Source organism: Rosa chinensis, chromosome 4 (genome assembly GCF_002994745.2).
Source record: "Rosa chinensis cultivar Old Blush chromosome 4, RchiOBHm-V2, whole genome shotgun sequence".
NCBI lineage: Eukaryota > Viridiplantae > Streptophyta > Magnoliopsida > Rosales > Rosaceae > Rosa > Rosa chinensis.
This window is the reverse complement of record NC_037091.1, coordinates 21,615,930-21,687,722: the sequence shown is the minus strand read 5'-3', so window position 1 is coordinate 21,687,722 and position 71,793 is coordinate 21,615,930. Positions and strand designations below refer to the sequence as shown.

Below are 71,793 nucleotides of genomic sequence, written 5' to 3'. Positions count from 1 at the left end.
GCGGATTATGCACATGCTCATTCTTCTCCATCGGCCGAAGGCCAAAAATACCAGGAATGCAATATTGCTTCCTTATCTCGACAATTTCTTCTTCTGTCATTAACCTTTTTGGAGGACTCGGGTTCTTACTCGCCATTTGCTTCTGGCGGATTGGTCCCCTCTGGCTCATCTCCGGATATACATGTCTATTGTAGACTCTGGTTACTCAAAGGAATCAATAGGTATATACTCTAACTCCAATAACGGATCCTTCCACTGAAGAGGAACCGGGTTAAACGGATGACTGAGGTATGGGGGACTTCCAACTGAGCTGGGTTCTCTTTGTGTCTGGTTGGGCCTAGGGTATGCAGAACTCGCCTCATCAGGGTTCCATGGATGCTCTGACTACCTACACCAACAGTGAAACTCACTTCACTTCAGCATAAGTCTTATGGAATTCAGCTAGGTTTGCCAAAAGCTCAGCAATGTCTATTGACTCATCACTCGAACTATCACTTGTTAAGTTAATGACTTTGTGGGACATTCTTCTAACAATTTAGACGAAGTTAACATACATTAAGTTAGATCTATAACCTACTATTTACCCCCCCCCCCCCCCCCACTACTAGACTTTTTACATCCCAACCAAGAACACCAAAAACTGAAACCCAGAAATTTCAGCAAACCAGATCTAAACCTAAGACACTGAATTCTAGCATAATACCACACATACCCGTTAGTCATCGTTGATGCCCAAAAATCCAGCTAGCAGGCCCAATTCATATTACAGGCTAATAAAAAAGAAAAGCTAATTACACATAAATCATCATGCTATGCACGTGGACCCAAGCCACATTTACGCACTTGGGGCTTATAAGAATATGGGTATGGCGTGGAAGGTAACATAATTGCATGAGGCCTGTTATTAGTTTTAGGCTCATTGGTAATTTTGGACTTGGGACCAAAATTCAAGCCCAACGGCCTAACTCTTAATATGGGTAAATGAAGAAGAGATATCCCAAATTGACAAGCCTTATTTATCATCAAGGTTCTAAAAAACACTAGGGGCTAGTTGGGCTGTGACCTGGGACTAGCGCCTTGGGGCCTAGCCGGGGACTAGGCGGTTTTTTTTAAAAAAATTTTAAATTATTTTTATGACCTATAATAATATCAATAAAAATATTTAAAGTCTAAAAATTAATTACAAATATAAAAATAGTCAAAATATAGCATAAATTAGGGTTTAGGGCAGCCTAGTCCCGGCCTAGAACAGCCTAGTCCTCGCCTAGCATCTCCTAGTACCGCCCAAGCGGCACCGCCTAGCACCGCCTAGCCCGCTTAGTAGCCCAGCACCTAAGGGCAACGCCTTGGCCAAAATCCAATAAGTTCCTTACCCCCTAGAGCCTAGGCCATTTTTTAGAACATTGTTTATCATAATAACAACTTTCTTTCAAACCGAACAACGAGCATCTTTTTACACAAACAGTGATTTCCTCTCAAATGTAGCATTCTTTTACACAGTATTGATTTTACTCTTACATGTGTAACAACGGGGACTCAATCATAGCAGCAAATCCTGCTTAAATCTCGGCAGAAAATTTGCCAAACCTATTCCACAATCTTCTTTGGTCAAAACTTGACAAACCAAGAGGCATTACAAAGTCCAATACATGCATTTAACCCAAGCGACCTCTTTACCCAGCAGTAGAAACCTTCCACTGAGATTCCTTTAGCTGCTGGAATTGCATATAAATAGCTACTACTATTAACCAAAGAGGGGTAGAATGGAGTATGCTAGCAAGCTCTCTAGCATTCTTCTTCTCCCATGCTTCCTTTCTCCCAAATCCATCCATAGTTTTCCATCCTTCCCAATTCATCTTCTGTCCAAATCTCTTATTCCATATACCTAAATCAATATGCCATCATTGCTGAGATACCTTCTTCTGAAATCATGCTTTTCTAGCTCCCACGCTATACGCATCTTGCTAAGCCCTTCATTGAAAATAAAGCAAAACCAGTTCACTACCGTGAATGAGGAAGAAGCTGCCGGGAGTAACACAACAACAAGTCTTCTAGGACTTTCAGGTCCTTCAAAGTTTGTTGGGCCTAGTCTTCTCTGACTCAGACAAAGGGGACACGATTTTGGGCTCAGCCATGGTGATTTCACTGCCGTACAACTCCGATCGAAAGAGCCCCAACAGTCATCAACACCAATTCAAGAACATTTACACCTGAAATTCAAACCCAAAAACCATGCAAACCCACAGCAGAATACCCATAGAATGATAATAAGAGTTCAATCAAGCTACAGCAATTCAAAGACCAAAAAGGATACAAGAAGAAAATGCTATGTGCAGCAAGATTACCTATTCCGATTCTGAAGCAAAGGCCCTTCAGTGAACGACAAAATCTTCAACAAAACTTAGAGAAGCTCAAGCTCTGATAATGGCGTTTTCTGAGTTGAGAAGTCAAAAAGTGATTTCAGAAACCCAAAACCCACCTATATACACATTCAACGGATAGATCATAGCCGTTCACTTTTGACCACAATAGAGATCTAGCCACGGGTCCAAAACTAGAATGGTTAGTGTACATACATGTACATTTGCAAACATAATTAGCTATAATGGGCCACGCTCATTGTACCGCCGAAGGTACTAATTCCAACTAAAGGAATGACACGCAGACACACCGCCAGGCAGGCTACAACCTCAGCGTCGGACCATCTCCAGATCACCATCGACGCGCCATCACGTGCCACGCCAAGACTGCATCAGAAGCTTCTGAAACCGGGAACTGAAGCATATCAGTCCCACATCGAAAACAAAGAGAAGATTAACCTCGTCCTCACCTATAAAAGGTTCTCTCCTCTCTCCTCATTAATTACGTATTCAATACTCATCTACTGTTACTCTGTCAACGCAAGTACATTGACTAACTTAGGCATCGGAGAGCAGAAGACCGCCCGGCGCGGTCTCCCTCTGACGTCTGTTGTATTTCACTTGACAGGTAACGGGAGCTTTGAGAACAATACAAGTACCGATCCGCCCACCGGATCAACGTTACCTAGGGTCCAGCTACCGCTGGACTTTCAGATATCAACATTGGCGCCGTCTGTGGGAACCCTTGAACAGAAGGTCATCCCGCTACAATCACCATGACTAACGGTAGTGGGGGAAACGCAGAGGAGCAAGCAGAACAGCCCGCCATCCCCCAACCCTCCGACCCCGCGGTCGGCGTTAACCGCACACTATTCACAACCCCGGCCAACTCCGGCGGTGAGGCAAATCCAGGCAGCAGCCGCCCATCAGGCCAAGATCTCGTCACCATGTACGAGCTAGCACTGGCGGATCTTCACAAGGCAAACAGAGAACGTGAGGAGGAGCGCAGGGAAAAGGCTGAAGCCCAAAGGCAGGTGGCTACACTAATGACACGTTTTGAGGAACTAAAGAAGACGCTGGCGGCCACCGACTGCCCAGCACAGAGCGAGCAGTCACGTAGCACCAGGCGTAGTCGACCCAGCACCGGAACATTGGTACCAGGGCCGGTCGTACAGATGCAGGTACCGCTGAACCCACCTGAGTTGTTGGGAATGGGACCACCGCCCATACCTCAGCTAATGTTAGAGCAAGAGGCGGAATCACTCCCGCACACCAATCGCTCAGAAACCAGGGCGAGGACAGAGGGTAATCCGCCTGTGCCGAGGTGCAGGCCAGCCCAGCGGATCATTCAGACCGATTCCGCCGACGAGGCGACCGCCCAGCTATTGGAAAGGATGCACCAACTGGAGCAGAGATTGATTCGGGCCGAGTCGGGCGTCCCAGCACCAACTCGGAATCCGCTCTTCACTTCCAGACCCGGGCCCTTTTCTGCTGCAATTCTGCAGGCTGTCAGACCAGCATATGCAAAAACCCCAAAGATGCCGCACTACGGCGGATTGTCCGATCCCTTCGTCCACATGGACACCTTCAAGAAGGTCACCAACAACAAGGGTTTCGACGACGCCACCTTGTGCCATTTGTTCAGCGAAACACTAGATGGCGAGGCAATGAACTGGTTCTTTGAATGTCCGCCAGGTTCTGTCGGCTCATTCCATGCACTATCACACGCTTTCCTCTCTCGTTTCATCTTATTGTCCGCCGGGCATCACAACACAAGTCAGCTGTTCAGCGTTAAGCAGGGGGAGGACGAATCACTGAAGGCCTTCGTCACAAGGTGGCGGGCGGCAGCGTCTCAGTGCCGCGACCTAGACAAAACTATGGCATCAGCGGCCTGCAGGAAGGGACTTCTCAAGGGACCGTTCCTCTATCACCTCAATTACAGTCATCCCAATGCGACGTATGACCACGTCATGAGTGAGGCGGTCATTCACGCCCAGGCGGAATTCATCACATATGGAGAAACCCCACCACCACCAGCAATGCCAACAAAGTCAACACAACCATCCTCCAGTCACCAGGAAACCGCTAACAAAACCCCCCCCAGCACCACCAACTGACAAGAAAAGGGAGTGGCAGCAGGGCCACCACCAGAACAAGCGGCAGAAGGACCAGCCTTACAACAGGGGAAACCGCCCAACCCATGGAGATAACCGCAACAAGCAGGCGGAGTCCTCGCAGCGGTATGCAGTTTTCACGGTCTTAACGGCCTCATATGAAGATATCTATAATCAGTGCAAGGATCAGATTCCACCGCCACCCCCTCCAAAGTACCCAAAAACGGGTAAACCCAGGAACACCGACAAGTGGTGCAAATACCACGAGGACAGCGGCCACAATACCAATAGCTGCAATGCTCTCAAAACAGCCGTTGAGACCTTGTACCGCGATGGCAAGATGGAACAGTTCAGGGTGCGCCAACCACCACCAGTAATTGCCAACGTCGAGACCTTGGGCCGCATCAACACCATCGATGGCGGTGCTCCAATCACCAACATGTCCCACAGGGCAAGAAAGCGCTATGCACGCGCTAATCATCAGAAGGAAGTCTGCAACATCCGCTACGAAAGATCCGCCAAACTCCCAAGATCAGGTTGGGAACCTATTACCTTCACGGAGGAGGAGGAACGCGGAGTGCATTTACCCCATGATGACCCATTCTTGGTCGATGCCATTCTTGGCAAATTCTCAGTGGGGAGAATCTTAGTGAACAGCGGATCCGCTGTCAACGTTATCTTCAGCGGTTGCTACGACCATCTCAAGCGAAACAAAAAACTACTCCAGGATCACGAGCCACTGCTCAGCTTTTCTGGTGACATCACACAACCGCTAGGGTCCGATTACATGCGCTTGGTTATTGGCACTAGTCCGTGCATGGCGGAGGTGCATACGGAGTTCATTATCGTCGATTGTTTCAGTTCATACAACGCCATCATTGGTCGACCAGCGCTTAACAAGCTCAAGTGCATCATTGCCGGGTACATGCTTCTCATGAAGTTCCCCACACCCAACGGCACGGGTTGTGTGAGGGGAAGCCAGCAGCTGGCACGAGAATGTTATTCAACGACTATAGCACGGTCAACGCGCCGCCATGAAATTCTGACAGTGGGTAACGAGGCACCGCCACCAAACATCTTTGAGGATCCTAGGGATGAGGAGGAGAAATATGTAAGGAAGGAGCCGGTCAACCCGGGCACGTCGTTAAAGGTTGTCTGCATCTCAGATGAACACCCTGAGCGGACAGTCCGCATAGGCGCCCAACTAGATCCAGAGGTGGAGGCAGAACTCACCCAATTCCTGCGTGACAACGCTGCCGTCTTTGCATGGTCCTACGCGGACATGCCAGGTATCTCCCCTGAAATTATCACTCATAAGCTGACCATCAAACCCTCCTTTTACCCTATCAAGCAGAAGCGGAGGGCCTTTGATGAGGAAAAGTACCGGGCAATCGGAGAGGAGGTCGCCAAACTACGGGACATTGGGTTCATCCGCCAAGTCATCTATCCCCAGTGGATCTCAAATTTGGTAATGGTAAAAAAGCCCAGCGGCAAGTGGCGGATGTGCGTCGACTTCAAAAATCTCAACAAGGCATGCCCAAAGGATAGTTTCCCGCTACCTCGTATCGATCAGTTAGTCGATTCAACTGCCGGACACGAGCTCCTCAGCATGATGGACGCTTTCTCCGGATACAATCAGATCAGGATGCACCCCAGCGACCAGGAATGCACCACCTTCACCACCGATAAAGGACTCTACTGCTACAATGTCATGCCTTTCGGTCTGAAGAACGCCGGTGCAACTTACCAGCGGTTGATGAACGCCATGTTCGCTGAGCATCTGGGCAAAATCATCGAGGTCTACGTGGACGACATGCTAGTTAAGAGCATAAAGGCCAGTGGACATGTGGCAAACCTCAGGATCATAGTAACCATCCTCCTGGCCTATGATATGCGCCTCAACCCAGAAAAATGTTTCTTTCCAGTCACCGCTAGCAAATTTCTCGGTTACATCGTCAGCGAGCGAGGTATCGAGGCTAACCCGGATAAGGTACAGGCCATCCTTAACCTGGCGAACCCCGAGTATAAGGTGGACGTCCAGTGCCTCCAGGGCAAGCTAACCGCCCTTTCTCGATTCATCTCTCGACTAACTGATAGGTGTGCCCCATTCTTCAAACTCCTCAAAACAACTCACAAGAAGGTCATTGACTGGAACCCAGAGTGTCAGGCGGCGTTCCAGGGCCTAAAGGAATACCTGGCGGCAGTCCCTCTCCTTTCTGTCCCTGTGCAAGGAGAAATACTGTTCATCTATCTAGCGGTCTCGGCAACGGCGATAAGTTGCGCCATTGTCCGGCGGGAGGGCCAGGATGAGCTCCCAGTGTTCTACGCCAGCAGAGGCATGAACGGAGCTGAAACAAGATATTCACCGTTGGAGCAACTGGCCCTCGCACTTATCGTTGCCGCCAGACGCCTCCGGCAGTACTTCCAGGCTCACACGATCCATGTGTTAACCAATCAACCGCTGAGGCAAGTGATGCAGAACCCTGAACACTCGGGGCGCCTCAATAAGTGGGCCATTGAGCTCAGCGAATTCGACATAGAGTACAAGCCAAGAACCGCCATGAAGGACCAGGCAGTGGCGGACTTCATCGCTGAACTTACCGAGCGTCAGCCGGAACCCGGTACCCAAACAGAGCCTGGAACAGAAATAGTAAACGGTGAGGAGGCAACTCCCCTACAGTCAGATTGGAACCTGCATGTGGACGGCTCCGCTTGTGCCAAGGCCAGCGGCGCCGGAGTCATCTTAACAGGACCCGGGGGACTGAACGCGGAGTACGCATTGAAATTCAACTTCAAAGCTTCAAACAATATGGCGGAATACGAGGCAATTGTCGCCGGTCTACTCCTCGCCATTGACTCAGGAGCTGACAGCGTCAACATATTCAGCGACTCGCAACTAGTCGTTAACCAGGTCAACGACAGCTTCCAGGCCAAGGACCAGCAGTTAGCGGCATATTTGGGGTACGTCAAAACCTTGCTAAAAAAGTTCAAATTTCACTCCATCACACAAATCCCCAGGGAAAAGAACGCTAAGGCTGATTCACTGGCGAGATTGGCAACCGCCCAACCACATCAGAGTCCAGCGGACACAAGGGTGGAATACCTTGACAAGCCAAGTATCACAAAGACCCTGGCGGAGATTTTCAACATTCAGGTCAATCCCAGCTGGATGGACGAAATCATTGCATACAAGCGCAGCGGCACATTGCCAGAAGATAAAGTCCACGCAAGACAGCTCAAGCGCAGGGCAACCCGCTACAACATCCAGGACGGCAAGCTTTACCGCCAGGGATTCACCCATCCCAACCTCCGCTGTCTAACCCCAGAGGAGGGAAAGGTCGTCCTAGCAGAAATCCATGGCTGGGAATGCGGAAACCACTCGGGCGCCAGATCCTTGGCTAACCGCACAATGCGACAAGGTTACTTCTGGCCCACGCTTGGTGATGACGCCCGGCAGATTTCGAGGTCTTGCCACAAATGCCAACAGTTTGCAGATCTCCCACACGCGCCGGCGGAACCACTGTCAGTCATCATCGGCCCATGGATTCATTCCACGTGGGGCCTTGATTTGATGGGAAAGTTCCAAACCGCCAAGGGCCAGTTCAAGTACATCATTGTCGCCATCGACTACAACAGTAAGTGGGTAGAAGCGGAGCCACTGACGGCAATAACTACCGCAAAGGTAATTCGCTTCCTTTGGAAGAATATCTACTGCCGCTATGGCGTCCCACATATAATCATTACAGACAACGGCACACAGTTCAATAATAAGGAACTCATCTCATTTGCCGCCAACCTGGGCACCAAGTTAAGTTTTGCATCTGTCGCCCATCCCCAAACCAACGGCCAGGTCGAAGCAGCAAACAAGATAATCAAGAAGCTGCTAAAAAAGAAGCTCGACGACGCCAAGGGTTTGTGGGCGGAAAAACTTCCAGAGGTCCTATGGGCCATCCGGACAACTCCAACTACCGCCACCGGCGAAACTCCTTTTTGTATGATGTTCGGCACAGAAGCTGTCCTTCCTATTGAGGTAACTCAGCCCATCGCTAGGGTCAACGGCTACTGCCCAGAGACCAACAGCAACGGCGTCAACTTGGACAGGGACCTCCTAGAGGAAAAAAGACACAAGGCCCATTTACACAATTTACAAAACAAACAACGGGTATCGCGTTTCTACAACGCCAGGGTCAAGGCCCGGAACCTCCAATTGGGGGACTCGGTCATGAAGGAAGTCATCCCGCCACCAACAAAACTCCGCCCAACATGGGAAGGCCCGTACAAAATTGTGGAAGTCGTTAGCCCAGGCACCTTCTACTTAATGGACAAAGACGGCGTCACATCGACCCACCCTTGGAATACTGAACACCTTCGGTATTACTACAAATAGTCAAACCGCTACCCAAGAGCATCTTGACTTAGCTAAATTTTTGTTCAAACATTTAGCTAAGGGAAGCTACCCAACGGGTACTACCCCACTTTTGTACACTGATCCGTCAGCTATCAATGAAACGAGGAATTATTCAAACCATTGTTACCAAGTCTAGCACTGAGGGCAACTGGCAACGCCAGCAATCGTCGGCGGACTTCGTCCGCTACGTGGTGCACTTGGACCAATCTTAATTCCTTTAATGTTTCATTGATCGACAGAAGAAATATATATAACTCAAAACACTAGCACTTGCAAACACATCATGGCAAACCAATTCAGAAATTTATTTCACTTTCAATATTCTTTACAAGCTGTCGTGACTCAGCGGCCACACAAAAAAAAAAACAAGTAGGAAAGTCTCCAGCGGCCTCAGCCGGCTTCAGGGGTTGCCTTCGACATTTTCTGCTTCGGCGGGCGGCGGCACGATCGATCGACTCGCTTGGTCGGACCCTCGCGCCGTCGGACTGGGAGTCTCCATGGTACCATCCGCCCGGGTGTGTGCCTCCAGGAATCCGGCACGTGACACCTCCGACGGGGTGGGGTGGGGAGTCTGCTGGGACCCTTCCGCCGGATGAGCGCCACTTTCTCCGCTGCCCGAGCAGGCACCTCCGGCTGGGGCAGGCACGTCTGTCTCCGGCGGGGTACTCTCAGCCGGCGGCGCGTCAGGCTGTGACGCTTTGGCGAAGTCAATGGCGCCCTTCCGCTTCAGCATGTCTATATTTGCTCGGGCCCCAGCCTTTGCCGACTCGGTCATTGCCTTCTTAAACTCCGCCGACTGCTTGAACGCCTCAACGGCGGCGGCCGCAGCGGTACTCCCTTCAGCCCTCAGCTGGGTAACCTCACCCCCAGCCGCTTCACTTCAGCCATTCTATCGGCGGACTCCCGCTGCACAATAATGAGTTTTTTATCCTTGGCGGCTATCCGCTCCTGCAACAGGACGATGTCTTGCTCCAACTTGGAGACATATTCATTCCTCTCCAAGTCCCGCTCAATGGCTACGTTGAGCTTACCGCGGACGTCGGCATAGTCACATTCCGCCTTGGTAAACCCCCGCTCAGCCTCCGCCAGCTTCTCCTTCGCCTCCGCCAACTCCCTCTGGAGACCTTGGATTTCATCCCTGAGCTCCCCCTCAATCAGGGGCCGCTTCGACGCCGCCACGAACATGTCGTGCAGTCCCGCCGATATTTGACCAAACGCCGAGCTGAAGGGCGATTGGTCAATTGCCGTGGGGCGCGAGATACCCGCTAGGCCGCCGAACCCTAGCCGTTCGCATAGATGGAAGAGGAACTCCCGCTCACCATCTTTCATGAACGCAGCGTACTCGGCAAACGAATCCAGATTGCTAACGGCGGGCGCCTCTCCTTCCACCGCAACAGTTTTCGAAGGAGCTTGGCGAGCCTTCTTCTGTCGACGGGCCCCGATTACCTCAACCTCCTCTTCCTCTTCCTCGTCAGGAGAATCAACCTGCCGGCGTTTTCTCTCTAGCGCCCTTTGGTTCCCGGCGGCGGTCCTCGTCACCCTCACTGGCGGCTCCGCCGGTTGCACCACTTTCCCCTTTTGAGGGCCACGCCTCTGAGCAGGCATCCGCTCCTTCTGTTGCCCAGCCGCAACGCTTCCCCTCTCCCCGCCAGCCGCTTGGGTCCCCGTCTGCACTACCGGCAGACCATCCTCACCAAGATGGGAGTGGTGCGGCATAGGCAGCACCACAGGAACCTCGGACTGACTCAGTGCCAATGTCTCGGGGTTCACCAGCGTCTGCTGAGTCGCCAGCCCCTCGGCGTACATGGCCTCCAGAAAGTCGTCTATCTCCGCGCGGTCCATGGCCTTTTCGAAAGCGTCGCGACTTGATTTATTACCCGATGGAGTTTCTAAAAAAAAAAAAAAAAAAAAAAATTTAGTCAGTCCAGATCACACTTACAAAAAAAAGGGAGAAAACGGTCTGGCGGAGATTTCTCACCAATGGAACGCATTAGCCGCTGGTCGACCAGCAACTCCCAACCGGTCAGAAGTCGGAAATCTAGCAAGTTGCGGTTCCGCCAGCAACCTCTGATCCTCGCTACGCGGCACTCTTCTTCGCGCGTTAGCGTGTACCGCAGTTCCGCTGCACAAAAAAGGTAATCGTTAGTGACAATACAAGTGCAAATACGTAAACCCGCCAGCTACGTTCAGCGGAAACCGGTTACCAACCTCGAATGGGTTGGAATTCCGACTTAATCCTAAATGTCGGCCCTTCCTCGTTTGACCTGGCGTGATACTCCCAACCCTCTGTGGCGATGCAGAAGGTCCCCCGCCAGTAGGACATCGAGTCCCTTAGATTCTCGATCAGCTTGGGCGCTCCCTGCCGGCGGCTCAAGTTCACTTGCCCTTTGCAACCTCGGCGCTTCATGTACACCAGCTCGTAGAAGTGAAGCACTTCCGCCACAGTAGGCCCCTCGCACCCGGACAACCGCCAGAGTGAGTTCATGGCCAACATCAACCGCCACATGTTGGGGCAAATCTGACCAAAGGCAAGGCCAAATTCGCACACCAGGATTTGGAGATTTGGCACCAGCGGGAATGTCACTTCTTGGCGGAATATCGCCTCGTGAACGGCAGCAAGTCCCGTTGGGAGAATCGAGGCCTTCTCATCCGCTGTCGGCGGGCGCAGCTTCACGGAGCCCGGCAACCGAAACGTCTGCTTCATTCGGTTTACACCGGCGGCGTCCATCCGCCCTCCTGCCTCGTCGACGGCGGTGCCATCCGAGAGGAACCACGCCGACTCAGCATTTTGCCCCGCTACTTCTCCTTCTCCAGCGGAGCCGCTAGCAGCACTGTTGCTCGCCAAACGCTCTTCGCGCCTAGCTTTGGCAGCAGCGGCCTCACCCGCCATTGAGCTTTCTGGACGCGAACCACGACCCATAGCTACTTCCCAGGGGATAGTCTGGAGTGGCTCAACTTCTAGCGGTTCTGGCAGTGAGGTTCCTGCATGGGCAGACGGACGCAACGAATCAATAAAAATCCTATCCGCCGCGCTGAACGACACTTCAGACCCAGAATCCTCACTGCTCGAAATCTCTATGACTTTAGCCATCCCAAACCCTAAAACCCACATCAGTTAACACAAACACAGATCTAGCCTATTCTCACATCAGTTATAGCCAAGGACATCAAGAACAAAAACCCAGAAAATGCCAAAATACGAACAAACGCACTCAACCCAGATTCGGCCATCTAAATCCCTAAGCACTAACGCTTTGCCAACCGCAATTCAACCCCCCCCCAAAATCTCATTTTACACCTCAGAACACGCCTAACAAAACCAGCAATCATTCCAAAAAAGACAAAAACAAGACCCAGAAAATAGCAAACCGACTGAAACAAAAATAAAAGAGGAGTCGTCCAGGTACCAACCTCGGTGATGAAGTCTACCACACGGTGGTGCACGGTAATCTTAGGGGGCTGCGATCGTCGTCTCTCCGGGAACGGTATCCCCAAGCTTCGGCAAACTCTTTCTTCGGTCTCGGACAAACGGAGCTTGAAGACGATGACTAGGTTTTCAAATTTTCAGAGTGATGAAATCTCTCAAGGCTCCTCCCCCTTGTATGTCAACATCAACGCGTCCTAAGCCGTCCGCTCCATAGCGACATCACATACCAGCCGTACACGTGTCGTAACCCTCTACTCACTCTCCGAAGTACCCGAGGCGTCACCTCGGTTACGAAACCCACATTTACTGTCATTAAATGCAAGAAGACAGACATGCTTAGGAGACAAGCCTACTCACGCTAACCCTCTATGGGTTCGACGCGTGTTAACCACCACGGGGACGACTTCACTGTACCGTCTGGAGTCTCCGCTGAGCGAAACCCCGCCAGCGGAACTTCTCACTGGTCATCTTCCGAGTGATGAAGTCTCCGCTGAGCGAAACCCCGCCAGCGGAACTTCTCACTGGTCATCTTCCGAGTGATGAAGTCTCCGCTGAGCGAAACCCCGCCAGCGGAACTTCTCACTGGTCATCTTCCGAGTGATGAAGTCTCCGCTGAGCGAAACCCCGCCAGCGGAACTTCTCACTGGTCATCTTCCGAGTGATGAAGTCTCCGCTGAGCGAAACCCCGCCAGCGGAACTTCTCACTGGTCATCTTCCGAGTGATGAAGTCTCCGCTGAGCGAAACCCCACCAGAGGAAACTTCACTGCTTATCTTTTAAGTGATGAAGTCTCCGCTGAGCGAAACCCCGCCAGCGGAACTTCTCACTGGTCATCTTCCGAGTGATGAAGTCTCCGCTGAGCGAAACCCCGCCAGCGGAACTTCTCACTGGTTATCTTCCAAGACGCGAAGTCTCCGCTGAGCGAAACCCCGCCAGCGGAATTTCTCCCTATACCGTCCTGCAAGCTGGGTATCTTCCGCTGTACACCTCTGGCGGAACCCACTTTCAGCTTGCAAACTGTGTGCTTTGTTTAGACGCAGTGTCGTTCAAATAAAATACCGCCAGGCAGGTCAGCCGGACACTGCTTCCTGCTACATTTAGCGGGGGGATATCCGCCAAAACGCGTATCCCAAGGCCACGCCTCTCTGACAACGACCGCCATGCGGCGTTACCGTCAGACCGTCTCTACGGGACACGGGGACTAGTCAACAGTCTACGACGGCCCTGATCAGGCACGTTGACCCCCGTCATCTGGGTGCTAAACGTTGGGCTCGCTACCCAACACCCTCTGCTCCGTGCAGCTCCCCCTCAACAAACAACTTGCTGACCATCCGGAGGTCTATCTTCGCCGGGGAGTGGGGGACTCCCTGGGGGGCCCAGCAGGGGCCCACCTGAAAGGGTATAAAGCGTTTGCTCAGTAAAACCAACGGTTGACAACGCATTGACGCTAATTATGCTCTTGCAAGTCTAGCGGAAGAAAACGCTTCAAACCGCCGAACAACTCCCCAACCAAGATTGCCCTCCTTGACTGGGGACTTGGGGACTTGTACATACATGTACATTTGCAAACATAATTAGCTATAATGGGCCACGCTCATTGTACCGCCGAAGGTACTAATTCCAACTAAAGGAATGACACGCAGACACACCGCCAGGCAGGCTACAACCTCAGCGTCGGACCATCTCCAGATCACCATCGACGAGCCGTCACGCGCCACGCCAAGACGGCATCAGAAGCTTCTAAAACCAGGAACTGAAGCATATCAGTCCCACATCGAAAACAAAGAGAAGATTAACCTCGTCCTCACCTATAAAAGGTTCTCTCCTCTCTCCTCATTAATTACGTATTCAATACTCATCTACTGTTACTCTGTCAACGCAAGTACATTGACTAACTTAGGCATCGGAGAGCAGAAGACCGCCCGGCGCGGTCTCCCTCTGACGTCTGTTGTATTTCACTTGACAGGTAACGGGAGCTTCGAGAACAACACAAGTATCGATCCGCCCACCGGATCAACGTTACCTAGGGTCCAGCTACCGCTGGACTTTCAGATATCAACAGTTAGGCAGCACACTTTCCAAAGTGAAACCCTTCACTTCTGCACACTTCTTACCTACCACGTCCAACCAATCAAAAAACTACACGTGTGCACGACATTATGACACGATCACTTGTCATCAATGATCATTAAAAGCTATTACGATAACAATCCACCGGACGACTCAAGCAATTCGCTGAGCAACCAACGCTGAATTATACAAGGACATGTTAATAAAGCCCAAGTCCATCGTTGATCAGGTGTATCAACCCCCAATGCTTGGGCAATTAAATCAGGCTCGCCACATGTTGCCAATTGCTTCCGTGCAACTTCCCTCTCAACAAATAATACAATCCTGATGAAGACTTTTCTCAATCGGGGAGTGGGGGGCTCATTGGCGGGCATAATTAGAGGTCCATCAGATAGGATGAAGCGCATGTCCGGCCAACATACGCCGCACTCATACAATGTATACTCAGCATGTGCGGATACATATCATTTAGCGGAAACTCTTCAATCAAGAAGAGCCCTCTTACTTGAAGACTTTGGGAACTTGTTGGCGGTTCCACCTGTTGAGGTCTTAATTATGTTCGTATGGTTACTACTCAGTTAAGGGCAATGCGCGTCCGAACACGTGGACGGACGTGATCCTCCAAAACTGACAACTGGCATGGACCTCAGTGCACCCTGACACCTATATAAAGGGGCTTCATCCCAAACTGTCATTTGCTACATTTCTCCTCATCACCTTCATATTAGCTTTCGCTTTACCCTTTTTTTTTTTACTTAAGCATCGGAGGAGTAAAGTCCAGAACACTTCGAACTTCCTCTTAAGGATTCTTCTCTGTTAACATATTTCAGCGAAAGGATTAGAGGACGGAAACAGTCTCAAGCAAAGTCCATATATTATCATCAGCTCCAGAGTCGCGCAGTGATAGTTGGTACTGGCCTCCATAAAACTGCTGAAACAACCTCAACAACTTTATGCTTACAGGACTGCCTCCAAGTCAAGCGCCAGGCAGCCGAGCCTCGATCCCAACAAGGTCCCACTATGTGCTGCCTTCTAGACTCTCCCATGCGGCGGCTCACGACGCATCAATGCCTACGAGGCATGAAATCGCCATTGACTCGATTCGTAACTGTTCTAGTTTAATTCTAGAACTTACCCTGTTTTACACCTTTAATAAATTTTACCTCCTTGACTTGTTTTATTATTATTATTCACTCTCTTCAAAGAAATGTTGACTGTTAATGAAAAATTAGTATGTGCACAGACAGTTAGATTACATAGATGATCGATCTACATACGAGTGGCTGAGATTGTTTCTACATATTAAAATAATCGCTAGTGCAAGTGCACTGTCACTGTATAGAATCCGTCAGGCCTGGCCATAGTGCTAGGCAAGTTTGGCGACAGCTCAAGGCACCAAGTGTAAAGCCCAACGTGTGTGTGAGGCCATCTTTAAAAAGATAAAGACAAAAAAAATAATAATCACGGAAATTGGAAAAGGGAGCTTCTATTCATACCTCCAAATTTGGCATTTGGACCTCCCCACTTATAGACCTCCAACTTACTTTTACAAACAACCATTTTGCTATCTACACCTCTCTAATCTTCCTAAAATGCCCATCGTCCAATAAAATCAATAAAAGCTTTTTTTTTTAAGATTCTATTCATACTTTCAAAAATCATTAGTTAGACCTCCTTTAGTTTTTGAAGATTTGGAATTGCAGCAATTTTCCATTTTTCATTTTTGGAAGTTCATCCTCCATATACGAGTTACAGAGGTGCTAGCACTTTTTCAATAAATTGTCGACTCTTGATTAGCGTAGGCAACAATACCATGTTTGCTTATCATCTCATACAAATTTGTTTTCCAAGTATTATTTTCATTGCATTTAGGTGTCATTATCCCTAAACTGATTCAATAGCAACTTGAAATAAACATGGTTCTTTTGTTTTAGATATGTATGAGATAGTGGAGGAAATTACAATAATCAACCATGAGTCTAGTGCATTCTCTATAGATTTATATCATAAGGTTGAATTTTTCATCATATCTATAGAATAGTTCCACATAAAATTGCTTTGACTGATGATGTGTGGGAAGATCGATCTTGTGGACAACTACCCATTGCTGTATTTATCATATAAACATGCTGGAGTACTGCTTTTTGTCGCCACTCGTTCACATGTTTGTTTGCATTTAGAATGAATAGGGCTTCATCAACTGAGGTGTCTTTGTATTTCTCATTTTCTCTCATTTTATTTTATAGTGCAGTGATAGATCTTGTAAATTGTCGGATGTGTGAGCAAGGAAGTCTATCACTTTACAAGGACAAAGTCAAATTCTGAAAATTTTGACTACAACTTTAAATAACGTTTGACGATATATATTTTAGCTTTTACATTAGAGGAGAAAGTTTTTTCCAAGTTGAAGAGTATTACTGTTCGTAGAGATAAGAAGAGATTTTTTTTCCTTATTTATGTCTTTATTAGTAATTTGACATGAGTTGACAAAGTCAACTATTATTTGAAAAAACGGAGAGGTCCAAATATCAATATTGGAGGTATGAATAGAATCTCCCATTGGAAAAAGAAACCTTGACTAAAAAAAAAATAATCCGCTCAACCCAAACTCGAGTCTAACTCTGTCGGACTCTAATTCTATCTTTTAGAAAAAACAAAGCTCTTTGGATTGAATTGAACGCCAAATCTCTCAAGTAATCCTCTGCCTCGACTCCGTCGACCGGGTCACCTACTCCACTGTCAATGTTGAAGTATTAAATGTTGTTTAACAAATTCTAAAATTTTCTCAAACCATAAACCCAAAATTTTCCAATTTTTCGGTTATTTATATCGAAGAAAATTACTAATTATCAGCATTAAATTTCCCACCTAGACAAGAAGACATTCCCACTTAAACAAGATATATGCTCTTCAATAAGATATTTTCTTCTCGAAAAGATATCTGCTCCTCAATAAAATATTTTCTTCTCGACAAGATATCTTCTTCCCGACGATATATCTCCTTGTCGACAAGATATCTGCTCCTCAACAAGATATTCCTTCCTCAATAAGATATTTCTTCCTCGGCAAAATATCTCATCCGTGCCTTTTCAAAAAAAAATATATCTCATCCCTGATGGAATATCTCCCCATCGACAAGATATCTCCTCCTCAGTGAAATACCCTTCATTGATTGTTACTTTTACAACAATTTATTATGTTATCAGTCAAATGGTCCTTAAATTTGTAATATTGAAGCATTACCACAAATACAACCTTAGTAATTTGAGTCTAATGCAAATGGTTCATTCCACTGTACATAACTTGAGCCTCTATTTCAAATATGATCCTGAGTAATTTGAGTCTAACATGAGCAAAAGACTAAAACATCCTCACTACAAAAAAAATAAAAATAAATAAATAAAAACCGAGGCAATAGCTACGAGATTGATTCATAGGTGAATATATATGCCAATGCCATAGCCTTTACCCACGTATTAAGTCAGTGAGATCGGTACCAACAAAGCCACCAAGCTCACTGTCAAAACAAGCAGCCATATCAAAGTTATGCTCACTCCACAATTTCATTAACCAAGTTCATCATAATAGGCACTTATTTGTTGCTCTGACTCCAAAAACAAAATCAACCCAACCCCTTCACGAGAGTACATGGCCACACCCAAGCCATAAAAGGGTAAAGAAACATTCAGAAAGGTCGGCAATTTGAAGAAACTCAACCTTCTCAACAAAAGCATCGTAGCACTTTCCATAAAACCTTTCAAACCAAATCCCCCAAGTGTTGGAACCACCCTCATCATCTTCAAAATTGGAAAAGAAACAAATTGTGCAATAGTCACATGCACATTTGTCCTAATCAAGCAGGTTATCATTATTGATTATTCTGAACCGTTAAATATATTTTCATTTTAATTATATCTAATAGCCTAAAATATTCAAAAAAGTTAATGTATGGCATACATTAATAGAATTTTCTAAAACAAGAAGACACACACTCTTACTTTTCTCAACTTTTCCTTCCACATCAATCTCCAAAAATTAAAATTTATGTCATCTACTTTTCTAGACTCCAGTAGAGAATGAGAAAGAGATTGTGTTTTTTTCTTTTTCATGAGTTTTGTTAACCCTCAATGCTATTATTTTCCTCAGTTTTGCTGTAGAAGTTTTTTTTTTTTTTTTTTTTTTGTGCAGAAATTTGTAGTAGAGTTTGACAATTAATCCACTGAAATATATTTTGTTCTTTTTTAAGAAAGAAATTACATTTTATGTAAGTATAGCTATGTTAATCCTCAATCCATTATAGAAATAGGGGATGAGTTGGTTCGGGTTCGTAGACAGCTAGGGTGGAAAAATTCATTTACTGTTGATTGTCAAATTCTCAGAGACAGGAAAGGTAAGAGAAGTAGTAGGTCAGGGGGTCTTTGCTTATTATGGTAAGAGGATGTCAGGGTGTCTCTCCAATCTTACTCGGACAGTTACATTGATGTGTTGGTTGGAGAAGGTGATTGTTCTGCTCAATGGCGTTTTACGGGGCTGTATGGACAACCGAAGGCGGAGCATAGACACTTGACGTGAGAGTTGTTACGAAGGCTTCGCGATAAGTGTAACTTACCTTGGGTGTTAGAGGGAGACTTCAATGAGATCATTGCAATCCATGAGAAGGAAGGGGGTCCGTTGCGACGAAGTAGACTTATGGATGACTTCAAACAAGCTCTGGGGGATTGTGCTTTGACTACCATGCATGCATAGGGGGCATACTTTACGTGGAGAGGGATTAGGCATGAAGCTGAGGTCAAAGCACGACTTGACCGCTTTGTTGCTTGTGCTTCTTGGCGTGACATGTTCCCCAAATCACGAGTGGTCCATTTAAGTCCTAATGAGTCTGATCATCTCCCAATTTTGTTAAAAGTGAGAAAAGTAAGGAAAAAAAGGAGGAGAAGAAGGAGAAGGTTTCGGTTTGAAGAGTACTGGTTACGGGAGGAGGATTGTCGACAAGTAGTTGAGTCGGGCTGGGAGAATGCAACTGGTGACACTCCAACACACGTGATGCCAAGATTGCAAATAAAATCTCCAACACACGTGATGCCCTACTTTCTTGGAGCCATGCACGTTTTGGGAGTTTAAAGAAAGACATCGAGGAGGCTAGAGAGCAGCTGGGTGCTTTTTTTAATAGGGCTCCTTCAATGCAACCTTGCCAAACCAGATTAGCTCTTGAATCCCGATTGAAGGAGTTACTCCAGAAAGAACAAGTTTTTTGGCGACAGAGGTCTCGGGTTTTATGGCTCTCAGATGGGGACATGAACACGAAGTTTTTCCATCGCTGTGCAACTGTGCAAGTAATAGAAAGAAGAAGAATTTGATTAAAGGCTTGCGGGACGATAATGGAGTTTGGAGGACAGAGGCGGATGAGATTGAAGCAGTTATTTTGTCTTATTTTCAGGACCTGTTCCAGTCGTTACGGCCTTCCAATATTCAGGAGGTAACATCCGTCTTGCCCAATCTGGTGACTGAGGAAATGAATGTGATGCTTGTACGTGAGATTAGTAATGATGAAATCCTAAGAGCCCTTAAGCAGATGCACCCTCCTAAGGCTCCGGCGTCGGATGGTTTGGCCCCACGTTTTTATCAGCAATTTTGGGCTATTGTTGGCAATGACGTGGTGGAGGCAGTGAAACAGTTCTTGGGTTCTAGGGATGTTCTACAGCAGATCAACAATACCCATGTTACGCTCATTCCAAAAGTGAAGTCCCCTGATTCTGTAAGTCAACTTCGCCCAATTGGTTTGTGCAATGTTCTCTATAAAATTGGTTCGAAGGTTTTAGCAAACAGACTGAAACCTCTGTTAGAGGGGTTGATTTCCCAGACGCAGAGTGCTCTCATACCGGGGCGATTAATCTCCGATAATTCACTTATAGCTTTTGAAGTTTCACACTATTTGAAGAGGTTGAGGGGCAGCGGAGTTGGATTTAGCGCCTTGAAGCTCGATATGAGCAAGGCGTACGATCGAGTCGAGTGGATCTTCCTTGCTGCAGTCATGAAATGGTTTGGCTTCTGTGATGAGTGGGTTGGATGGATTATGGGTTGCGTTGAGACAGTATCTTATTCCTTTATGTTGAATGGAGAGCCAAGGGGTCTGTTGTATCCTTCCCGGGGACTTAGACAAGGCGACTCGATTTCGCCCTATTTGTTCCTGTTGTGTGCAGAAGCGTTGTCCAGATTAATTGATAATGCAATAGTGCACGGAAGGTTACATGGGGTGAGCATCTGCACTAGAGCACCGGTCATCAGTCATCTGTTTTTTGAAGATGATTCTTTCATTTTTTTTTCAGAGCTGATGGATGGGAATGTGATGAGGTCAAGGAGATTCTGTTGAAGTATGCTAATGCGTCTGGACAACAAATTAATTTCCAGAAGAGTTGTATATCCTTTAGCAAAAATGTGCCTCTGGTTGACCAGTTTGAATTGGTTGGCAGACTGGGAGTTACACGGGTTGAAAAACATGATAAGTACCTGGGACTTCCTACAGAGTTAAGCTATTCCAAGGATGAAGCTTTTCGTTTTTTAATAGAGAGGATGGAGAAGAGGACACAAGGGTGGAGAGACAAAACTTTGAGTGTGGCTGGAAAAGAGACTCTCATTAAGGCAATTCTTCAGTCCATTCCGAACTATGTCATGAGTTGCTTTGAGCTTCCAAAACACCTATGTATAGCCATGCTCAAAATTCTTGCGAAGTTCTGGTGGGGAGATAAGGGTGATGCAAAGAAAATCCATTGGCTTGGATGGGATAGACTATGTAGGCCAAAAAGTGAGGGCGGAATGGGGTTTCGAGACATGATTTGTTTCAACCAGGCTTTTTTGGCAAAACAAGGGGCTTCTCCAGTGACCGGAATCCCTAGTCACACTTTTGCTCAAAGCACTACAAAAAAATATGCTTTTTGCGACATATATATTGCGACACATAAGCGCGGCCGTCGCAATTATTCATTAAGAGGCACGGATAATTGACAAAAAAAAAAAAAAAACTCTGAGCCAAACTATTTGCTACAATGATTTAAGTAATGTCGCAAAAGCTTAGCAAAAGTTCAAAGATAACTGCTATTCGCTACATATAGGAACACATCTCGTATTTGAGATATTTTTAGAATTACCTAGGTTATTGACCGTGCCTCTGCCAAGAGTTAACTGCTCTTAGTTTCCCCTCTTTCACTCTCAGAACGATAGTGATTGAAGCCTCAAATTGATACCCGGCCATCAAGAAGTTCCTGTAACAGATCATCTTCTTCCTCCTCCAAAAATAGGTCTTCACTTCTTGACACTCTATCTCCTCTTATCTCAGTCACAAAAACCCTAAGAACTCTGAAATCCAAAGGTAAGCTCTTTCTCGCTCCCTTCTTCTTTAACTTGCTATTTTGTGTTTTCGGCTGATTCTGGGTTTGTTTTATTTGTATTGGTTTCATTTATGCTTGTTTAATTCGGAGGATTAATGGATAGGGGTCTTTGAGCATTAATCCAAGTGCGATAGATTCAATTTCTAATCTATTTTACTTTTATCCTATTCTTAAATTTATTTGGCATCCAAACAGAATGCTTTTGCCTAGTGGGTATTGCAATTCTGCACCAAGTTTATACTAAATACCTGTATCCGTTGTTTTTTCTCAACTCTTTAGACACCCAGAGACTCAGAGAGTGTGCCTTACGTGTTTATTCAATGGGATTGCGAATCTGCTGCAGCTGAGCTCCGGATTGTTTACATATGTCATTGCTCTCACTTTAAAAGATTGTTGTGTTTTTTCTTTCTTTCCTCAAATGGATTCATATCTGATTGTTCGTGGTTAATTATTGCAGTCTTAGGTCCAATAATGTTGTTCGCCCTTCACCCCTGAAGTCGTGTTAGGATTCCTCCCATCAATCTCTGGTTTTCCCTACTTTTCTAATTGTGCCCACATTTAATTGATGTGATGTATGGGACGTGTTAGGATTCCTCCCATCATTCTCTCTTAATTTCTCCCCCTGTATACCATTTTGTTTTGATGACTGTTGGGGAAATTGGTAGTGAGATGTATAATGGTTTTGTTGTTTTAATTTGTCATTTTGAAGTTTTTAAGCGCTTGTCATGGCTTATGGGACATAATCAAAGGATATGCCTTATATTTGCATAACCTATGATGATATTCTTAGTGTAGCTGGTGTAGTAGAGTTTGGCATATCTCTATATGAAGAGTCTAAATGATCTAATTTGTGATCCCAATAGTGTTACTAGCATGACTAATTCTCGATAAATAGATTATTAGAAGAATAGTTATAAGAATTTATAAAATGAATAGGGCCATGTTTTAAAGTAATAGTGTATCATCATTGAGACCCCTAAGACGTGCATAATGCTTATTTATCTTGATGATTTGGGTTCTCATTTGCAGCACCATCAGTGGTAAGCAGCTCAAGAATCCTTTAGCTTTCTTTGCTGCATCTGGGTAACTTTCTTTTCTTTACGTTTTTTTGGCTCTTTTTATTATGCCTACACATAATAGCATCAATATTTCACAAATTGAATAATATGCAATCTTGTTCAAGTATGCATGGAGGTCATCTGTGTTTTGCTTATTGGGGTAGATGTTGGGTTCCAAGATCAATTGCTTTTGCATCTGTCTTAAGTGTGATTACTTTTTGTTTATAGAATTCTATCTATGGCAGGATCAAATTTTTCTTATGTTCATTTGCAATCATTATTTATTATTCAGTAACCTAGATGCTTTAAGCATATTGACTCATCTCACAATCTATCGACCATGTATAGGATATTTGAGCTATCTACCTCGAAACCATTGTAAAGAAATCAAAATACATGTGAAAGTTGATATAAGCTTTACAAATGTGAAGCCTTATACCATAAGCAGGTACATATTTTCTGGTTTTTTAGTTGTAATTCAGTTTTCTACTTTATTTTTTTATTCAATGGTTGATGATTCACAATATTTATATTTGCAGGTCCTAGTATTAACTGGTGTATACTGTAAAGTTAGTTTGACAACTGCAACAATTTATTCATTCAGAGTTTTGTAATTTTGTATTATTGGTACTCTGTAAATGTACATTATATATCAGACAATATGATCTTATAAATCTTATTTAAGTTGTTGAAGTATTATGTGCAAGAAGGTTAGTCATTTGTGAGGAGATAATATGTTACAATTTCAGATTTGCAGTAGCTTGCTGTTGCAAATCTGAATTTTTTTTTCGCCCTTACCATAGTATTTGCGACGGTAATGTAGTGTCACAAAAACCGTCGTAAAACAATTTGCGACATCACTAAAAGCGTCGCAGCAACGTCGCAAATACTATTAGCGACGGTTGAAAATACGTCGTAAATAATGGACAACTATTTGCTACGCGATTATTGCCGACGGTTCAATTACCGTCGCAAGTCCGTCGTAAATAACCATTTGCGACATTTTTTGCCTCTTTTGCGACATTTTTCATCCGTCACAAAAAGTCTGTTTTTTTGTAGTGAAGCCAGGTATTTCCCGGATTCCTCTTTTATGCAAGCTAATCTTGGTAATGATCCCTCCTATGCATGGAGAAGTATTCTGGTGGGCAGGAGTGTGTTGGAGCTGGGGTTACGGTATCGAATTGGTGATGGGTGCTCTGTATCTGTCTGGCATGGCCCATGGGTCCCTCTTCCACATCACTTTCGGCCTTTTTCTCAACCTATTTCTGGGACTGAGGATTTTTTAGTCAGTGATCTAAATGACCCTGATGAAATGGAATGGCTACTGCCCATACTTCAAGAATTATTTACAGAGGAGGAGGTAAGTATTATTTCTAGAATTCCACTTGGAAGAAGCCCTATACAGGATGTGCTTATGTGGCACTATGATAAATATGGTGCTTATAATGTTAAAAGTGGTTACAACTTGGCTCGAGCTCATAACAAGCTTACGAACCAGCCCTCCTCTTCAAGGGGTACGAGTGAGACAAATGGGATTGGGGTAAATACTAATTACTACCCTGTGGTTTAGGTCCAAAATCAATTAAGTCCTTGAACTTCTAATTTAATCAAAAACACCCCTGCACTTTCAATTTTGATCTAATATATATGTCCAATTTGTTAGTTTTCCGACAATTGAGTTATTTAACTTGTTAAAGTGGCTCATATATGGCCTGTGTTTTATGATGTGGTGTCGAGGTGGTCTGCATAGTCAATTTAGGAGTGAGTCCTACTATTAAAAATAAATAGTTTTTCAACAAATAATCCAACTATAACTTGAACCCATAACAAAATATTAACGAATTAGACATATTAGATCAAAATTGAAAATGTCGGGGTGTTTTTGATGAAATTAGAAGTTTAGGGTCTGAATTGATTTTAGACCTAAACCACAGGGTACTAACTAGTATTTAGCCCAATGGGATTTATTGGATGAAGATTTGGAAAGCCAAGATTCCTCCTAAGTCAAGTCTTTCATTTGGAGGCTATGTCGTGACATCCTCCCCACTAGGGCAGCTTTGTCGCGCAGGATGCAGCTTCCGTCTCTAAGATATCTTTTTTGCTCTCATAGTGTGAAACTAGCTTGCATGTTTCTCGTGATTGCCCGGTTACGAGAACTTTCTGGATACATAATCCCATGCATCTTAGTAGCGTTGCGTTTCCAGCTCCGACTGTGTTTGATTGGTTGGTGACAGTTTTGGATAATCTGGATTCACAACGGGCTGATGTCTTCTTTGTCTCCCTCTGGGCCATATGGTGTGACAGGAATAATTTGGTATGGAATGGTGGGACATGTAATCCCTTCTAACATGCCAGTTTGGGCATTAAAACTACTGCATGATTATCAAAAGCTACACCCACATGCTGCACACAAGTTTAAGAGGCCCCCTACAAAATGGCGTTGTCCACCTAGTGGAAGGGTCAAAGTGAATGTTGATGGCACATTCCATGCAGCTACTGGAACTGGAGGTATAGGCGTAATCGCAAGGGATGAGTATGGACACTGTGCCGCTGCCTTAGCTAAGTATGTTCTGAATGCTCGCTCAGCTTTACATGTAGAGGCTGAAGCTATGCGGGCTGGCCTGCTTATCGCTATCCATCAGCAATGGAGTGAAGTAGAGTTTGAAAGTGACAGCGCTATAGTGTTGACTGCTCTAGCTAGAGAGAATGAAGACTTGTCTGAGGTTGGCGTTATTTTGAATGATTGTAAAAGATATATGTAAGATTTCAATTATATTCTTCTTAGACATGTCTATAGGGAAGCAAATGGTGTAGCGCATAGACTGGCGCACCTTGCTAGTATGTCCAAGTTGGACAAGTTTTGGGTGGAGGACACTCCTGATATTATTCAGGACGTGCTTATTGAGGATGGTTGTATTTTGACTTGAGGTTTAGGCTCTATGTCCCCCTCGTTGTACTATCCTTCTATGAATAATGAAAGTTTAGGGAGGAGTACCACCACTCCAACCTAAAGGGTGTTGTGCCCGCATTCAAAAAAAAAAAAAAAATAGAAATAGGGATTTCATAGAACCTTGTTGCACTCTTGAAAAATTTAGAAACAAAGATTTTTTGCGAGGCTTATTAGAGTTTATCAATAGAAAAATAAAGGGCCTAAGGATTGTGAGCCCCCGAAAATTTTGTTTAATTTTTAGAATGTAATTTTCGCCAATAAGATTTTCGCAAGGTGATTTAAGTGAAGAAATCGATTTTGGAAATTGTTTTGGTGTCGAGACCACCTATTGGGCCGACAATTTAAATTTGGGCCAATGTTCTTTCATTTGGGCCTAAGACGAAGTCAAGAATTGATCTAGGAAATTTCCGACAAAAAATGAATAAAAGAAAAGTTACGAGCTCTGTAGACCCCCGTACTTTTTCTTGTTATTTTAATTTGTCGCATAACGAATGAAATTACGTATTCGTAAGGTACGAATGTATTCGAGATTAGATTAAGATTTTGAGGCCATTAAAAGGATTAAGAAATTAGAGAAAATCCAATTTGGGTCTAGGAAACTATTTTTAAAGTATCGAGGCTTAGGACAAGCCCGGAAAAATTTCCCGAATGGATTCGGTGAAGTGTCGGAGAAATAAAGATGTTTGAAGATGTATTTTCGAATTGGGCTTGAGGAAATTAAAAGGAAAATGAAAATGGTGCAGCCCAAGCCCATTGGCTCAACAGGAGGGGCAACTTAGACATTTCACAATTAAATTTGGGGAGAGGTATAAAAGGAAAACCTTCTCTCAAAACCCTAGGCTCTTCCTCATTTTCTCCCTTTCCTCTCTCTCTCTACCCGAGAGCTTCTCTCTCTACCTCTCGCCGTCACCGCCGCACCGCCGCCGCCGGAATCCCAATCCTCACCAAAATTTCCAGATTTTCTTCTCTTCATCCCCTCTTTCCATTTCTCCAACCAAAATAAAGAAATTTGGCCATCCAACCCTCCAAAACCCTTAGAACCCGAAGCTAAATTGGGGCTTTTTGTGATTTCTTCATTCCAAGTTCAAATCAAGGTATTATCCATCCTAATCTAGCCTCTCTTCCTTCGATCTATACATCTTTCTTATCATATTCGAGTTTTTTATTTCCATTTTTGATTTTTGGTGCATGAACCCGATTTTCCCTAAATCAAGAGGCTAGGCTATGGGTTTGGCAAGGATTTGTGGTAAGGATCTATCCATGCAACCTTGTTTCGAGATTTTTGGTTGTGGTATTGATGTTGGACGAATTTGTAGGTGAAGAAGGCCAATGAGGAGGATTAGGCCATGAGTTTTGAAGAAGAAAGGGTAAGGAATGGGTTTTGGACAAACCCTAGAATTTTTGGAATTTATTTGGTTGATTTTGATTTTTGTTGAGATATTGTTGTTGTTGGAAAAATTGTGAAAATTAGATATTTGAAGAGAGTTTAATTAGTAGGATTTTATTGGTCTAATTTTCAAAGGATTGGAAATTGGTGTTGAAGATTTTGGTGATTGTTGTTGTGTTATTTTGGCCAAAAGAAAAAGAAAAGGAAGAAGAAAAGAAATGGCTTTATTTTTGGAAGAAAATAAGGAAAATGAAGAAAAGAGTAAAAGTTAAATTAAATGAGTTTTACCTTGATAAATTGGTAAAAAAGTGAAGAAGGTGAAAGTAAAGGTAAATTCGGTAAAAAGGAGGTAAAAGGTAAAAGTGTAAGTGTGGAGGTGAAATTCATGGTAAAAGTGAAAAGGTGAAAAAGGAGAAGTAAATTGGTAAAAGTGAAAGTAAAACTTTATTTATAATTATTTACTTATTTATTTTTAATAAATAAGAGATAATGGTAAATAACGGAATACTTGGTCAAAAGTCAGAAGTCAAAAGTCAACTCCGAGAGTTGACCATGGTTGACCGACCTCGTAAAACGTGAGGATCGACTCAACTTTGGTCGCTCGGATTGGCGAAAGTTTTGCGGAGCGATAAGTACGTTTTCCTTTTTAAGAAAGAAGTTAGTTTCCCAAATTGGTAAAGGTTGAAAGAAATAATTAATGGCCTCATTGAAATAAAAAGGAATTAGTGTACGCGGTTACTTTTGGTTGATCATGATGTTTACCTGGATAATTACTTACAAATTAAGTAATGGTTTAGGAAACACGATCGTTAAGGAAGCTTAAGCGGAAAGCGTCAGAGTGTGGAATACGCCGGCATTTCCAGATAAGGTGAGCTGTCCCTTCCTTGTTAGAGGTTTTCGATATATGTGGAATGCTATACTAAGATAGTATGTTGCCGGCAATTGCGTTTTTCGTTGTTCATTAGTCGATGCCTCGTGATACATGTGTTTTCAGAACTGATAATTGCTAATTACGAAAACCGAGGCTAGACTTGCATGTTGAGATACTGTACCCTTGTATGTTTATACTTGTGACCTGAAAGTGAATGGGACCTAGACGCGTAGATTCCTAGGGATCCCACGGTGTCGATAACCGTGAACCTCCGGAGGGGGCTGTGCTCCTATGTTTGTCGAGGAAAGATTAGTATAGACAGTGAACCAGTCATAGGAGACTCAGGGCCAGGAAATGGACACTTTCGCTACTTGTAGTCAGAAGTACTACAGAGTAGTTGGCCGGTTCTCGAATTCAGGACGAACCAGGTCGGTCACAGATTTGTTTTATATTAGCCGGCAGGTAAGTATCTCGGAGCTCCAAATTGTGTGAAGCATACTGCATATGCTTTATAAAAGAAAATAAATGTTTGTGGTTGCCTCTTATTAAAAGTATTTTTCGAGAAACGTGCACAATATTATGTAGTAAATATTTTCAAGTATATTGTTTTCAAACCTAGCATGGTTGGGTCGGCCCCTATTGGGCATGCGAGGAGGAAAGCTCACCCCTACTATAGTGTGCAGGTTTCGAGCATGTGGTCGGGAAGCGTACAGGGGAGGCACATGGCCCGGCTTGGCGCATTTCTCTTTAGTTTTATCAAAAGGAAGGTTTTGGTCCCTTATCGGATTTTGAAGTAACTTGGTTATTTATTTTCTCACTAATTTATTTGTTTATTTGTTTTCTATTCGCTCATTTACAAAATTTCGAGAGACCCGTAACCCTGGGGCGCGTCTCTCATACTTGTTTTCACTTTGTGATTTGTTATTTTCTAAATTGGACTCCTATTGTAAGCCCAAATCTTTCAGCTCACTTTAAAAATTCCGCTTGCGAAAATATGTTGTTCGGTTGCTAGAATGTTTTGTGACTTTTGTCCAAGAAAGTGTTTTGTAAACCAACAACCTAAACTCAAAAGGCCTTGCGGTTTCGGGTTGATGAGCTATCGAGATGTCATTCGTGACATGTCGATTCCTCATTGGCTCGGAGTCGCGGCGCTGTGGGACCCCCCTCTCGGGTCACCACAAGGATAATTCTCGCCCTGGGCCTTGAAAGACTCAGAGCCAGCCCTAAAATCCATTTCCGAGAATGAATACTGGAACGTACATACATATCACTTTCTTCATTGATAAAATAAGAAAACAACATTATTTGTAGCCATGGCACGTACAAGAACTAGAGGAGAGTACCTATTACTAGCTAGTAAGCCTCAGTTTATTGTCAACTTGCAGAAAAACAAACAAATTAATAAACCACAATTGGAGAAGTATAAATCACCTACATGTGCACAGGAGACAACTTAAAAGATAGGCTTGCGCAAAAGAACAACAGAGTTTATGACCTCATTATTGGGATCAGTGGCGGACGCACAGTGGGACGAGTGGGGGCAGCTGCCCCCAGTGAACTTTTGACATTTGGCAACTAAGCATTTTTTTTATTTTTTATATGGGCCATGTTATACGTTCACACTTCTTGGGATGTTTCCTTTCATATATATATATATATATATTGACATATAATTTATAATTGATAATGGATTAGTACGGTTGCAGACTTGCATCTCACCAAATCTCTATCATTCATATATAATTTTATATATGCAAAGGCTGATCCCTATTCCCAGAGTCCCAGACGACCCCATACCTTTTCTTCTTCTGTTTGTTCTGCTGAGAATCCCCAATCAACCAAACTCAGTACTCAAACAACCAAACTTAGTACTTCCAGTCTTTGATTCAAGTCCGATGTCATCGACTCATTTAGTTTTCCATATCTGCTCTTCTACAACTCAGCCTTGGATTGATCATTGATGTATCTTAAAGGTTACTTCTTTATCTTCTAGTTTACTTCCCAAATATATTCAATTCCATTGACAATGAGTCTATTATTTAGCGTTTTCAAAACATGGCACCTCGTAAAGAACAATTATAGATGTGGAAGTACTCTGCATTTCTAGGTATGTGCTCTTTTTTGCTTCTTGCAAGCTCTCTGTTTTGTTAAACCTTTTGTGCTATTGGACATTGTTTTTCCAAGTTGAAGGGCTAAGCATGATAGTTTGTAATGAATGAGTCACATGACATTTGCTAGTAAACCCTGTTTCTTTGATTGCATTCCTTTACTTCCTCTTTGATGCAAATCTGTTAATGAATGAGTGACTTGAAATTTTCTATTAAACTCTGTTTCTTTGAATGAGTAAACTATGCTTCCTATTTAGTGCAAGTTTGTTAATAAATGAGTCACTTGAAACCTGCCCCCAGAGATATATATTCCTGCGTCCGCCACTGATTGGGATGGAAGATTGTTAGAAGCTCAAAGCCCAGCAAGTCATGCTCCTGAATAACAGGGTACAAGAATGCCCTAGACCCTTTTGCACTCCTCACAAGCAAAAAGCTTCCTTCCTTCATATACTTCCTAATATGCCTGAGAATCTTCACCTTGTCTTCTTTGTACATTCCCACCAGAGCTACCAAAAATATGCAATCATACTCGGCAAGCCTCTCCCGAACTTTCATGATATCACGAGTCTCAAATTTCATCCTCTTCTCTAGCTCAGTATCCGAGGCAACAATCCGGCAAGCCACCTCATTGGCCTTGTCATCGATATCAAAGTTATCGAAATGAGTGGACTTCATGTGATGGGTAGCCATTACAATGGAAGTGAGAGGCATTGGTCCTGACCCGATAAAGGCGACCTAGTTGGGATGCACCACGCCACTGTCATTAAGAATTTTGTTCTCCAAATGCGCCAGCAGAACATAATTACCATAGTAGGGGAAAAGATTAAGCTTGTTCATGGGTTGAGAGATTTTCCCTAGGAGTGTGGCAAACTCAAGCTCTAATAGACCTTTAGCTCGACCTCAGAGATTGATGAGACTCTCGCGCATAATTTGGACGTCTTCGGATAAGTCATGAACATCCACCGAAGATGGAAGAGTGCACAACTTGACCAGCTGAGTGAAGAGGGAGTTGACTTGCTTTGAAGGGCGAAGGGAGTCGATCTTGGATATGCTAGCATGGAGTTGCATAATGTGAGTTTTGAGAAGCTCAGCAGGAATTTGGGATTCCATGTTGGTGAGCTAGAGGGAATCCATGTGTGCTGCAGTTAAGATTGAAATATGGACGATTAGTTAGGAGCCTAGGATGAATGTTGTAGATTAAAGTGGTTGTGTTTTTGTGCAGAGGCTTATCCATGTATTTATAGGAGTTAGAATCTGGATTATTACGTAACAAAATCTCTAATGGTCAACTGAAGCGGGGTGCTTCATGCAGTTGGATCTATTTGATATTATACATGGATTTTCCTTAAAGTTTAGTAAAAGTCTGTTTTCATTCAGATTTGGATTTTATAAACATACCTATATTTTGGTCTACGTACTGTAATTTTTATATTACTAGAGTGCACTATTTTTTGCATTTTTAACTGTAGTGTTACTTTATTTCCCAACTTATTAACGTGCAATTTTTTGTGTAATGTGATTGCGATAACTTTTAGATTTGTGTCTTTCTCAAGTCCATAAAATTATTCTTCTAAAAAACATAAAATTCATAAAATTACAAACATTCATGACATTTTTCCAACGTATTTTACTCTTCATGGTATGTGTAATTCCTTTGTAAAGCGTACTAAATCTTTTACTATATTTTTGGATTAACTATTTTATGAAATAGTACCTCAAGCCAAATATATTTGTTAATTAGTTACCAAGTCCTATGGTTTAAGGTGCGGGGTAAAGATTCTTTCCACACGTATGTTCTTCCGAGAATGCAAAAGACAATGAAAGCAAAAGATATTATGTTGGAAGTTCGCGTTCACACCTTAATGTGAATGGAATTAGAACCAAAGCTTGTTCAAGTCCAAAGAGGCATGGGAAATGCCTCTTAACTGTCTCCCGGAGGGTCAAACTGTATAACCAAATTTAAGTTCAAGTTATCTTATTTCCATACTTGGCCAAAGGAAAATAAAACTGTAAGACAAATAAATTTTGACAAGAAAAGAAATTTCATTAATTAATTTTGAAGTAATCAATGGTCAATTAGTTAATGAAAAATCATTACTACTCACCAAAACATTGCCGTTAGAAGTCGCAAACAAGTAACTTCGCTGTGTTGGAGAGGAAAGATCTCACATTGGAAAAGTGACAAATAAAAATATAACTTCTAAGTGGGTGGATCTCACCCAATTGTACCGAGGCCTTTTGTGATTAAAACTCAACACCTAACGGGTGGTTAAGTTGGGACAGTATCGGTACAATAGTGGGCCACGGGCCACGCTTGTCACTGTTTAACATGGTATCAGAGCGGGTCCTTCTCCAATTGCATCTCCACGTAGGCACGTATCATGAGCCCAAATTGGAGTTCCTTGTATTGCCATCGAAATTACCAAGTGTCCAATGTGGGCCTTTGATTGTATTAACCAAGTCTCCGATATGAGACTTGTGTCCCAATTTCCACATTGGAAATTGGATTAATTAATTTCATGTGCAGACCTAGAGTTAGGTTGCATGTGAGGGGGCGTGTTGGAGAGGAAAGATCCCACATTGGAAAAGTAACAAAAAAAAATATAACTTATAAGTGGGTGGATCTCACCCAATTGTACCGAGGCCTTTTGTGATTAAAACTCAACACCTAACCGGTGGTTAAGTTGGGATAGTATCGGTATAATGGTGGGCCACGGGCCATACTTGTCGTTGTTTAACATGCTGAGCACAGCACAAGCCCGACAAATTAAATGGCGGCCAGGCCCGAGCACGATCCTATAGTTGCACCATGAACCCATCAAGTAGTTAAGGAAAAACTGGTACTACTCCTAGAACATTGTCGCATGGGGGGCAAACAAGCCTCTTCACCAAACCACAGGACGTGCTCGATACATTTAATGGCTGCCGACTTGAGCACGAACAATTATGGGCAGGTCGGCATTGCTAATTCTTGCATGGTGGGCCGGGTCGAGTTCGTTACTAGAGTATGACTGATTGCCGGTCAGCCCATTACAAACTAAATTTTCATACATAAGAGCTCTTTGTTCAAAATGTCTTGATAATTTGACCCATGTTATTTCGTTTATATTGTCAAAGTAGTGAAATAAAACATTTATATATATCCTAGTTTTCACATAAGTATTTATCATATCTTAAAGAGTTAATTAAAGAAGAGTACTCTCAAACAGTATTCTAAAAATCCCCCCGGCAGCCATCTAGGGCCTTCCTAGGCACCAGAAAGTGGCTTGCCATGTAATACCTCGGAAATTTATTATTAATTTATGATGATTTTTCAAAAATTATTAAATAGGTTGTTAGTACGTTTATGTGGCTCAGGGTTGGAGTCAAAGTGTTTTGGACGAATAAATTCTTGAAACGTTTTATTTTTGAGGGGTCAAAGGGTTGAATTTTTATTCATTGGGTTTCTCTGAAAACTTCATTCACAAAAGTTGTAGAGCGTGTCGATGCGAGTTCGTGGACATACACAATGGCAGAGCCAGAACTTTAAGATCAGTGGGCCACTCTAAAGTTTTTTTTTTTTTTTTTAATCAAAATTTAAAATATATCAAAATTTTAATAAAAAAAAAAAATTAAAATAATATCACAAAAATATCAATACATATATTTTTTTTTAAATTACATCTTTACTATTATAAATGGAGGCCCTCTTTTGGACTTTTGGTGTCAAAGGGCTTCACCAAATTTTGAAGTACCTATAATACCCTTCAATAACATAATTATCAAATTAAGTTAATAGAATATAAATAGATAAAAGTGTAAAAGTGTAACTAGTCAAACTACCATTATTTTATGTCTAAAAAATAAATAACAACTATCCTTTTTAGTCGATCTATTTTCTATTAACATCATAATATCACCCGTGAGAAATGCAGGCACGTTGCTATTATTTTATTAATCAAACTTATAGTTTTTAGATTTGAGACAATTTTTCATAATGGAAGTATAATTTATCTATGAATTTAAAATCATAAGAGAGAATAGTTTTAATGTTTTTTTTGTTGAGAAGAAAGAATAATATTAATGTTTGAAAAAAAAAAGTGCAATGTTGCTACCGATACTCGAACCTTGGACCACATCCACATGCAAAAAGACTTCTGTTACTACAGCAAACCAGCTATCAATGGCAATATCAAACTAGAAAGATTTTATACTAAATCTTACTGGGGCACGGCACCCCGTGGCTCCGCCTCTAGACATAAAGCATGTGTAAATCGGTGATCGTATGATGAAATTATGGTCAGCGGAAGATTTTCTATTTTAGGAATTCAATTTCCATATGTTTTCTCATAATTTCCAAACTTACTATTTTTGGAAACTCTCCCTCTCCGTTCTCTCTCCTTCCGGAAACCCTAACTCGGTAGCTATACTTCCAACACAACCCAGTTCCAATTCCACTTTCTGGTTGTCTTCGACAGCGCCACCGGCCCAGAACCACTCAGAGTTGCCTTGCTGGTTCTCCCAGCCTTCTTCTTCCTCAGGTGAGCACCACAGACGGCAGATCAAAGTCAAGAAAAATAGCGGTGGCGGACCCGAACTCACTTTCCTTTTCCGGCGACTTCGCGACCTGAAACCGGTCAGGTTTTGAAGCTCTTCTCCTCATGATCACAGCCATACAAGCCTTAAATCTCGATTCGAAGTGTGGTGGCTGGAACCACAATTCAAAGTTCAATGGTGGAGATTTTTGAACTTGATCGAACTTGATCTAGCTTGATCTAGGTCGAATCAGCCTTAGTCCCAAGTATGAAAGTTGCTCCCCATGATGTGCTCTACATGTTGGTAGGAGCTAATCCTCCAGATTTTGGTGTATGTCCAGCAGAGCATGTAGCCACCTTTGGGGCAATTTCTTGCTTCATTATCATCTACTCTTTGATACGAGCATTTTGATATATGATTTGTAACTTTTGGAGATCGTTTGATTATGTTAGAGTTTTTGTGGTTTTGATTGTCTCAGTTTTCGATCCGTGGGTCTACTTGTCATTCTGACATATTGTTACTAGGAGTGTTCAGGTGACTTTGAGTGGTCTCAGGTGAGGTTTCGCCTTGATTGGCGTAATCTTCAGTTTTACTTGAAGTTCGTGTCCGAACTTTAAATCACTTTTGATTCGATGTGCTGAGTTGTGACCTAATTTTCCTTAGGTGCTTGACAGAAGGTGTTCTGTAATTCATATTGCTTTATTGAAGGCACAACTGGGCTTTTAGGTGTGTAAATCTCACGTTGTTTTGAGTGATCAAATTTATCGCAAATAATATTTGTTTTGAAATATATGATCATGATCGTCAACGGTTCATGGGTAAGTTAAAAAGATATTTTGTTATAAAATGATTTTCGATTAGTGTAAGTTGTGAAACTATAGTTAGTATTAGTGGCTTCTCTGAGTGGATGACTATGTATATATATAGTTCTGGGAATGTTTGAGCTTGGGGTGTGTTGATGTCTAAAGTTCAGCGGTAGCTGAACCTTGGTTAACGCTGATCCGATGGGCGGACTGCTACTTGTGATATTCAGAGCTTCCGCTACCTGTCAAGTAAAATACAGAGGGCGTCAGAGGGAGACGGAGTTGGGCGGTCTTCTCTTCTCTGATGCCTAACTTAGTCAATGTACTTATGTTGACAAAGTAACACTAGGTAAGTAGTAAATGCGTTATTAATGAGGAGAGAGGAGAGAACCTTTTATAGGTGAAGAGGGAGCTGATCTTCTCCATGTTTTCGATGTGGGACAGATATGCTTCAGTTTTCAGTTTCTGGAGCTTCTGATGATATCTTGGAGCGACGCGTGGCAGTGCGTCAGCGGTGATCTGGGGGTAAACCGGGGCTCAGGCGGTAGCCTGTTTGGCTGTGTTTCCATAGGTCACTCCTTTGGCGGGAGTTGGTACCGCTGGCTGTAGCATGAGCGTGGCTCATTATAGCTAATTATGCTTGCAAATGCTCATGTAAGTACAGGGTGAAAATAATATGTTGTGTTGTGATTGTGGATTGATTTATATATATTGCAGAATCTTCCTTAGTTTCTATTTGTTAATGTCTAAGATTGGGCAGTAGCCTAATCTCGGTTAACGCTGGTCCGGTGGGCGGACCGCTACTTGTGATGTTCTCATAGTTTCCGCTAGCTGTCAAGTAAAATACAAAGGGCATCAGAGGGAGACCGCGTTGGGCGATCTTCTCTTCTCCGATGCCTAAGTTAGTCAATATATTTATGTTGATAGAATAACAGTAGGTAAGTAGTAAATGCGTAATTAATGAGGAGAGAGGAGTGAACCTTTTATAGGTAGGGAAGAGGATGACCTTTTCCTTGTTTTCGATGTGGGACTAATATGCTTCAGTTCCTAGCTTCTGATGCTTCAGCAAGGCGATCTTGGCGCGGCACTTGGCAGCACATCAGCGGTGATCTGGGGTGAGCCGGGGCTCAGGTGATAGCCTGCTTGGCTATGTTTCCATAGGTCACACCGTTGGTGGTTATTGGCACCGCTAGCGGTGGTATGAGCTTGGCTCATTATAGCTAATTATGTTTTGGTAAATCCTCATGTAAGTACACTGTTTTAATTTCGAGTTGTGTTTGAGAGTGTGATAAAATCAGTACGTAGAGTGTGGTGTCTTATGACTTGCGTGGCGGAACCAGTGTGGCGATTTTGAGTGGAGTTGTCGAGTCTGTTGTTATTTACGATGATTATGTCTGGTGTTTCAGTGATTCATGTTGCATCTAGGTGAAAGGAGACTATTGTTGTGTGAAATTACATTATTAGTTATTAAGTAAATTATCTTCATTTAATCTCTTGAACTAAAATCATATTTAGGGATTACCATTCTCAGTATTAGTTTAATCACATGTAATCTCCTGAGTTAAGTTATATGCAGGGATTGCTAATTTTCTATATTGTTTTGTTCTTCATGTAATCACCTAAACTAACACCATATGCAGGGGTTACCATATTGTTTGAATTGTTTGATTTTATTATTCTGGTCTTCTATTTTGTTTGTTGGAGTTTACTCATATGAGTGTTGAAATGAAAAAAATACATACCCAATTACATTAAGTTTCGTCCACTGAAAGAAAATAAGAGTGCTTTAATTTATGTAATATTAAAAGCCTTTTATCTCAAGAAAAATAGCGGACGAGTTTGACAGCTAGTGAAGCTTTAAACAAAAGAAACAATTAAGCTGCTGACTTCTAGCTTGTTTCAAAGTCTAGACAAGCAATTGAAAAAGAAGCTGCAGTCTTCACGTCAAAAGAAAAAGGAGATAAAATGTCCAACTAGTTCACTTCAAGTTGAACTCTAAAACCCTCTGTGTTGTATACAAGCCAAACTCATCTTGGGTGTAGTATAAAAACACTACATGAAAAGAAGAAAAGAGGGAGGACAACGGAGCACAGCAGCGTGGAAAAACTACAAGAAGGAGAAAGCAGCAAGCAGCTTGGAAGACAAAAGGTTCAGACCTCATTCCATTGCTCTCCACCACCTTCTCTTTTCTGTTGCAGCCCTCCTCACAACGGCACCTTCGGGTGTCAATGATGTCAAAGCCAACATGTTGGGCAGCGTCCTGATGAAACCATGTCGGGCAGCGACCCGATGAACTCATGCCGGGCAGCGTCCCGATGAATATACCGGAGCAGCGTCTCCGATGTTCTATAAACAGAACAGTCCCTCCTATCACCATGTCAAATTGAAAAGGGACCTGCCTTTAAAGCACTAACTCAAATAACACAAAAAATATGAACAAAGTCTAAGTAGACAGAGACTCACCCTCAAATTGAAGCTCTGGGGTCCTGACTGCAGCTGCTGTCCTCGCCTGGTACCTGCACAAAAGGGTTTGTCAAATTTAAAACCCTTAAAGTTGCAGCAATGGGAGTTGACAAAGCACAAAGAAATTGTTTTCGGTGCAAAGAAACTAAGAGAAAACGACAGAAGGCTCACTATCGAATCAATTTCTGGAACTCTGAAATTTGTGACACCACAGCTCCTGTACTTGATTTGTACCTACATAAAAAATAATAACAAGGTTTTGTCAATTTAACGAAAGCCTTGAAATTGCAGCAGTTGGTAATACAAATGGAAGGCAAAGTCTTCATGTTCACAATGAACCAAGGGCATTCTATTTGACCAAAGTACGAAGCAAAAAATAAAAAGCAAACAAAAAGGGAGCAAGAATGATATGCTGGTGGCATTTGCAGAAGAGTGTTCCATCAAATTGCACAAGTACAACGAGAATGACAAAAGAAAAATGACAAGCCTGCGTTCTCGGGTACGATATGTCGAGGTGCAAACAATTGTAAACAGAAGAAACAAAGTAGAAGCCGTGAGGTGGAATAGCAAGACAAAGTTCAAAACTTGATTATGGTGAATTGCTACAGCGTCAAGACCATTTGTCCTTGGGTAAAAATCAAATTCAACTACTCAAAGGCTGCAACAAGTTTTAAGCCAATATTGCTGCAAGAATTCGAAGCGGTGTAGATATGAAAAAAAAAAGCTAAAGAACAAAAGTCTTTGGTGGTGATCAATGTCAACAAAGCAATTCCAAGAACTCACAAATGCACAAAGCAATATAAAAAAAATGAAAGTTCTGGCAATGTTGCAGGCCATGTGAGAAGGTTTAATTAAGCTGAGAACTAAATAGAAGGCTTAATTAACAATTGCACAAGTTACAAGCTTGATGAGGTGTTGCCATAAGAACAAATGAAGAAAAGTCTAGCATTGATTTTTATAATCAAGTCTAAAGAAAACTTGGCGGTGGCATTGCAGATAAGAGAGCTTAATTAAGCTATACATGAGACAAAAAGCTTAATTAAATAAGGCAACAAAGCTTTGTAATGGGTTTGTGAATACAAAGGCGAAGGAGGAAAAAGGGAAAACTATAATTGAATACTTACCCGGTACAAATCACCGTGAGCCTAGGCCAATTCTCTCCTCGAAATCACTGCAAAATATCAAAGGAAGGATGTCAAGACCTGCGCTCTTGGATTACGAAGCCAGAAGCAAAAATAAAGTGGGAATTTTCTTACCCAATTTCTCTTCACGGAATAGGAGGATGAAGCTGATTGCAAGCTTTATGTTGGGGAACTCTTTTGTGTCGAAAACCCAGTTGCAATTCCATCTCCAAGTTGGCTTCCAACCTCAAGTCCATCTTGAAATCCAATCTGCAGAAGTTTGTGTCCTACTGTGTTTCGGATCAGGCGGACTGAAGGTAGTGGAGAGTGAAGCCAAGCAGTCGTGAGAAAGGGAAAATAAAAGAGTGATAAAATAAAAATTATATAGCAGTTGGGCTGTGTTGAATAATAAAAAAAATACCCACAATGTACAAAGCATGTAGCTGTCACAATTATTCAAAAAAAAAAAGGAGAAGAGGATAATGACAGCAGTTAAACAAATATTTATTTACAAATTATCTGTTTCTCAAATTCAAAGGTTGACCAAGCTTGGGTGGGGATAAGCTACGAAAAAAAAAGAAACAGAAGAAAGCATTCAAATTGTGATAAGAACAAAGTGGCAGAGGGCGTCCAAGTTCAATCTCAAAGTCAAAGACGAAGTCTCCGATCAACAGCTTATCTTCGTGATCTTCGGGAGATTCAAATTTCAAACAAATGTTTATCCCGCCCTCTAGAATCTTCACTGCCCCCTATATAAGAAACACAAGGCTGCATAAGAAAGGGGACGGAGAGAAATAGAGAGAAGGGTGAGTTATATTGGTGCATCAGAGTGAGGCTGCATTCAAGAGAAAGAAATAGTGCACAGTGCTTAGTTACCTGGAGACTACAACCCGACGACAGGAGAGCATCAAGTTCAGGTATCCTGCTGGTCATTTCTCCATGGTCTTTTATTGGTACTTTTCCTGTATTGTTGCTGATGGGTTCATGAGTGCAGAAAGTCCTTCCTCTGTTTATTTCCACAGGGGTTTTATAACCCTTCCAAAACAGCACCGATAACAAATCCTCCGTGCTAAGAAGCCTTGAAATCCCCAAAGCCAAATACACCAACCAAAAAGCCACAAAACCCCAAAACTCTACTGCTGCCCACCAGAAATCAGAAAGACATAAAACAACAACCAGAAAACATTTTCGAAATACCTTCTATGTTGACGACAAGTGCAGGTTCAGAGAATGAAAGAAGCACGTGCAAAGAGAAGGGATTTCGACAACTTTCTGATGGCAAAAGAAGAGAAACAGAGGGGTTCACTACACTTGTTTTTGATGCCTGTATCGCGGTGCGTCCTGCATATGGGTGGCAAAGATGAGTGTCAAGTGAATGCCCGGGGGGCTGCCAGTTCACACCAAGTACGGCTCTACTAAGTTCCCGAGTTTCGCTACACTTGTCTTTGATGCCTGTATTGCGGTGCGTCCTGCATATGGGTGGCAAAGATGAGTGTCAAGTGAAAGCCTCGGGCTGTTGGTTCACGCCAAGGACAAATCTGCAAAGTTCTTGGGCTCACAAAGTGAAGAAATTGCTCTGGAGGAATCTTTATGCAGCACCAAAGGAATAAATTACTCCACCTGCAGCAAAGTCATCATCAGAGTGGTATCACAGAAGGAAAAATTGCTATCTGTGGCCAAGCTGCAACATTTGATGGAGTTGAAACTCACCTCTGTAAAGCAATGGTTCGAACACCGCCTGCAATGCTCTGCTTCAAAATTATGTCTGCAAAATGGAAAAACAATCTCATAATCAGCAAGGAAGAAGAATGAAGTCCTCGGTTTTGATTTCATGGTCACGGCTACACAAAGAAAAATGGAAGCTTAATTCCACTCATTTGCAGCAAAGCAAAAGCTTCAGAATATGCATAATCGAGGCAGCTATGCTGCAAGTCCTTTTTCAGAACAAGCCAAAAATAAAAGATCAGGAAGCAAGCAACTGCATCTAATTAAAGAAGCAGAGGTCACTTCTCAAGAAGCTACGAAGCTTTGCGGTGGAGAAATGTCAAAAACCTGCAGATAATTACTTCACACATGTCTGTCAAAGTCATAGCTTTCAAAAATATGCAATTAAACACATTTGCTGCAAGTCAGAGCAACATAAGTAATGGTTTGTTAGATGTGCTGCAAGCTTGAAACAAAGAAGACAAAATAGTGGCCATATTCTTTTCTTTTGTTTGACGGTGGAAAGCTGATCATGACTCATCTATAATTAAAGTATGCTGCAGCCTTGTCTATAAATGAGAGCTAAAGACAAAGGGAACAACCTCTGCACAATGAAGCACAAAGCAATTGAGTCATGGTGGAACAATGAATAAAGAAAATCAAAGAAAGGCCATGATCATGTGGGCACCGATCACCAAACATCAAAGACAAAAACAATTCCTATGCAATTAAGCATGATTGTCAAACCATTAACTAAAGGCAAAAGCTTTGCAATTAAACAAATGAGCAGCAAGTCTCTCTTAATTAGCAAAGTTCAGCTGCACGTTTCCTTGTCAATCAAAAGAAAATCATGCAAAGAATTAATGATTGACAGACAAAGCAATTGAAGCGGTGGCAAATCGATTCGTACACATCAAGACAAAAAAAAATGTATCATGTGCAATTAAGCAAATATGCAGCAAATTTGTCGATGCAACGCCAACAACAAAGGCCGGCCAGTCGGTGCTGTTGTCAGCAAATCATAAAGAGTTAGATTAAAATTCCCTGGGATGGCAGCTATTACCTCGAGGAGAAGCCACATCCAGTTCAACTCGAGAGGCCTGCATAAAATAAAAACCTCAGTTTGATATTGGGGTTCATATGTGAGCTGGTAGCTACAAGACAAATGCAATCACTAGTTACCCAGTAAAAATCACAGCAGAGACAAAGGGGGGAAGAACAAGGAGGCCCCAAATTTGCGAGTTGATAAATTGAAGAGATTTACTACTAGAAAATTATCTCTTTGAGTCAAAGAAGCCTTACCCAATGTACGTTCTTGATGGAGAATGCAGAATCAAGTAATGGGTACTCCTATTTATACAGAACTCGGAGTCCAGACTCCTTATCCAAAGTGAAATAGAGGAACCAAGCTTCATCCTAAATGTCATCTTTATCACAAGTTGATGTTATCCGAAGGATTCAAAACTTATCAAGTCGGCCAAGGGAGGAGGGATGACGTCTAACGTCTGGTTTCTGGAGTTTTAGATGGGAGAAGACACCAAGTCACCAACTGTTCCAAGTTGAATGCCAATGATCATGGGTGTTCAGATCAGTGCCCACGATGTGGAGGCTTGTTGGGCTCTATGGGGTGCAAAAGTAAATCAAATGGGCTGAACCAATCTATGTGCCGTAGATTTTTCTTTTGGGCTCTCTTAGATCACTTGTCCACAAGTTTCGAAGCTTTACAAGGCCCACTTCAAGTCAGAAATTCGGGCTCGGTTGAATTATTCATCGACAAGCAAAAAGCCCATTTAAAATTTCAAGGCCTATTATGAAGCTCGGCACATTCGGGTGCCCAATTTAAATCAGTGGACATTCAACTAAAATTGGGTGTTCACCAAAATATGTTTTCTCGACGAGTTCAAAATGTACACCCGTTGAGTAAAAATTGGTACAAAACCGAAAATACAAATTTGATGAACTACAGTGGTTTGATCCCTTCACAGGGTATGTAGGCAGTCTAGCGACCCACTAGATGCAACCACAACTCCAAACAGAATCCCTGACTCCACCAGTCAAATTCTCCCAATAGCACAAAAATCAAATCCATTCCAAATCACACAAGTAAAGTCCGAACCAAATTCAAGGGCTTTAAATCCTCTCCCAAACACAAATCCCAAATAAATGGGTCACCTACCCATCTAAACCTCAAATGTTGAACTACAGTGGTTTGATCCCTTCACGGGGTATGTAGGCAGTCTGGATTTAAATCTGGATGCAACCGCGACCTTAACCGAATCCCTGGTTTTCCCTAAACCAAATTCACCAAATCCTAGTGACCACAGAAGTGATCCAAATTTCTTTTCACCCAAACACTTAACCAAAATTCTTTGGTGGGTCATTTACTCATCGAAGCATCCAAACCTTCCCAAAACTATGAACTACGAGTGGCTTGATCCCTTTTGGGGTACGTAGGCAGCCTGATAAACACTCTGGGTACAGCCACAAAATCAAACAAACACACTCCTCTCCATGGAATTCTTATCTTCGTATTTGGAATCAAAGGGTCTTCCCTTGAAGCAAGGGATTGTAATTAAGGGATATTATCTATCTCGAATGGGTCCGAACTTAACATAATAAAACTCTATTTCAGTTAATGAAATAGAGTGAGATTGTGTTGAGTATATTTATTCACTATTTTTGCTCAACATAGTTTTTGGCACGCCCGGTGGGATCCATTCTCCTTTTCATCTCCTTTATGAAGATACTAATGTATTTTGTGTGTGTGTTTCTCAGGAAACAATACAATGGCACCACAAGTTACCGTGTTCTTTCACAAGCTCCCAGCAGTTGGCGACAACACAAAAAGGACTGGTCATCGTATGTCCTTTGTGATTGGTCATGCACCCATCACTCGAAGCATGACAAAGCCCAAGCTTGGAGCCAAACAGGACAACAAGGCTGTGAAGGTTGTCAAGACTCAGATCGTTAAGACCTCTTCAAAGAATGCCATCAGAAACCAGAGAAAAAGAGCCGCCAGGGCTCAGAGGAAAAGAGACGCTGAGGCTAAAACAATTGAGGCCATCTTGGCGGAAATTGCTCAGTTGACACCAACTCCAGTCAAAACCACCAATGCTCCCAAGACTCCTTCAGCTACTAAGGTCCACATGCCAGCTCATTTCATGGTTGGCACTATCCCGGTCTATCTACCTAACACTGAGAGTGTGATGGTGACCTTTACTGAGGAGAAGGATGAAGACGAAGCTTCAGTGGCTCAAGAGTCCACCACCTCTTCACAAAGAGTTATCATACGGGAAGGTCAAAATATCGACCCAAAGCAAATAGCTGAAGGGGTAATCAAGGCCCTCGATGCACCATCAAAGCATGCAGGGAGGCCAAAGGGGGCTAGAAACAAAGAGTATCCTGTTTTCAAAGATGACTCTTACTCAGGGCCAGTCACCCGCAACAAGGCTCACAAAATGACGCCTAGAGATGCTTCTTCAGTGGGTACTGCATCAGAAGATGAGGGGCAAACGTGGAAAGATAATCCACTCTATGAGACATCTGTAAAAGAAAGAGTCTCCCAACTGCAAACTGATGGCTCCTCACAGGGTTCAGAAAGCAGTGAAAGTAGAGAGCCCGATGGTGCACAAGTGCTGGTAGCTAACCCGCAAAGCCCGGAAGAGCAGATGCAAGAGTTGCAAAGAAGGTTAGCACAGCTTGAGCTTGAGGCTATCCGAAGGCAAGAGGAAGAGGCCAAGAGGCGTGCTGAAATAGAAGCAGCAGCAGCCAAAAAATTGGAAGAGAAGGAGGCTGAAGTAGCTGCATTGGTAGCACAACTAGCCTTAATGGCCAATAACAAGGACAGGGGCAAAGAGATGTTCCAATACACAGAACGGAAGCATGAGGAACGTGGAGATTCTTCAGGCGACTCAAACACATTCTCCCCCGCCGACATCAAGACAATGATAGCCGAGGGGATTAAGGAATTTCAGTTATCGCTGAATCCGCCTGTAATTGGGTACAGGAAGCCATACCCTCTCCATTACGATGCCATACCTTTCCCCAAAGGGTATCAGAGGCCCACTTTCGATAAGTTTGATGGGATAAATGGCTCTCCTCACGAACATTTGGCTCACTTCCACTCAGCTTGCGGAGAGACTTCTCAACTGGATGCCTTTTTGGTTAGGCAATTTGTTCAGTCCCTCAAAGGGTCCGCATTCACATGGTATACCCAGCTTCAGCCAGGGTCCATTACAACATGGGACGACATGCAGAGAGCATTCTTGGCACAGTTTGTCAGTTCCAAGAAAAAAGTCTCAATCATTGACTTGGCTGATGCAAGACAAAAGGTGGGGGAAAATGCCAATGACTTTATCACAAGGTGGAGAAGCTTGAACCTCCAGTGCCCTGAGAAGCTGACTGAACAGTCTGCTGTTCAAATGTGCACCAACAACTTGCTTCCTGATATTGCGACATTTGTTGGCACTGCAGAACCTCAAACTTTTGACGCATTGGTTTCAAAGGCTAGCAACGTGGAAAGACAGATAGCTCGCCAAAAGATGCTAACTCCAAAAGTACAGGCTGGGGACAAGAAAGTTGATCCTAAGAAACCTGCGATAAAGAAGGGGGAGTCAATGGCCACCTTCATCAAAACTGAAAAGAAGAGTGAGGGTGCCAGCAACGGTCGAGGAAGAGATGAGCGACCACGAAGACTCACATTGAAGGAAAGGAAACAAGTCAAATACTCCTTTGATGATGATGATGTGGATTCAATCTTTGATGAGCTTCTCGCAGCAAAAGCCATCAAACTCCCAGAATCGAAGCGTCCTGCTGAGATGAACAGGACCAATGACCCCAAGTACTGCAGGTACCATCGTCTGGTTGGCCATACACTGAAGGACTGCTACGTCCTCAAAGATATAGTCCAAGAGATGATCAATAACCATGAAATAGAGATCGACTCGTCCCCAAACAGAACTGCATCAGCAAATGTGGTTGAAGAAAGTCTTGCAGTGGCTCCCTCACCAACAAAGGCTGCAACAGTCTCATTACCAGAGGGTGCTATACGCGTCGCTTTCCAGGTGGACAATGAAGTCAAGATTGTTCATGCGCACCCAGATATGCCTCGCCCTGGGAATCCGAAAATTCCTAGTCTGTATGAGCTAATGACCGCACCGAGTTTTGACATTTGGGAAGATTCAGAAAATTCAGATGGGTCAACAGACGAGTGGAAGACATTGACCAAAGTGTTCAAGCACCGTCCTATCAACACTGGGTCCTCCACTCAATCCGGAGTTAAGATCAGGGGAAGGCCGTCCTTAAGAAACAAGAAAAAGAAGAAGAGAGCACCCAAGAAAGTTCAGATCCTTGATGAAGAAGAGTATGAACAACCACCAAGGGTGCCAATCACTTTACGGGAATTTTTACCTAAGGAACTTCTCGAAGCTGAACAGCAAGAGGATGGTGAGGAAGTGCTTGAGTGTTGCATGGTCACCACTGAGGGCCCTAAGGGATCAGACACCGAGGCGGACGAGGAAAGCTCTGATAAATCGGAACCCGAGGTTAATAAGATCACTCTACGCTCTGGTTTGAGCATTCCAAGAGCTGACAAGCAGAAAGAAGTGAATGAACCATCTGATAGCCCGAAAAAGTTAAAGTCGAAAAACGTTCCAGAGAACACGACGGACAAGACTGGAAAAGCCTCGACGTCAAAGAACTCTAAACCGAAGCAGAACGAGGGCCGAATAAAGGAGTCATCACAGAAATACAGATATAATGTGCTGGCTCACCTGAAACGTGTCCCGGCTACATTGAGTGTCTATGACGCATTACAGATGTCAAGGGAGCTGAGGGAAGCACTCATTGAAGCTTTATTGAGCCCTGACATGTACAAGGAAGAGGTTGCCATAACCACACCAAAGGTTTGTGCAAGTTGTATGGAGTGCATCACATTTGGTGAAGAGGATCTCTTATTAGGGTCTGAGTACCACAATAGACCCCTTTATGTTACAGGACTTGTGGGAAACACGACGCTTAACCGGATCCTCTTAGATGGTGGTTCAGCTGTGAATCTTCTACCGCTCAAGACACTTCGCACGATAGGAATGGGTGTGAAACAATTGTCCCCATCCATGTTGACAATCCAGGGATACAACCAATCTGGGCAGAAGGCCATGGGCACTATTACACTTCAGATGGAGATTGGGGGGCTATGCTCGGACGCATTATTTCATGTGATTGATGCTCCGACATCTTTTAACGTACTATTGGGACGACCTTGGCTCCACACATATGGTGTTGTTCCTTCGACATTAAATCAGTGCTTCAAGTATTTGGCAGATGGTGAGGCCAAGAAAGTAGGGGCAGATGTAAATCCCTTTAAAGGTGAAGAAGTAAACTACTCTGATGCCAAATTCTACAAGCCTCCAACCTTTAGTCTGACACAGCAGCCAAACACTGGAATACTGAAGGATAACGTAGTTGAACAACGGTCTGAAAAACCTGAGGTTGCTAAGCCACCAAAGCCCATCCGAGTCAAGGTAACGACCCCAAAAGATGATAAGCCTTCAAGCTCAACAGCAATACGACCTAAAGTGATCTTCAAATATTCAAAGAAAGACCAGCGAGAACCTGGACAAAAGGCTTTAATTCCAATAAGAGATACAATTGAGGCACTCATGACAAGTTACACTAAGCCTTTTCACAAGATTGATCAGTCTATCCCACGGGGCAATTTGGTCATTTCCACAAAATTTGGGAACAAGCAAGGCCAGACCAAGCGCATTGTCTCATTCAGAAATACAACATCTGCTCCACTAAGGGTCAAATCAAGAAGGCTCAGGAACAGGCCAGGGAACAATGCACTCAAGATCACAGTTCAACATGTGAATGGCATGCTTAAAGCAAAAGTTCCCGAAGCAGACATACTTACAAATCACGAAAGGGCTGTTTTTCAGGAAGAACAGGTGATGGAGAAGCCATCACGTGTCTCAGTCTTTCAACGCCTAGGGACGAACAATCCACCCCGCGTCCCAATCTTTCAGCGGTTGGAAACTCAAAAGCAACCCCGTGTCTCAGCTTTCCAGCGTCTGAGCAACACTTCTTCATTACCATCCAACAAGTCACAAGCAAGCAAGAAATGGAAGGTTAAACGACACACAAGGGTGATCTTCAAAAAGACAGTGGGTTCTAAGCCAGACAAAAACCTGGAAGAATCAGTTTCAGTGAACTGTGTTTCGTTTGAAGACCAAGATCAAGCTCCAGAATTCATTGATACCGCCCAGCCTGCTCCCCCACAAATGGAGGATGGAGGACAAGCAACCATTGACGACCTCCAAGAGATCAACCTTGGGACAGCTGAGGACCCAAAGCCTATATTTGTGAGTGCTCTGTTGACGCCAGATGAATTAAAAGGCTACAGATCTCTCCTCCAGGAATACAAAGACGTTTTCGCCTGGGGCTATCAAGACATGCCTGGTTTAGATCCAAAAGTGGCAGTTCACAAGTTAGCAGTCTCGGATCAGAAACGCTGGGTAAAACAAGCTCCCCGACGCTTCCGCCCAGAGCTCGCAGTTCAAGTTAAGACTGAAGTTGACAAGCTCATCGATGCTGGTTTCATCCGAGAGGTTAAATATCCCACATGGCTGGCAAGTATCGTCCCAGTGAAGAAAAAGAATGGACAGATCCGCATCTGCATTGACTACAGGGATCTTAATGACGCATGCCCAAAAGATGAGTTCCCACTCCCAATCACGGAGCTATTGGTTGATGCCACAACAGGATATGGCGCATTGTCCTTCATGGACGGTTTCTCTGGCTATAATCAAATTAAAATGGCACCTGAAGACGAGGAACTCACTGCATTTCGTACACCAAAAGGCGTATATTGCTACACTGTAATGCCCTTTGGTTTGAAAAATGCAGGCGCAACTTATCAAAGAGCCATGACAGTCATCTTCAGCGATATGTTACACAACACTGTCGAGTGTTATGTCGATGACTTGGTAGTCAAGACAAGGAAAAGAGAGCATCACCTAGCCGACTTGAGAAGGGTGTTTGAAAGGCTCCGGAAACATCAACTGAAGATGAATCCCTTAAAATGCGCATTCGGGGTAACATCTGGGAAGTTCCTTGGCTTTATTGTCTGGTACCGAGGAATAGAGGTTGACCCCACAAAGATCAAGGCAATCAGGGAAATGCCTCCCCCAGGAACTTGCGAGAGTTAAGAGGGTTACAAGGAAGACTGGCCTATATAAGAAGGTTCATTTCAAACCTTTCTGGAAGATGCCAACCCTTCACAAGATTGATGAAGAAGGACGTTCCCTTTGTATGGGATCAAGCCTGTCAGAATGCTTTCGATAGCATTAAAGAGTATTTGCTTAAACCTCCAGTATTAATGGCACCCATCAAAGGAAAACCCCTAATTCTTTACATCGCAGCACTTGAGCGATCATTGGGGGCATTACTCGCACAAAATAATGATGAGGGGAAAGAAAGCGCTCTGTATTACCTAAGCAGGACACTTGTGGGGGCAGAACACAATTACACTCCTATCGAAAAGGTCTGCCTAGCCTTGGTCTTTGCAGCTCAGAAGCTACAACATTATCTGCTTGCTCATAACATCACCTTGATCTCCAAAGCTGACCCACTCAGGTATCTAATGTCAAAGCCCGTGCTATCTGGACGCTTAGCAAAATGGTCTCTGTACCTATCAGAGTTTGACATCAAATACGTGTCCCAAAAGGCTATCAAAGGGCAAGCACTTGCTGATTTCTTAGCAGCACATCCTGTGCCTGATCATACGGAATTACCTGAGGACTTGCCAGATGAAGAAGTTTTCTCAACAGAAACGTCTAATTGGCAGCTTTACTTTGATGGGGCAGCTAGGAAAAGGGGAGCAGGAGCAGGCGTTGTGCTCATTACACCATTTGGGGGCCTAGTCCCATACTCATTCTCTCTCATGGCCATATGTTCAAATAATGTTGCAGAATACGAGGCGTTGATCATTGGCCTTGAGATAGCACTGGAAATGGGGATTGACACTTTACAAGCCTACGGAGATTCTCAGCTGATTGTCAGACAAATAAATGACGAATATGCAGTCAAAAATGAGAACCTCATCCCGTACCATCAGAGGGTCAAACATCTCATGGGGCAGTTTCAAGAAGTACATATTAGCCACATTCCCAGGTCCGAGAATGACAAAGCAGATGCACTGGCTAATTTGGCAGCGTCCTTGACCCTCCCAGATGAGAGAGATGTCCAAATCACAGTTGGAGAACGTCGGTTATTGCCTCCCGCATTTGAACGGAATGAGGAATCACAAGAAATACATGCAGTCTCAGTGCTCGAAATCGAAGAAGAAACAGATTGGCGAAAAGACATGATTAAGTACTGCCAAACCAGAAAGCTCCCTAGTGATCCGAAGAAAAGAGCATACGTGAGACGAACATCCCTTCGGTTTGCTTATCTGAATGACACCTTGTATAAAAGGTCCTTTGACGGAGTACTTCTAAGGTGTTTGTCGAAAGAAGAGGCAGCTAAAGCTCTTAAAGACACCCATTCAGGTATTTGTGGAGCTCATCAGGCCGGTCCAAAACTTGCAGCTCAGCTGAAACGAGTAGGCTACTACTGGCCGACAATGGTACAGGATTCAGTAAATTACGCTCGCTCCTGCAAGGCATGCCAGCTACATGGAGATTTCATACATCAACCTCCAGTCCCTCTTCATCCTGCAACTCTCTCATACCCCTTCGAAACATGGGGATTGGATGTTATAGGTGCTATAAATCCTAAATCCTCACGCCTGCATCAGTATATATTGGCTGCAACAGATTATTTCTCTAAGTGGTCTGAAGCAATTCCCCTGAAAGTAGTCAAGGCAGAAGATGTTGCAAGCTTTATCCGAAACAACATCATTCACCGTTTCGGTGTACCCGCAAAGATAGTATCTGACAACGCCTCATACTTCAAGTGCAAGGCCATGGTCCAGCTGTGTGAGAAATACCATATTCAGCATGCATTCTCTGCAAGCTACAACCCTACAGCTAATGGGCAAGCCGAGGCTTTCAACAAGATTCTTTGCAACATCTTAAAGAAGATGGTCTCAGGAAATAAAAGAGATTGGCATGAACGCCTACCTGAGGCATTGTGGGCCTATAGAACTACTGTTCGTACAGCAACGGGGTGCACGCCATATAATTTGGTATACGGGTCTGAAGCAGTGTTACCACTAGAGATCCAGTTGCCATCACTGAGGATTGCTACTCAGCTTGCAAGTCCAGATGAAAATGCAAAGATCAGACTTGCAGAACTCGAAGCACTCGATGAAAAAAGACTTGCAGTCCAACAGAGGCTCGAAATCTACCAGGCTCAGGTTGCAGGCGCCTTCAACAAGAAAGTTAAATTCCGATCCTTTAAGGTAGGAGACTTGGTTCTAACAATCCGAAGGCCTATTATTGTTACCAGAAAGTCAAAAGGGAAGTTTGAGCCGAAATGGGAGGGCCCGTATGTTGTCACCAGAGTCTTCACTAAAGGTGCATATGAGCTTTCAAATGCAGACGGAGACTGTATCTACCCCTGCGTGAATGGGAAGTTCGTCAAAAAGTTCTTCATCTAAAAAGCTCGCTGGGCTGAAAGTCTGAAAGGGTAGCCCATGCAAAGTCTGAGCACAAAAAAAAAAAAAAAAAGAGCTCGCTGGATTGAAAACCCGAAAGGGCGGTCCAGGCAAAACCTAGAGCACAAAACTACCAGAACTACGACGGCTTGATCCCTCAAACGGGGTACGTAGGCAGTCTAGCCTCAAAAACTAGATGCAGCCACCCAATCAAAAAAAAATATATATCTCCATTCCTGAATCAATCAGGGGAACTACGTTTGGCTTGATCCCTTAACAGGGTACGTTGGCAGTCTGGTAATAACTAGATTCAGCCATCTTTTCCAACACATCTGATTTCCTTTAATTTGTGGTTAATTTATCAATGATCACAGGTTGAATTATCACAAGTCTACAAGCAAATCAAGGAAAGGAAAAATAAGTAATCATGATAACTTCAGTTCTTTTTATTACAGGAGAATGAAAGCAATCACAAAATGAAGGCAGTTAAACTGAAGTACATTTAAAGCAAGGGCTAACCAAAGAGAGGGAGAACAAGAGTCCCAAACAAAATCATAAAGAAAGAAACAACATCCGAACATCTATGCAGTTGGAAAAAGGGAAATAAAAGAATCAAATGACTTCTGATACTTTTCTCGCTCCAGCTTGCTTGAAGATATAGACTGTTCGATCTCTGGAAGCTTGTCCTTTACACAGTCTGACTTCTCTTTAAGAAGTTGCCGCCCTTGATCCTCCTGCTCTTTTATGGATTCCTTCAGCAACTTTATGGTGTTCTCAATAGAGGCCTTCTGACTGTCATGTTTCCGACGACGCTTCCTAACCCGCTCCTCGTCAGCTTTGATATCAAGTTCTGTAGCTTGCAAGTCTTGGAGCTTCTTGGAAGAATCTACCAACCGGGAGTCTAAGTCCTGTTTGACTTTCATACACGCCTCATAGTCAGAAATCAGGTTATCAGCAAACTCAACATCAACTCCTGTGCTCTCTTTCAGAAGTGCAATAGTTCTCGAAGAATCCACTGCAGCCGCTAGCATATCTCTAATGGTAGAGGTAAATTTCTCGAACAGATCTTTACCAGACTTCAAAGACTCAATAACGGGATGGAGCATACCCAAAGCTAATTGGATTTCTTCATGATGGGCCAATAAATCTTCTGGTGTCTTTGAGGAAGAAACTTTCACAAAAATGTCACTCACATGACCAATAAGATAGTTCCTCGTGAATAAAGCCAGCCCAGGATCGACTATGGCTGATAGAAAGCTCCCCACATCCTCTACAGTTGGCATGCACTTGGTTGAGGGATTTTTGCTAGAAATACAAGCTTTCTGAGGCACAACTGTTTTCTTAACACCTTGATCAATAGTGGTTTAAGCCCTTTGGGGACGCCCGTTGCTCTGACGCTCTACAGGTTGCCTTTTAGAAGTTCGAGCTACAATCTCTGCCCTAGAAGGATCAGTATTAGAGCTAAATCCACTTTCTGTTTGTTGGACATTTCGAACAGCTGCTGAAGGATTAGAAGGATGTAAACTGTCAGGTTTCCTCTTGAGTGCCTTTTGAGCATCTTGAGTGCCAGATCCTGTCTGGGGAAGACTCACCTCTCTGGATACTGTCCCTTTATGGGTCGCCACCTTCTCATGGTTAATGTGCTTACTACTGATACGGTTATCACCATTTGGCCCAACCTTGCTAAGGCTCGTTTGAGAATTCTGACTCTCTGGCCTTGGTAAAGATGAAATCTGAACTTCTTTTCTCAAATCCGCAGAAACTTCAGCAAGTTTGTTCACTATAAAGACACGATGATCAGGCTCAGGAGATTTCTGAGTGAAAGTCTTGAAAGTCTTCGATACGGAAAGCCCTAAATAAGGTATACAAGCTTTCAACCACCACTTGCAGTACCACCAAGTGCATTCTCCTTCACGTGTCGATCTCGGGATATAAATTTGAGCTGTTGTATTCCTCCTGTAAAGAATAGATTGGGCTCTCGCTAAATCTTCAACAAAACACTGCTTCCTCTTCGACACACTAAAAGAGAGGCGGTTAGAGGGAACACTCTGATCATAGCCGAATTGACGTGCAAATCTGTTGGGATAATACGGCTCTAAAATAAGCTGACCATCAACTCTCACAGGAAGGCATGCAGAGCGTAGGCCAAAAAGAAACTCAAATCTCTCGTCTGACAGAGTCTCATCGTCTAACAAAAAACAGCCCTCAGTTTCGAGAAAAGCATGGGGACGATAGATTACAGACTTGTTATCCCGAAAGACCATTCTGGCACAAGTAATGGACAAATCTTTGCTTGCAACATAAGCATACCTCGCTAGACGCGGATAATCTGCTGGAAACTCACTGTCCGCTCGTCGTTTACACAACTGTGGAAAATATTCCCCGAGCCAGCAAAGTACATAATGTATGGGTAAGCACACTTTGGGGGGGACATCCCCTACCGGATAAGAAGCAATTTCTCCAAGACGGTGATAAATATATCCTAATGTTGTTGGTGCAATGGAAACTTTAACTCCTTTTGCCATCAAACATGCCATATGAAATGCCTCTGGCCTTATTGTTTTATCCCATGCGGGTAAGACAAACCTGTAAAAAAAATATGTCAGGAAAATGCATCCAATACAAACTGGCAAACAAAATGAAATAGAGAGGGGACAAACCTGCACAACCAAAATACAAGAAAAGCAGCAAGCTTCCCTTCCTCAGAAATTCTCAATGGTAGTCTAGGGGTCCTTGGCTTCGGCAGCACTGCCTTGCCTTCACCAGGTGAAGCATATATGAGTTCCCCTCGGAAAAAATGGGTAAGCCATTGATCCCAGTAAATGGCATCGTACCCATACTCGATACACAATGCAGAATGTATCTGTAAAAGCTCCAGGACTGTGGGAGGATATAAATCTTTATTCCGCAAATCCTTGTTAGTCGGAAGAAATTCTTCATACGGAACACCAGAAATAGGCAGACCTCCGATAGCTTGCAAGTCAGATAAAGAAATGCTCATCTCACCATCGGCAAAATGCAATGTGTTGGACAAAGGGCCCCATAATTCACAAAATGCCCTCCAAACATTCTTTGAAGACTCGTAAGGATAGCGAGAAACAGCAACAGCTCCGTATATACCTGCTTTGTATAAGGTATCCTTGAAGGTCTCCAAGATAGTTTCAGTCCATTCTAATACGCCGAAGCCAAAGATTGATCGACCTCGAAATTTAAAATCATGGCCCCATTCTTGCTTACTCTGCAACATCCTGTGCAGTGCCGGATAAAAGTTCATTCCGACCAACATTTTGTCATCACCATGCTCAGCATTGTTCACTTTTTCCAGAGTATAGGCCTGAAACACGTTGCCATAACTTAGACACGATTTGATGACCTCATCCTCTGCATGAGGGTCGAATCTAAGAATGCCAGAACGCACACTGGCCCGAGTAGCCCACGTTGGCCGACTCTCAAGCGACATGGTAAGCTTGATCGAACTTAAAGGAAGAGATCTCTTGTATTCTCGACCGTTTTTGGCTACACGTTCGCCTTTTCCGGGAACCCGTTCAGTGCAAAGTTCTCCATGTGGGTTCATTTTCTGAAAACAGAAAGCATGACAAAATGGTCAAGCCTCGTACGCATAAAGCCTTTACACACACGATGCTTGAGGGGGCAACTGTTGAATAATAAAAAAATACCCACAATGTACAAAGCATGTAGCTGTCACAATTATTCAAAAAAAAAAAGGAGAAGAGGATAATGACAGCAGTTAAACAAATATTTATTTACAAATTATCTGTTTCTCAAATTCAAAGGTTGACCAAGCTTGGGTGGGGATAAGCTACGAAAAAAAAAGAAACAGAAGAAAGCATTCAAATTGTGATAAGAACAAAGTGGCAGAGGGCGTCCAAGTTCAATCTCAAAGTCAAAGACGAAGTCTCCGATCAACAGCTTATCTTCGTGATCTTCGGGAGATTCAAATTTCAAACAAATGTTTATCCCGCCCTCTAGAATCTTCACTGCCCCTATATAAGAAACACAAGGCTGCATAAGAAAGGGGACGGAGAGAAATAGAGAGAAGGGTGAGTTATATTGGTGCATCAGAGTGAGGCTGCATTCAAGAGAAAGAAATAGTGCACAGTGCTTAGTTACCTGGAGACTACAACCCGACGACAGGAGAGCATCAAGTTCAGGTATCCTGCTGGTCATTTCTCCATGGTCTTTTATTGGTACTTTTCCTGTATTGTTGCTGATGGGTTCATGAGTGCAGAAAGTCCTTCCTCTGTTTATTTCCACAGGGGTTTTATAACCCTTCCAAAACAGCACCGATAACAAATCCTCCGTGATAAGAAGCCTTGAAATCCCCAAAGCCAAATACACCAACCAAAAAGTCACAAAACCCCAAAACTCTACTGCTGCCCACCAGAAATCAGAAAGACATAAAACAACAACCAGAAAACATTTTCGAAATACCTTCTATGTTGACGACAAGTGCAGGTTCAGAGAATGAAAGAAGCACGTGCAAAGAGAAGGGATTTCGACAACTTTCTGATGGCAAAAGAAGAGAAACAGAGGGGTTCACTACACTTGTTTTTGATGCCTGTATCGCGGTGCGTCCTGCATATGGGTGGCAAAGATGAGTGTCAAGTGAATGCCCGGGGGGCTGCCAGTTCACACCAAGTACGGCTCTACGAAGTTCCCAAGTTTCGCTACACTTGTCTTTGATGCCTGTATTGCGGTGCGTCCTGCATATGGGTGGCAAAGATGAGTGTCAAGTGAAAGCCTCGGGCTGTTGGTTCACGCCAAGGACAAATCTGCAAAGTTCTTGGGCTCACAAAGTGAAGAAATTGCTCTGGAGGAATCTTTATGCAGCACCAAAGGAATAAATTACTCCACCTGCAGCAAAGTCATCATCAGAGTGGTATCACAGAAGGAAAAATTGCTATCTGTGGCCAAGCTGCAACATTTGATGGAGTTGAAACTCACCTCTGTAAAGCAATGGTTCGAACACCGCCTGCAATGCTCTGCTTCAAAATTATGTCTGCAAAATGGAAAAACAATCTCATAATCAGCAAGGAAGAAGAATGAAGTCCTCGGTTTTGATTTCATGGTCACGGCTACACAAAGAAAAATGGAAGCTTAATTCCACTCATTTGCAGCAGAGCAAAAGCTTCAGAATATGCATAATCGAGGCAGCTATGCTGCAAGTCCTTTTTCAGAACAAGCCAAAAATAAAAGATCAGGAAGCAAGCAACTGCATCTAATTAAAGAAGCAGAGGTCACTTCTCAAGAAGCTACGAAGCTTTGCGGTGGAGAAATGTCAAAAACCTGCAGATAATTACTTCACACATGTCTGTCAAAGTCATAGCTTTCAAAAATATGCAATTAAACACATTTGCTGCAAGTCAGAGCAACATAAGTAATGGTTTGTTAGATGTGCTGCAAGCTTGAAACAAAGAAGACAAAATAGTGGCCATATTCTTTTCTTTTGTTTGACGGTGGAAAGCTGATCATGACTCATCTATAATTAAAGTATGCTGCAGCCTTGTCTATAAATGAGAGCTAAAGACAAAGGGAACAACCTCTGCACAATGAAGCACAAAGCAATTGAGTCATGGTGGAACAATGAATAAAGAAAATCAAAGAAAGGCCATGATCATGTGGGCACCGATCACCAAACATCAAAGACAAAAACAATTCCTATGCAATTAAGCATGATTGTCAAACCATTAACTAAAGGCAAAAGCTTTGCAATTAAACAAATGAGCAGCAAGTCTCTCTTAATTAGCAAAGTTCAGCTGCACGTTTCCTTGTCAATCAAAAGAAAATCATGCAAAGAATTAATGATTGACAGACAAAGCAATTGAAGCGGTGGCAAACCGATTCGTACACATCAAGACAAAAAAAAATGTATCATGTGCAATTAAGCAAATATGCAGCAAATTTGTCGATGCAAAGCCAACAACAAAGGCCGGCCAGTCGGTGCTGTTGTCAGCAAATCATAAAGAGTTAGATTAAAATTCCCTGGGATGGCAGCTATTACCTCAAGGAGAAGCCACATCCAGTTCAACTCGAGAGGCCTGCATAAAATAAAAACCTCAGTTTGATATTGGGGTTCATATGTGAGCTGGTAGCTACAAGACAAATGCAATCACTAGTTACCCAGTAAAAATCACAGCAGAGACAAAGGGGGAAGAACAAGGAGGCCCCAAATTTGCGAGTTGATAAATTGAAGAGATTTACTACTAGAAAATTATCTCTTTGAGTCAAAGAAGCCTTACCCAATGTACGTTCTTGATGGAGAATGCAGAATCAAGTAATGGGTACTCCTATTTATACAGAACTCGGAGTCCAGACTCCTTATCCAAAGTGAAATAGAGGAACCAAGCTTCATCCTAAATGTCATCTTTATCACAAGTTGATGTTATCCGAAGGATTCAAAACTTATCAAGTCGGCCAAGGGAGGAGGGATGACATCTAACGTCTGGTTTCTGGAGTTTTAGATGGGAGAAGACACCAAGTCACCAACTGTTCCAAGTTGAATGCCAATGATCATGGGTGTTCAGATCAGTGCCCACGATGTGGAGGCTTGTTGGGCTCTATGGGGTGCAAAAGTAAATCAAATGGGCTGAACCAATCTATGTGCCGTAGATTTTTCTTTTGGGCTCTCTTAGATCACTTGTCCACAAGTTTCGAAGCTTTACAAGGCCCACTTCAAGTCAGAAATTCGGGCTCGGTTGAATTATTCATCGACAAGCAAAAAGCCCATTTAAAATTTCAGGGCCTATTATGAAGCTCGGCACATTCGGGTGCCCAATTTAAATCAGTGGACATTCAACTAAAATTGGGTGTTCACCAAAATATGTTTTCTCGACGAGTTCAAAATGTACACCCGTTGAGTAAAAATTGGTACAAAACCGAAAATACAAATTTGATGAACTACAGTGGTTTGATCCCTTCACAGGGTATGTAGGCAGTCTAGCGACCCACTAGATGCAACCACAACTCCAAACAGAATCCCTGACTCCACCAGTCAAATTCTCCCAATAGCACAAAAATCAAATCCATTCCAAATCACACAAGTAAAGTCCGAACCAAATTCAAGGGCTTTAAATCCTCTCCCAAACACAAATCCCAAATAAATGGGTCACCTACCCATCTAAACCTCAAATGTTGAACTACAGTGGTTTGATCCCTTCACGGGGTATGTAGGCAGTCTGGATTTAAATCTGGATGCAACCGCGACCTTAACCGAATCCCTGGTTTTCCCTAAACCAAATTCACCAAATCCTAGTGACCACAGAAGTGATCCAAATTTCTTTTCACCCAAACACTTAACCAAAATTCTTTGGTGGGTCATTTACTCATCGAAGCATCCAAACCTTCCCAAAACTATGAACTACGAGTGGCTTGATCCCTTTTGGGGTACGTAGGCAGCCTGATAAACACTCTGGGTACAGCCACAAAATCAAACAAACACACTCCTCTCCATGGAATTCTTATCTTCGTATTTGGAATCAAAGGGTCTTCCCTTGAAGCAAGGGATTGTAATTAAGGGATATTATATATCTCGAATGGGTCCGAACTTAACATAATAAAACTCTATTTCAGTTAATGAAATAGAGTGAGATTGTGTTGAGTATATTTATTCACTATTTTTGCTCAACAGGCTGCTGGGAAGCTTTGGGTTTCTGAGAAGTTTATGGGTGTCTATAGTAAAATTTGATGCCCAAAATAGAAGTTTGGTGCACTTCCCCGAATTCTTTTCAAGAAAAATCGAGACTCGAAGTTCACTCGGTGCATCGAAGGTCCCCGTATTAAGTTTGGGGTCAAGAAAGCTTCATGAATAGAAGATTATGTTTCGCGAGGATACAAAAGAAGCCCAGTTCAAAATTTGGGCCCGTTGGGAGAATTTAGCAAAGCATGACGCTATGGGTTCCATTTCCAAATACCCAGGCTTTGGTTTCGTAAAAAATGCTCCGGAACCTAAAAATATCCCTTTGGTACAAAACTAAGGAAAATCCCAAAATCCACAAAAGTCATAACTACAATGGTTTGATCGCTTTACAGGGTATGTAGGCAATCTAGCGACCCACTAGATGCAACCACAAATTCAAATCGAATCCCTGACTCCACTAGTCAAATTTAGTCAAATCGAATCCCTGACTCCACCAGTCAAATTCACCCAAACACCAGAAAAATCAAATCATTCCCAAATCACCCAAAAGCAAATTCAAGGGCTCTAAACCCTCACAAGCATCTCAAACACAAATCCAAAAATAAATGGGTCATCTACCCATTTAAATCCCAAATGCTGGAACTACATGTGGTTTGATCCCGCAAGGGTATGTAGGCAATCTGGAATCATAATCTAGATGCAACCGCATCCTAAACACTATTCCTATCCCAAAAATCCAAGCCTTCCAATGGGTCATTCACTCATTGGAACTCTTGAACTACGAGTGGCTTGATCCCTTCCCAGGTACGTAGGCAACCCATTCCAAAATTCGGGTGCAGCCGCAAAAACAAACAACCACACACTGGTTTCTTTATAAATGGAATCAAAGGGTGTTTCTCTTGTAACAAGAGATTGTAATTAAGAGACACATTCTGTCTTGAATGGGTCGAACCCAAAATAATTAAAACTCTATTCGGCTAATGAATACGAGTGAAATTACGTTGGGTGACAATTTACACTTTGTGCAATTTTTAACCTAACAACGAGCTGTCAAAGGCATACCAGGTTTGTTGTTGTAACCCGGTGCACTATTCCATGGTGTAGGGGTTGATCCTGTAGGTCAGGGTAATCGTGGCTGAAGTAAGATTCTTGCTGACGTAATAGTAGGTGTTCTGAAGCTAATTTTGTTGCTTGACTTTATTTAGACTTCTGTTTTGTAGTCAACTCTGAGGGAGCATTTACTTATTAATTTGTTAACGCAACTTAATTCGTAAACTGTTAATGTTTAAAGTTCAACGGTAGCTGGACTTAAGTTAACGCTGATCCAATGGGCAGATCACTACCTATGATGTTCGCAAAGCTTCCAATACCTGTCAAGTAAAGTACAGAGGGCGTCAGAAGGAGACCGCGTTGAGCGGTCTTCTCTTTTCCGATGCCTAAGTTAGTCAATGTACTTGTGTTGACAAAGTAAAAGTAGGTAAGTAGTAAATGCGAAATTAATGAGGAGAGAGGAGAGAACCTTTTATAGGTGAGAAGGGAACTGATCTTCTCCATGTTTTCGATGTGGGATTGATGTGCTTCAGTCCTCAGCTTCTGAAGATTCTGATGCTAACTTGGCCCTGCGCGTGGCGGCGCGTCAGCGGTGATCTGGGGGCGAGCCGGGGCTCGGGCGGTAGCCTGTTTGGCTGTGTTTCCGTAGGTCACACAGTTAGCGGTAGCTGGTACTACTGGTGGTATCATATAGGAGCATTTTAATGCGACGTTTTACTTGCTTTTCCCTGCATTTTCTGCGTTATTTCCTTAATAAAACCCTGTTTAGGAAAGTTTCCATTCTTTGATTGGGAAAGTTCCTATTTGTAGAAAGTTTCTATTTTTGTAGTTTCTATTTATCATTTTTAGAAAGTTTCCCATTTTCAGTTTAGGAAAGTTGCCATTTTTCATTTTAGGAAAGTTTCTATTTTTCTTACTAGTTTCTATTTTCAGGTCCTTGTCACAAATGAGCTGAAACGAGCTCACAAATGGAGAGAGAAGCTAGCCAACGTTGGAGGGAGACAAGATGAAGTACAAAGGGAAGCACAAATGAGCAGAAATGAAGAAAAGAAGTTTTCCTGGTCCAACCAGGAAACCCTGTCCAGAAAAGGAAAGCTTGCCAAAACAAGACTCTTGAGCCAACCATGAATGGAGATCGAATTAATGAAGTGACATGGCATGAGAGAAGCTTCTTGAAGACTCTAGATGATGACATGGCATAAAGGTGGCACATGGAGGCCCAAGAACTCTCAAGAATGAAGTGGATTTTCGGCAATTGGATTAAAGGCCCACAAAAGCCCATGCAACTAGGGTTTGTGACGCAATGAAGAAACCCTAGAGATGTTTGCCGTCCAAAATGAAGAGAGAAACAAGGAAAATGACGTGGAAAATCAGAAATTAAAAGGAGATTTTCTAGGGAGATTTTCTAGGGCTATTTTTATGGAAATTCATCAAGAGATAAACCCTAGAATATCTTTTGCCGTCCAAGCCAAGAGGAAAAGAAGGAATTGCCGTGCACCATGAAGAAGAAACCCTAGAGAATTCGGCAAGAGAGATTCAAGGGAGAAATAAAAGGAAAGAGAAAAAGGTGGAGACCAAGAAAAGCTCAAAAGAAGTCTAGATACATTCCTATATTCCCTAAAGGAATTTTGGCCGAATTTAAAGTATAAAATCAGAATATTATCAAGGGAATTTCGGCCAAGATTGTTAGGGAATTAAATGGAATTTTGTGATTGGTTGCACCACCTCATAGGGCTTATTTGGCAAGATATTATTGGAGGAAATTATGTGGAATTTTCAGATTAATTCCATAAGGTTCACACGGCTTGGAGAGCAAGGAGGACGTCCCCTATATAATCTCCCCTTTCTCAACGTCAAGGAGTTCCTAGTTCCACACTTTTACGTTCTACACTTGAGAAATAATTCAGAAAACTCTCTAGCTTAGCCGTGCTCCTCTCCATCCTCTAGGGCAACCACGAAGTGCAAGCAAGGCCAAGGAAGAAGAAGACAAGCCGTGCATACCATCCACCCTCCACCTTGAAGATTGCTTTCGAAATTCAAGAGACCACATCATCACTTCATCCATCTCATCTTCATCACGGTGTAATCCGATTCTCCTTGTACCTTTGCTTTGTATTTTCGTTGGTTTTGCCTTAGTTGACACATATGTATGAACAAGTATTTATTTCTGGAATTTTATGATTAATTGTTAATTTTCAGATTCATATATTGCGATTTATGGTTGCTTTTGTGTGAGTGTTTGATTAAATTTGCATGATAGAAATCTTTTGTATGATAATCTTGAATGGTTCGAAACATTTAGGGTTTTTATGTGAATGTTGCTACGAATTTGAGAACATGGATCAACTTTTTGGTTTTGTGTTCTTGAATCAACAAGTAGTAAAGGTTTTGTACAAAAACCGAAATTTAATCAAAGGAGATTGCAATTAGGTGAACTTTTTCATACTAAGTTGCACATTTGAATTGATAGCCTTTCTAGATGCTTAATGCGTTGAACATGACATGATTGACTAGCTTTCTAGGGTTTGATTGCATGTTTGATAGAATTAATCTAGGTGCTTTCACTTAGGGTAATTAGCATTGAAAGTAAAATATGGGAAATTGTTTGCTTTTGAACGTTTCACATGATCAATTCCTCTTGCATGACTATGATGAACAATGATGAACTTGAATTAACCTTGATTATAAATTCCGATTTGATCTTTGTTCGTGCATTTCATTTGCATTTTTATGTTTTTGCATTTTAATTGTTTTCTTTACTTAGTTTAATTTCCGAAAATCAAAATCAAAAATCCCCCTAATTTCGTAAATATGTATATATTTTGTTATATTTTTGTAAATATTATACTTTGTTTTAATTTTAATTGTTTAATTGTTTGATAATGACAGGTGTACCCTCAATCCCCGGAATAGAACGATCCCTATTTACTTTATACGACTAATGACATTTCAGGGTTAAATTATGCGCTTGCTTTAAGCGGCATCAATTTTTGGCGCCGTTGCCGGGGATTGAAAAATCATTTGCCATATTGTGAATATGTGTTTTGTTTATATTGTGACCGAAAAAAAAAAAAAAAAAAAAAAATTTTTACTTGTTAATTATTTGTAATTGTCGAAATTTAGTTAACTAATTACTTAGGTTGTTATTTATATTGTTGAATACAAATTTTTATTGTAGGTTGTAAATTAAAGAAGGAATAGGTGAAGTCGTGTTTATTAATATTGGCCTAAACCCCTTATTGGTACCTAGTTCAGGTCCCTTAAGGTTGAGGGCGACCTTTATTAACATTCATTGAACTGTCTTCACACTTAGGACCTTTTTCATCCAAGTAAGTATAGCCTATGTGGGATGGTGTCTAGGAAAGGGGACAACGCTCATGACAGGTTCTTGAATCCAGAAGTGCGTGCAAATGGGCCTAAACCATAATGTGGGAGTAGCTCATGCCAAAATGGATTCTACCTCTCGTGGTCGCCCTCCCCTACCTGGCCATTTCAGTAAGGTTGCCCAAAGGATGTAGGAGGGACTTTGTGTCTAGACGACTATACTTGGGCCGCACGTCCTCTTGATTTACCGCTTGGAATTGAATTTGAAATCAATGATATAGATAATAAATGAAAATATTGTGATTCACTAAGGTATATTGGATTAAACATAGTCTTGAAAAGGGTAGCTGTTTCAGTCCCATTGCACATCGAGACTCCCTGTTCCCGTACCTAAGTGTTGAAAATAATTGTAAAGAAAAGAAAGAAAAACAAATATTTGTAAGTATTTTCGTAAAAAAAAAAAAAGAAAAAAAAAAAAAAAAAAAAAAAAAAGAAAAAAGAAAAAAAGAAGTGTACAAAGTGTGACGTTTTGTTGTGTAAAAGTTGTGTTTAAAATGTGTCTAATCTTGTTAAACAAAAGAAATGTAAAGAATTAATTGTAAATATTGTTAAATTCTTGATTGTTATAAGTGTGTAAAATCGTATGAGTAGATAAGGGCCCTTTTGTTAATATTGGCCTTAACCCTTCATTAGTGCCTTTCTAAGGTCTTATGAGGTTGAGGGCGGCTTTTATTAACATTTGGAGAACTGTCTAACACATGAGTTCTTTTCAAGCTGAGTAAGGGGCATATAGGTGGTGTCTTAGGTTGAGACCCTGGGTGATGGGTTCAAATTGGATCTCAGAGATACTATAGACTGTGCGTAAACCACGATGTGGGAGTAGCCAATAGGGGCCTAAACCTCAATGAGGGAGTAGCCTCCGTAGTGTCACCAAAATGAGTCCTCCCTCTCACTTACCTCTTAATCTGGCCATCTAGCCTTCTGAAACAAAGGAAAGCGACTTATGTCTAGACGACTATCCCTAGATCGTATCTCACCAATAGTAGTGGTTTCTATTGGGCTCGACTTACAACTTGTAATCAATTGAGATATTAACTTTATTTTGTAAAGATAACAAGATACTTGAACATATCCTCCACTTGTAAATTGTGTGTTTTGTACATTTTATACTTGTATAAACTTCTTACGTGGTTTATTTGTGAAAAGATTGTGGATAGTTTGTAATTTATACTTCTCTTTATACTTGTATAAATCATAAATAGTAAAGTCGTGAATAGTAACTTGTGAATAGTGACTCGTGAATAGTAAGGTTGATGTATAAATCACTAATTTGTAATTAACTCAATTTATACTTTGCTAACTTCTTTGAATTTTGATGATGTTCAGGATTCCTATGAATGACCGAGCCTTTTAGATCCTCTACACTAAAGGAAATCGAAGCAAGGCTCGCTCGCTTGAAGGGTCCTTCACTTCTTGAGCACACAAGCCCTTCCCCTTCAACATACAAAGAGTACACATTTAACGAGCAAGGGAAGCGGACTTACTTTTCTGAGGAGTCTACATCACCTACACCAAGTCCATCTCCTCCTTCACGTTCACCTTCACCTGTGATTTCGTCCAACTCTACACCACCACCTTCACCACCACCTGAAGAAGTCGAAGAAGAGAGAATGGCATCTATTAGGGAACTCTCCACCGCAACTGTTGAAGGAGGACCCCCTACAGGCATAGTATACCCTGCCCCTGCAGCTGGAAGACAAGCAGAGTTTGAGCTTAAGAGTGGACTGTTGCACAAGCTCCCTATCTTCCATGGCCTTAATATGGAGGATGCTAATAAGCACGTACGAGAATTCCAATCTGTTTGTGCAAACATGCAACCACAAGGGGCAGATGAGAATCTTCTGAAGATGAGAGCATTTCCATTCTCTCTAGCTGATAGAGCCAAGGATTGGCTATATGAACTTCCTGCAGGACGTATCACATCATGGGAAACAATGAGAAAGGCCTTCTTGGAGAAATACTTCCCAGCTTCTAAGGTCATCACACTTAGAAAGAAGCTCAGTGGAATAGAGCAAGCCCATGATGAGTCCTATGCTGCTTACTATGAGAGGTTCAATTCCTTACTTGCACAATGTCCTCAACATCAGATGAAGGATGAGACCCTACTCACATGTTTCTATGAAGGACTCTTACCCTTGGAAAGGCAAATGTTGGATGCTGCAGCTGGAGGAGCTTTCGTGGATAAGTCACCTGCAGTTGGGAAGGAGCTTATAGCTAATCATGCCTTGAACTCCCAACAATATGAGGGGGTAGGACACTCTATTCGTAGGGTGCATGAGATGAGCAAGAATACTGCCATTGAAGACCAACTGAGTAAGCTTACTCTACTCATGAATCAAGTGGTAAGTTCCAAGGGACCAAGTGCAACAATAGCTTGTGGAGTATGCTCTATGCAAGGGCATGTTACAGATCAGTGCCCTCAACTCAATGAGAATGGAGGATGGGAATCTGCAAATGCTATTGGAGGGTATCAAGGAGGATATCAAGGAGGACCTCAACGTCCTAGACATGACCCTTACTCCAATACTTATAACCCAGGATGGAGGGACCATCCCAACTTCAAGTGGACCAACAATGATAACGTTCAGAATCCTCTTGGTGGGAACTTCCAACGTCCTCAAGGGCCTTCATTCCAAGGATCATCTTTTCAAAGGCCCTACATGCCTCCTCCTCAACAGAACTCAGGACCTTCAATGTCTCACTATGACAAAACGTTGGAAGCCTTGACTAGTTCCACCCAAGCCTTGACAAACTCTACTCAAGCTTTGATTCAAGGACAACAGACCCACACTAAGGATATTGCAGATCTTAAGAAGCAGATGGGCCAAGTTGTGGACTTCATGAGCAAGATTCATGAGACTGGGAAGCTTCCTAGTGGCACAATACCTAACCCTAAGGGTAATGTGGAGAATGCATCAGTTGTGACTACGAGGAGTGGAAGACCATTGGTGGATCCACCCAAGCAACCCAAGAAGGTCCAAATGAGCATAGAGATTGAGGAAGACCAAGAGCCCACCAAGTTGGGTGTTGAGAAGGACCCTGCAACGTCAAAGGAAGAGACCAAGGCATCCTCATCTTTAAAGGCAAAACCGGAAATCAAAGGTAATAATTCTAACCTATCGAATTCGGTTATTGCTAACCCTTCTTCTTCTTGCATGCCCTTCCCACGCAGGTTTGCCCAATCTAAGAAGGATGAAAGTGACCAAGCCATCTTGGAAACTTTCAAGAAGGTGCAAGTAAACCTACCCCTCCTAGAGGCCATCAAGCAAGTCCCTAAGTATGCCAAGTTCCTCAAAGAACTTTGCACTACTAGGAGAGTAAACCGTGAAAAGGAGGTGGTAAAGGTAAGTGAGAATGTCTCTGCCCTGATTCAGAGGAAGATTCCTCCAAAGTGTAAGGATCCTGGAAGCTTTACTATTCCGTGCACTATTGGTAACTCTAGATTTAAGAATGCCATGTTAGACCTAGGTGCATCTGTTAATGTTATGCCCTATTCTGTGTATGAAACCCTAGGTCTAGGTGAACTTAAATCTGACAATGTTATCATTCAGTTAGCTAACAGATCCAATGCATACCCTAGAGGTTTGTTGGAGGATGTACTTGTACAGGTTAACCATCTTATCTTCCCAGCTGATTTTTATGTATTGGAAATGGAGGACTCCCCTGTAAGTTCCACTCCATTGCTTTTGGGACGTCCTTTCTTAAGGACAGCTAGGACGAAGATTGATGTGTATGAAGGCTCTCTTACAATGGAGTTCGATGGTGACATTATAGGCTTTAACATTTTTGAAGCCATGAGGTATCCCCTAGAGGTTAATGATTGTTTTTCTGCTGACATTTTGGATGAACTTGCGCAGAAAATGTTTGATGTTATGCATGAGGATACCCTAGTCACTACCCTTGAGAGTGGGGTAGGCTATACAAAGGAGGGGGTCACCATTTCAGAGGACAAGTTGAAAGACACTTGTGAGGAGAAAATCATTGAAAACGTCTCCTTCCTTGAGGCATCTCCCTATATAGGTAAGTCTGTTTCTCCCTTGTCCATTCAGTTATCCACTAACAAGACTTTACCTTCAGTGGTCCAGGCCCCAGAACTTGAGCTAAAACCTCTTCCAGACCATTTGAAGTATGTCTACTTCGGGGACAAGGAGACCTTACCAGTGATTGTGTCCTCTGCACTAACGACTCCACAAGAAGAGAAGTTGGTGGACATGTTGAAGCAACACAAGACCGCCATAGGATGGACATTGGCGGACATCAAGGGAATCAGCCCTACAACTTGCGTCCATAGGATACTTCTGGAGGAGGGGTCTAAACCTACTAGAGAGGCTCAACGTCGTCTCAACCCTCCAATGATGGAAGTAGTGAAGAAGGAGGTTATCAAACTCCTTGATTGTGGGGTGATCTACCCTATTTCAGACTCCAAGTGGGTCTCCCCAGTTCAGGTCGTGCCCAAGAAGTCTGGGATCACTGTGGTAAAGAATGCTGATAACGAACTGGTGCCCCAAAGGACAGTCACAGGCCACAGAGTGTGCATTGACTATAGGAGGCTCAACGCAACTACAAGGAAAGACCACTTTCCTCTGCCATTCATTGATCAGATGCTTGAGCGCCTAGCTGGACATGACTACTATTGTTTTCTGGATGGATATTCTGGTTACAACCAGATTGCAATTGCAAATGAAGATCAAGAGAAGACAACCTTCACTTGCCCCTTTGGAACATTTGCCTATAGACGTATGCCCTTCGGACTTTGCAACGCTCCAGGTACGTTTCAGAGATGTATGGTAAGTATCTTTTCAGATTATATTGAGAAAATCATAGAGGTATTCATGGATGACTTTTCAGTTTTTGGAAAGAATTTTGATGATTGTCTTAATAATCTGGAAATAATTCTGAAACGATGCATGGAAACTAACCTTGTCTTAAACTGGGAAAAATGTCATTTTATGGTTAAGCAAGGAATAGTTCTAGGACATATTGTCTCTGCTAGGGGTATAGAGGTTGATAAAGCCAAGGTTGATATTGTGCGTCACTTACCCTCTCCCACTTCTGTGAGAGAGATTCGTTCTTTCCTTGGCCATGCAGGTTTTTATAGAAGGTTCATCAAGGACTTCTCTCAGATTTCGAGACCCTTATGTCAACTACTCCAGAAGGATGTGCCCTTCCACTTTGACAAGGAGTGTCAAGAAGCTTTTGACAAGCTTAAGGAGTTGTTGACATCTGCCCCCATCATGTTACCTCCAGACTGGTCCTTGCCCTTTGAGTTAATGTGTGATGCCTCTGACTACGCAGTTGGAGCCGTTTTGGGACAAAGGAAGGAAAAGCTGCCCTATGCCATCTACTACGCCTCAAGGACTCTCAATGATGCACAAATGAATTACTCCACCACAGAGAAAGAGCTCCTTGCAGTTGTCTTTGCCCTTGAGAAGTTTCGCTCTTACTTACTTGGTACCAAAGTTACTATCTTTACTGACCATGCAGCTTTGAAATACTTGATGACCAAGAAGGAGGCGAAACCAAGGCTCATCAGATGGATCCTACTCTTGCAAGAATTCGACGTGGAAATCAAGGACAAGAAGGGTAGTGAAAACGTGGTAGCTGACCACTTGAGTCGTTTGGTGCACGCAGAAGACCGTCTCCCTCTGGTGGAGACGTTTCCAGATGAACAACTCTTTGGAATCCAGGTAAGTGAACCATGGTATGCAGACATTGTGAATTATATTGTGTCTAGAAAGATTCCTGATACCATGTCACGTGCTCATAGGGATAGGCTTAGGAAAACTGTTAAGCAATATGTTTGGGATGAACCTTATTTGTGGAAGTATTGCTCTGATCAATTGATTAGGAGATGTGTGCCTGAACATGAACATAATGCTATACTTTCTTTTTGCCACTCTAAAGCATGTGGGGGTCACTTTGGGTCTAAGAAGACTGCGTTTAAGGTGCTAGAGTCTGGGTTCTATTGGCCAACATTATTTAGGGATGCACATGCCTATTGTTTAACTTGTGATAAGTGCCAAAGAACAGGAAATCTAGGTCCTAGAGATCAAATGCCATTGTCCAATATAATAACTGTTGAAATATTTGATGTCTGGGGTATAGATTTCATGGGACCTTTCCCTTCATCTTTTGGGTTTCTCTATATCTTACTTGCAGTGGACTATGTTTCCAAATGGGTGGAAGCAAAGGCCACTAGAACTAATGACTCTAAGGTTGTTGCAGATTTTATCAAGTCTAACATCTTTAGCAGGTTTGGAATGCCTAGAGTTCTCATTAGTGATGGAGGATCCCATTTTTGCAATCGGACGATTGAGGCTCTCTTGAAGAGATATGATGTCACACATAAGGTTTCTACACCTTATCACCCACAAACTAGTGGGCAGGCTGAGGTCTCTAACCGCCAGATCAAGGGGATATTGGAGAAGACTGTGAACCCTAACAGGAAGGACTGGTCCTTGCGTTTAGAGGATGCTTTGTGGGCCTACAGAACTGCATACAAAACTCCCATAGGTATGTCACCATATCGAATTGTCTATGGCAAACCATGCCATCTACCTGTGGAGTTGGAGCACAAAGCTTGGTGGGCTGTGAAGCAGTTCAACATGGATATGGATGCAGCTGGGCTTCATAGGAAATTGCAATTGCAAGAGTTAGAGGAGATTAGGAATGATGCCTTCGAAAGTGCTAAGATTTACAAGGACAAGACTAAGGCATTCCATGACAAAATGATTCGAAGGAAGACTTTTGTTGTGGGTCAAAAAGTTCTTCTTTTCCATTCTCGTCTCAAACTCTTCCCAGGTAAGCTTCGTTCTCGTTGGATTGGGCCTTTTGTTATCACTCATGTATTTTCTCATGGAGCTGTGCAGATAAAGAGTGAACAAACAGGTAATGAGTTCAAAGTGAATGGGCATCGCTTGAAGCCTTACTATGAGGCATTTGTGGAACATGAAGTGGAGGATGTACCCCTCCAAAACGTTCCCAACCCTGAGGATTAAATGGAGGTACAAGTCTAGGCTGAAAGACTATAAACATTAAGCGCTGCTTGGGAGGCAACCCAATTCAGAAGTTGCTGTGGAGGAGTCATCAACGCAGATTTGTTTTATTTTTTCCCTTTTACTCCTCCAATTTTCTTTGTACTTAGTCATTATTTTCGTAAATCTTTTTCCTATATACTTAAGTGTTTCATTGCATGCTTATACTTGATTACATTGAGGACAATGCAATATTTAAGTGTGGGGGAAGGGATTTATATTTGAGTCTTTTATTTTGAGTCATATATGGAAAAATAAAAAAATAAAAAATTTGAAAAATGTCAAAAAAGTCAAAAATTTTCGTTGCTTTTGTTTTTGTTTTGAGTCTTAGGATGCCCTTTCAACTGTCTAGGAAGATTCTATATCTCTGAAATCATGACTAAAAGAGGATCACAAAATTGAGATGATTTAAACACGGTATTCTTTGGTTAATTGAGATATATGAGATATATATGCATGTGTAGTGGATATGGATTTCGAAACTTTGGTACAGAAAATATGAGCATGTTAAGATGAGTTTTGATTCATAAAAGCCATGTGAGATAATTGAGCCATGTCCCTTTTTCCTTGGAGTGAATCGAAAATATATATTCTTAATTTCTTGGCGATATTTTGATGATCTCATTATTCTTTCATTTGATTGATTGCTTGCCATAGATTAAGTTTGATGGACTAGAGAATGCTAGAATTCACTCTTGTGCTTGTTGAGACGTTATATCAATACATGGCCCTGATTCTGGAAGGGATAGAGGCACCTTAGGAATTACCACCATTGCCAAATAAACCTGTGTCCCCATTTGTGCCCGTCGTGGGACCCCCCTAGATAAGCCCCTTTGAACCTACATTAAGCCTTTTCATTCATCACCCTTAAAATCCTTAACCCTGAACCTTAGTATAGTTACAACCCTACCCTTTGTTCTAAGAACTTAGTGGAGCTATCTTTTGAGACATACTACATGGGTTTGGTGCTAAGGATGAAAATTGAGAAGAGGTGAAAGTTCAAGTGTGGGGGTAGACTTGTCCATAAAGAAAAAAAAAATATGTGAAAGCCGTGAAAAATAAAAAGAAAAGAAAATAGTGTACGGCATAAAAAGAAAAGAAAAGAAAGAAATATTTATGGATTTTAGTCCCCCATACTTAGTAATTTTGGAGTCTGCTTTGAAATGAAGGCCCACTAAAGAAAAATTTGGCCTTTGTCCATTCACTATAGTTCAGGGGAAGTTTACAATGAAGATTGAGCCCAACATGAAGACATTAGGCCCCTTTTATGTTACCTCTAGGGAAAGTGACGTTTTTGCAATGCCTTGGTGGATTTCTTGAGGTCTCTA

The 71,793-nt window shown here is 42.8% G+C and overlaps 2 protein-coding genes and 6 long non-coding RNA genes across 8 annotated transcripts; 2 read left to right on the top strand and 6 right to left on the bottom strand.

Moving 5' to 3' along the window:
- The first annotated feature begins 21,475 nt into the window (after positions 1-21,475).
- LOC112195803 lies at positions 21,476-23,401 on the top strand. Its single transcript, XR_002934771.2, has 4 exons — positions 21,476-21,744; positions 22,793-22,846; positions 23,170-23,269; positions 23,361-23,401. It is a non-coding gene; the product is annotated as an uncharacterized LOC112195803 (long non-coding RNA).
- Positions 23,402-26,939: 3,538 nt separating this feature from the next.
- LOC121052998 lies at positions 26,940-28,223 on the top strand. Its single transcript, XR_005810489.1, has 3 exons — positions 26,940-27,017; positions 27,088-27,138; positions 27,956-28,223. It is a non-coding gene; the product is annotated as an uncharacterized LOC121052998 (long non-coding RNA).
- A 2,063-nt stretch (positions 28,224-30,286) lies between these two features.
- Positions 30,287-31,316, bottom strand: LOC112196224 (nicotianamine synthase 3). The gene has a single exon (XM_024336535.2). The coding sequence runs from the start codon at positions 30,846-30,848 to the stop codon at positions 30,417-30,419; it is 432 nt and encodes a 143-aa protein (XP_024192303.2). The 5' UTR covers positions 30,849-31,316; the 3' UTR covers positions 30,287-30,416.
- A 5,933-nt stretch (positions 31,317-37,249) lies between these two features.
- On the bottom strand, positions 37,250-39,437 carry LOC121052419. Its single transcript, XR_005809006.1, has 5 exons — positions 39,175-39,437; positions 39,043-39,089; positions 38,090-38,152; positions 37,919-37,971; positions 37,250-37,822 (listed from the first exon to the last, which is right to left on the bottom strand). It is a non-coding gene; the product is annotated as an uncharacterized LOC121052419 (long non-coding RNA).
- A 77-nt stretch (positions 39,438-39,514) lies between these two features.
- LOC112196337 lies at positions 39,515-40,057 on the bottom strand. Its single transcript, XR_002935146.2, has 2 exons — positions 39,916-40,057; positions 39,515-39,807 (listed from the first exon to the last, which is right to left on the bottom strand). It is a non-coding gene; the product is annotated as an uncharacterized LOC112196337 (long non-coding RNA).
- A 1,197-nt stretch (positions 40,058-41,254) lies between these two features.
- On the bottom strand, positions 41,255-41,933 carry LOC112196336. The gene is made up of 2 exons (XR_005809005.1): positions 41,807-41,933; positions 41,255-41,347 (listed from the first exon to the last, which is right to left on the bottom strand). It is a non-coding gene; the product is annotated as an uncharacterized LOC112196336 (long non-coding RNA).
- Positions 41,934-52,704: 10,771 nt separating this feature from the next.
- Positions 52,705-54,446, bottom strand: LOC112198982. The gene is made up of 2 exons (XM_040518684.1): positions 54,001-54,446; positions 52,705-53,926 (listed from the first exon to the last, which is right to left on the bottom strand). Exons 1-2 carry the CDS (start codon positions 54,339-54,341, stop codon positions 52,705-52,707), a joined length of 1,563 nt encoding a protein of 520 aa, XP_040374618.1. The 5' UTR covers positions 54,342-54,446.
- A 625-nt stretch (positions 54,447-55,071) lies between these two features.
- On the bottom strand, positions 55,072-55,666 carry LOC121052414. Its single transcript, XR_005808993.1, has 2 exons — positions 55,472-55,666; positions 55,072-55,363 (listed from the first exon to the last, which is right to left on the bottom strand). It is a non-coding gene; the product is annotated as an uncharacterized LOC121052414 (long non-coding RNA).
- Positions 55,667-71,793: the final 16,127 nt, after the last annotated feature.

Coding starts and splice junctions, on each gene's coding strand:
- LOC112196224 (XM_024336535.2), bottom strand. CDS start 30,848: ATGCCTCTCACTTCCATTGTAATGGCTACCCATCACATGAAGTCCACT.
- LOC112198982 (XM_040518684.1), bottom strand. CDS start 54,341: ATGAGCATTTCTTTATCTGACTTGCAAGCTATCGGAGGTCTGCCTATT. Junction 53,927..54,000: donor CTTGTATTTTGGTTGTGCAG/GTTTGTCCCCTC, acceptor TTTTTTTTACAG/GTTTGTCTTACCCGCATGGG.